Raw genomic sequence first — 71,801 nt, forward strand, 5'->3', positions numbered from 1 at the left:
TAAGAGTAACTCTTGTTACAGAGCTGCTTGTAAACTAAAAAGCCTCAAAACTCAAAATAAATGACTGGCTTTCCAGTGTTTTTTGTTTATTTGTTTTTTATTTGTTTGTTTATTTTTTATTCATTTATTGTTTATTTGTTTATTTTTTTTTAGTTTTGATCTCCTCTTGTGTTTAAATGACTGTAGCTACAATCTTCACAATCGGAGCCTTAAGCTCAATGGCTTACAGCGCCTAGTGTTCCCTGGCAGTCTCCATTCCAAGTATTAACTAAGCGCACAAGCTCGGGATTCCTAAGAGTGCTATGGCCATAAGCAATGACTGTTGGCTGTAGAAGACAATTTGTAATGACTGTTCTAAGAGCAACTCTTGCTGCTTGTGAACTAAAAAGCCTCACAACTCAAAATAAATGACTGGCTTTCCAGTGTTTTTTGTTTGTTTGTTTTTTTTATTTGTTTGTTTATTTTTATTCATTTATTGTTTATTTGTTTATTTTTTAAAAGTTTTGATCTCCTCTTGTGTTTAAATGACTGTAGCTACAATCTTCACAATCGGAGCCTTAAGCTAAAAAGCTTACAGCGCCTAGTGTTCCCTGGCAGTCTCAATTCCAAGTATTAACTAAGCGCACAAGCTCGGGATTCCTAAGAGTGCTACGGCCATAAGCAATGACTGTTGGCTGTAGAAGACTATTTGTAATGCCTGTTCTAAGAGTAACTCTTGTTACAGAGCTGCTTGTAAACTAAAAAGCCTCAAAACTCAAAATAAATGACTGGCTTTCCAGTGTTTTTTGTTTATTTGTTTTTTATTTCTTTGTTTATTTTTTATTCATTTATTGTTTATTTGTTTATTTTTTAAAAGTTTTGATCTCCTCTTGTGTTTAAATGACTGTAGCTACAATCTTCACAATCGGAGCCTTAAGCTCAATGGCTTACAGCGCCTAGTGTTCCCTGGCAGTCTCCATTCCAAGTATTAACTAAGCGCACAAGCTCGGGATTCCTAAGAGTGCTACGGCCATAAGCAATGACTGTTGGCTGTAGAAGACAATTTGTAATGACTGTTCTAAGAGCAACTCTTGCTGCTTGTGAACTAAAAAGCCTCACAACTCAAAATAAATGACTGGCTTTCCAGTGTTTTTTGTTTGTTTGTTTTTTTATTTGTTTGTTTATTTTTTATTCATTTATTGTTTATTTGTTTATTTTTTAAAAGTTTTGATCTCCTCTTGTGTTTAAATGACTGTAGCTACAATCTTCACAATCGGAGCCTTAAGCTAAAAAGCTTACAGCGCCTAGTGTTCCCTGGCAGTCTCAATTCCAAGTATTAACTAAGCGCACAAGCTCGGGATTCCTAAGAGTGCTACGGCCATAAGCAATGACTGTTGGCTGTAGAAGACTATTTGTAATGCCTGTTCTAAGAGTAACTCTTGTTACAGAGCTGCTTGTAAACTAAAAAGCCTCAAAACTCAAAATAAATGACTGGCTTTCCAGTGTTTTTTGTTTATTTGTTTTTTATTTCTTTGTTTATTTTTTATTCATTTATTGTTCATTTGTTTATTTTTTAAAAGTTTTGATCTCCTCTTGTGTTTAAATGACTGTAGCTACAATCTTCACAATCGGAGCCTTAAGCTCAATGGCTTACAGCGCCTAGTGTTCCCTGGCAGTCTCCATTCCAAGTATTAACTAAGCGCACAAGCTCGGGATTCCTAAGAGTGCTATGGCCATAAGCAATGACTGTTGGCTGTAGAAGACAATTTGTAATGACTGTTCTAAGAGCAACTCTTGCTGCTTGTGAACTAAAAAGCCTCACAACTCAAAATAAATGACTGGCTTTCCAGTGTTTTTTGTTTGTTTGTTTTTTTATTTGTTTGTTTATTTTTTATTCATTTATTGTTCATTTGTTTATTTTTTAAAAGTTTTGATCTCCTCTTGTGTTTAAATGACTGTAGCTACAATCTTCACAATCGGAGCCTTAAGCTCAATGGCTTACAGCGCCTAGTGTTCCCTGGCAGTCTCCATTCCAAGTATTAACTAAGCGCACAAGCTCGGGATTCCTAAGAGTGCTATGGCCATAAGCAATGACTGTTGGCTGTAGAAGACAATTTGTAATGACTGTTCTAAGAGCAACTCTTGCTGCTTGTGAACTAAAAAGCCTCACAACTCAAAATAAATGACTGGCTTTCCAGTGTTTTTTGTTTGTTTGTTTTTTTATTTGTTTGTTTATTTTTTATTCATTTATTGTTTATTTGTTTATTTTTTTAAAAGTTTTGATCTCCTCTTGTGTTTAAATGACTGTAGCTACAATCTTCACAATCGGAGCCTTAAGCTCAATGGCTTACAGCGCCTAGTGTTCCCTGGCAGTCTCCATTCCAAGTATTAACTAAGCGCACAAGCTCGGGATTCCTAAGAGTGCTATGGCCATAAGCAATGACTGTTGGCTGTAGAAGACAATTTGTAATGACTGTTCTAAGAGCAACTCTTGCTGCTTGTGAACTAAAAAGCCTCACAACTCAAAATAAATGACTGGCTTTCCAGTGTTTTTTGTTTGTTTGATTTTTTATTTGTTTGTTTATTTTTTTTTTCATTTATTGTTTATTTGTTTATTTTTTAAAAGTTTTGATCCCCTCTTGTGTTTAAATGACTGTAGCTACAATCTTCACAATCGGAGCCTTAAGCTAAAAAGCTTACAGCGCCTAGTGTTCCCTGGCAGTCTCAATTCCAAGTATTAACTAAGCGCACAAGCTCGGGATTCCTAAGAGTGCTACGGCCATAAGCAATGACTGTTGGCTGTAGAAGACTATTTGTAATGCCTGTTCTAAGAGTAACTCTTGTTACAGAGCTGCTTGTAAACTAAAAAGCCTCAAAACTCAAAATAAATGACTGGCTTTCCAGTGTTTTTTGTTTATTTGTTTTTTATTTCTTTGTTTATTTTTTATTCATTTATTGTTTATTTGTTTATTTTTTAAAAGTTTTGATCTCCTCTTGTGTTTAAATGACTGTAGCTACAATCTTCACAATCGGAGCCTTAAGCTCAATGGCTTACAGCGCCTAGTGTTCCCTGGCAGTCTCCATTCCAAGTATTAACTAAGCGCACAAGCTCGGGATTCCTAAGAGTGCTATGGCCATAAGCAATGACTGTTGGCTGTAGAAGACTATTTGTAATGCCTGTTCTAAGAGTAACTCTTGTTACAGAGCTGCTTGTAAACTAAAAAGCCTCAAAACTCAAAATAAATGACTGGCTTTCCAGTGTTTTTTGTTTATTTGTTTTTTATTTGTTTGTTTATTTTTTATTCATTTATTGTTTATTTGTTTATTTTTTTTTAGTTTTGATCTCCTCTTGTGTTTAAATGACTGTAGCTACAATCTTCACAATCGGAGCCTTAAGCTCAATGGCTTACAGCGCCTAGTGTTCCCTGGCAGTCTCCATTCCAAGTATTAACTAAGCGCACAAGCTCGGGATTCCTAAGAGTGCTATGGCCATAAGCAATGACTGTTGGCTGTAGAAGACAATTTGTAATGACTGTTCTAAGAGCAACTCTTGCTGCTTGTGAACTAAAAAGCCTCACAACTCAAAATAAATGACTGGCTTTCCAGTGTTTTTTGTTTGTTTGTTTTTTTTATTTGTTTGTTTATTTTTATTCATTTATTGTTTATTTGTTTATTTTTTAAAAGTTTTGATCTCCTCTTGTGTTTAAATGACTGTAGCTACAATCTTCACAATCGGAGCCTTAAGCTAAAAAGCTTACAGCGCCTAGTGTTCCCTGGCAGTCTCAATTCCAAGTATTAACTAAGCGCACAAGCTCGGGATTCCTAAGAGTGCTACGGCCATAAGCAATGACTGTTGGCTGTAGAAGACTATTTGTAATGCCTGTTCTAAGAGTAACTCTTGTTACAGAGCTGCTTGTAAACTAAAAAGCCTCAAAACTCAAAATAAATGACTGGCTTTCCAGTGTTTTTTGTTTATTTGTTTTTTATTTCTTTGTTTATTTTTTATTCATTTATTGTTTATTTGTTTATTTTTTAAAAGTTTTGATCTCCTCTTGTGTTTAAATGACTGTAGCTACAATCTTCACAATCGGAGCCTTAAGCTCAATGGCTTACAGCGCCTAGTGTTCCCTGGCAGTCTCCATTCCAAGTATTAACTAAGCGCACAAGCTCGGGATTCCTAAGAGTGCTATGGCCATAAGCAATGACTGTTGGCTGTAGAAGACAATTTGTAATGACTGTTCTAAGAGCAACTCTTGCTGCTTGTGAACTAAAAAGCCTCACAACTCAAAATAAATGACTGGCTTTCCAGTGTTTTTTGTTTGTTTGATTTTTTATTTGTTTGTTTATTTTTTTTTTCATTTATTGTTTATTTGTTTATTTTTTAAAAGTTTTGATCCCCTCTTGTGTTTAAATGACTGTAGCTACAATCTTCACAATCGGAGCCTTAAGCTAAAAAGCTTACAGCGCCTAGTGTTCCCTGGCAGTCTCAATTCCAAGTATTAACTAAGCGCACAAGCTCGGGATTCCTAAGAGTGCTACGGCCATAAGCAATGACTGTTGGCTGTAGAAGACTATTTGTAATGCCTGTTCTAAGAGTAACTCTTGTTACAGAGCTGCTTGTAAACTAAAAAGCCTCAAAACTCAAAATAAATGACTGGCTTTCCAGTGTTTTTTGTTTATTTGTTTTTTATTTCTTTGTTTATTTTTTATTCATTTATTGTTTATTTGTTTATTTTTTAAAAGTTTTGATCTCCTCTTGTGTTTAAATGACTGTAGCTACAATCTTCACAATCGGAGCCTTAAGCTCAATGGCTTACAGCGCCTAGTGTTCCCTGGCAGTCTCCATTCCAAGTATTAACTAAGCGCACAAGCTCGGGATTCCTAAGAGTGCTATGGCCATAAGCAATGACTGTTGGCTGTAGAAGACTATTTGTAATGCCTGTTCTAAGAGTAACTCTTGTTACAGAGCTGCTTGTAAACTAAAAAGCCTCAAAACTCAAAATAAATGACTGGCTTTCCAGTGTTTTTTGTTTATTTGTTTTTTATTTGTTTGTTTATTTTTTATTCATTTATTGTTTATTTGTTTATTTTTTTTTAGTTTTGATCTCCTCTTGTGTTTAAATGACTGTAGCTACAATCTTCACAATCGGAGCCTTAAGCTCAATGGCTTACAGCGCCTAGTGTTCCCTGGCAGTCTCCATTCCAAGTATTAACTAAGCGCACAAGCTCGGGATTCCTAAGAGTGCTATGGCCATAAGCAATGACTGTTGGCTGTAGAAGACAATTTGTAATGACTGTTCTAAGAGCAACTCTTGCTGCTTGTGAACTAAAAAGCCTCACAACTCAAAATAAATGACTGGCTTTCCAGTGTTTTTTGTTTGTTTGTTTTTTTTATTTGTTTGTTTATTTTTATTCATTTATTGTTTATTTGTTTATTTTTTAAAAGTTTTGATCTCCTCTTGTGTTTAAATGACTGTAGCTACAATCTTCACAATCGGAGCCTTAAGCTAAAAAGCTTACAGCGCCTAGTGTTCCCTGGCAGTCTCAATTCCAAGTATTAACTAAGCGCACAAGCTCGGGATTCCTAAGAGTGCTACGGCCATAAGCAATGACTGTTGGCTGTAGAAGACTATTTGTAATGCCTGTTCTAAGAGTAACTCTTGTTACAGAGCTGCTTGTAAACTAAAAAGCCTCAAAACTCAAAATAAATGACTGGCTTTCCAGTGTTTTTTGTTTATTTGTTTTTTATTTCTTTGTTTATTTTTTATTCATTTATTGTTTATTTGTTTATTTTTTAAAAGTTTTGATCTCCTCTTGTGTTTAAATGACTGTAGCTACAATCTTCACAATCGGAGCCTTAAGCTCAATGGCTTACAGCGCCTAGTGTTCCCTGGCAGTCTCCATTCCAAGTATTAACTAAGCGCACAAGCTCGGGATTCCTAAGAGTGCTATGGCCATAAGCAATGACTGTTGGCTGTAGAAGACAATTTGTAATGACTGTTCTAAGAGCAACTCTTGCTGCTTGTGAACTAAAAAGCCTCACAACTCAAAATAAATGACTGGCTTTCCAGTGTTTTTTGTTTGTTTGTTTTTTTATTTGTTTGTTTATTTTTTATTCATTTATTGTTTATTTGTTTATTTTTTAAAAGTTTTGATCTCCTCTTGTGTTTAAATGACTGTAGCTACAATCTTCACAATCGGAGCCCTAAGCTAAAAAGCTTACAGCGCCTAGTGTTCCCTGGCAGTCTCAATTCCAAGTATTAACTAAGCGCACAAGCTCGGGATTCCTAAGAGTGCTACGGCCATAAGCAATGACTGTTGGCTGTAGAAGACAATTTGTAATGACTGTTCTAAGAGCAACTCTTGCTGCTTGTGAACTAAAAAGCCTCACAACTCAAAATAAATGACTGGCTTTCCAGTGTTTTTTGTTTGTTTGTTTTTTTATTTGTTTGTTTATTTTTTATTCATTTATTGTTTATTTGTTTATTTTTTAAAAGTTTTGATCTCCTCTTGTGTTTAAATGACTGTAGCTACAATCTTCACAATCGGAGCCTTAAGCTCAATGGCTTACAGCGCCTAGTGTTCCCTGGCAGTCTCCATTCCAAGTATTAACTAAGCGCACAAGCTCGGGATTCCTAAGAGTGCTATGGCCATAAGCAATGACTGTTGGCTGTAGAAGACAATTTGTAATGACTGTTCTAAGAGCAACTCTTGCTGCTTGTGAACTAAAAAGCCTCACAACTCAAAATAAATGACTGGCTTTCCAGTGTTTTTTGTTTGTTTGTTTTTTTATTTGTTTGTTTATTTTTTATTCATTTATTGTTTATTTGTTTATTTTTTAAAAGTTTTGATCTCCTCTTGTGTTTAAATGACTGTAGCTACAATCTTCACAATCGGAGCCTTAAGCTCAATGGCTTACAGCGCCTAGTGTTCCCTGGCAGTCTCCATTCCAAGTATTAACTAAGCGCACAAGCTCGGGATTCCTAAGAGTGCTACGGCCATAAGCAATGACTGTTGGCTGTAGAAGACAATTTGTAATGACTGTTCTAAGAGCAACTCTTGCTGCTTGTGAACTAAAAAGCCTCACAACTCAAAATAAATGACTGGCTTTCCAGTGTTTTTTGTTTATTTGTTTTTTATTTGTTTGTTTATTTTTTATTCATTTATTGTTTATTTGTTTATTTTTTAAAAGTTTTGATCTCCTCTTGTGTTTAAATGACTGTAGCTACAATCTTCACAATCGGAGCCTTAAGCTCAATGGCTTACAGCGCCTAGTGTTCCCTGGCAGTCTCCATTCCAAGTATTAACTAAGCGCACAAGCTCGGGATTCCTAAGAGTGCTACGGCCATAAGCAATGACTGTTGGCTGTAGAAGACAATTTGTAATGACTGTTCTAAGAGCAACTCTTGCTGCTTGTGAACTAAAAAGCCTCACAACTCAAAATAAATGACTGGCTTTCCAGTGTTTTTTGTTTGTTTGTTTTTTTTATTTGTTTGTTTATTTTTTATTCATTTATTGTTTATTTGTTTATTTTTTTAAAAGTTTTGATCTCCTCTTGTGTTTAAATGACTGTAGCTACAATCTTCACAATCGGAGCCTTAAGCTAAAAAGCTTACAGCGCCTAGTGTTCCCTGGCAGTCTCAATTCCAAGTATTAACTAAGCGCACAAGCTCGGGATTCCTAAGAGTGCTACGGCCATAAGCAATGACTGTTGGCTGTAGAAGACTATTTGTAATGCCTGTTCTAAGAGTAACTCTTGTTACAGAGCTGCTTGTAAACTAAAAAGCCTCACAACTCAAAATAAATGACTGGCTTTCCAGTGTTTTTTGTTTATTTGTTTTTTTATTTCTTTGTTTATTTTTTATTCATTTATTGTTTATTTGTTTATTTTTTAAAAGTTTTATCTCCTCTTGTGTTTAAATGACTGTAGCTACAATCTTCACAATCGGAGCCCTAAGCTAAAAAGCTTACAGCGCCTAGTGTTCCCTGGCAGTCTCAATTCCAAGTATTAACTAAGCGCACAAGCTCGGGATTCCTAAAAGTGCTACGGCCATAAGCAATGACTGTTGGCTGTAGAAGACAATTTGTAATGACTGTTCTAAGAGCAACTCTTGCTGCTTGTGAACTAAAAAGCCTCACAACTCAAAATAAATGACTGGCTTTCCAGTGTTTTTTGTTTATTTGTTTTTTTATTTGTTTGTTTATTTTTTATTCATTTATTGTTTATTTGTTTATTTTTTAAAAGTTTTGATCTCCTCTTGTGTTTAAATGACTGTAGCTACAATCTTCACAATCGGAGCCTTAAGCTCAATGGCTTACAGCGCCTAGTGTTCCCTGGCAGTCTCCATTCCAAGTATTAACTAAGCGCACAAGCTCGGGATTCCTAAGAGTGCTATGGCCATAAGCAATGACTGTTGGCTGTAGAAGACAATTTGTAATGACTGTTCTAAGAGCAACTCTTGCTGCTTGTGAACTAAAAAGCCTCACAACTCAAAATAAATGACTGGCTTTCCAGTGTTTTTTGTTTGTTTGTTTTTTTATTTGTTTGTTTATTTTTTATTCATTTATTGTTTATTTGTTTATTTTTTAAAAGTTTTGATCTCCTCTTGTGTTTAAATGACTGTAGCTACAATCTTCACAATCGGAGCCTTAAGCTAAAAAGCTTACAGCGCCTAGTGTTCCCTGGCAGTCTCAATTCCAAGTATTAACTAAGCGCACAAGCTCGGGATTCCTAAGAGTGCTACGGCCATAAGCAATGACTGTTGGCTGTAGAAGACTATTTGTAATGCCTGTTCTAAGAGTAACTCTTGTTACAGAGCTGCTTGTAAACTAAAAAGCCTCAAAACTCAAAATAAATGACTGGCTTTCCAGTGTTTTTTGTTTATTTGTTTTTTATTTCTTTGTTTATTTTTTATTCATTTATTGTTTATTTGTTTATTTTTTAAAAGTTTTGATCTCCTCTTGTGTTTAAATGACTGTAGCTACAATCTTCACAATCGGAGCCTTAAGCTCAATGGCTTACAGCGCCTAGTGTTCCCTGGCAGTCTCCATTCCAAGTATTAACTAAGCGCACAAGCTCGGGATTCCTAAGAGTGCTATGGCCATAAGCAATGACTGTTGGCTGTAGAAGACAGTTTGTAATGACTGTTCTAAGAGCAACTCTTGCTGCTTGTGAACTAAAAAGCCTCACAACTCAAAATAAATGACTGGCTTTCCAGTGTTTTTTGTTTGTTTGTTTCTTTATTTGTTTGTTTATTTTTTATTCATTTATTGTTTATTTGTTTATTTTTTAAAAGTTTTGATCTCCTCTTGTGTTTAAATGACTGTAGCTACAATCTTCACAATCGGAGCCTTAAGCTCAATGGCTTACAGCGCCTAGTGTTCCCTGGCAGTCTCCATTCCAAGTATTAACTAAGCGCACAAGCTCGGGATTCCTAAGAGTGCTATGGCCATAAGCAATGACTGTTGGCTGTAGAAGACTATTTGTAATGCCTGTTCTAAGAGTAACTCTTGTTACAGAGCTGCTTGTAAACTAAAAAGCCTCAAAACTCAAAATAAATGACTGGCTTTCCAGTGTTTTTTGTTTATTTGTTTTTTATTTGTTTGTTTATTTTTTATTCATTTATTGTTTATTTGTTTATTTTTTTTTAGTTTTGATCTCCTCTTGTGTTTAAATGACTGTAGCTACAATCTTCACAATCGGAGCCTTAAGCTCAATGGCTTACAGCGCCTAGTGTTCCCTGGCAGTCTCCATTCCAAGTATTAACTAAGCGCACAAGCTCGGGATTCCTAAGAGTGCTATGGCCATAAGCAATGACTGTTGGCTGTAGAAGACAATTTGTAATGACTGTTCTAAGAGCAACTCTTGCTGCTTGTGAACTAAAAAGCCTCACAACTCAAAATAAATGACTGGCTTTCCAGTGTTTTTTGTTTGTTTGTTTTTTTTATTTGTTTGTTTATTTTTATTCATTTATTGTTTATTTGTTTATTTTTTAAAAGTTTTGATCTCCTCTTGTGTTTAAATGACTGTAGCTACAATCTTCACAATCGGAGCCTTAAGCTAAAAAGCTTACAGCGCCTAGTGTTCCCTGGCAGTCTCAATTCCAAGTATTAACTAAGCGCACAAGCTCGGGATTCCTAAGAGTGCTACGGCCATAAGCAATGACTGTTGGCTGTAGAAGACTATTTGTAATGCCTGTTCTAAGAGTAACTCTTGTTACAGAGCTGCTTGTAAACTAAAAAGCCTCAAAACTCAAAATAAATGACTGGCTTTCCAGTGTTTTTTGTTTATTTGTTTTTTATTTCTTTGTTTATTTTTTATTCATTTATTGTTTATTTGTTTATTTTTTAAAAGTTTTGATCTCCTCTTGTGTTTAAATGACTGTAGCTACAATCTTCACAATCGGAGCCTTAAGCTCAATGGCTTACAGCGCCTAGTGTTCCCTGGCAGTCTCCATTCCAAGTATTAACTAAGCGCACAAGCTCGGGATTCCTAAGAGTGCTATGGCCATAAGCAATGACTGTTGGCTGTAGAAGACAATTTGTAATGACTGTTCTAAGAGCAACTCTTGCTGCTTGTGAACTAAAAAGCCTCACAACTCAAAATAAATGACTGGCTTTCCAGTGTTTTTTGTTTGTTTGTTTTTTTATTTGTTTGTTTATTTTTTATTCATTTATTGTTTATTTGTTTATTTTTTAAAAGTTTTGATCTCCTCTTGTGTTTAAATGACTGTAGCTACAATCTTCACAATCGGAGCCCTAAGCTAAAAAGCTTACAGCGCCTAGTGTTCCCTGGCAGTCTCAATTCCAAGTATTAACTAAGCGCACAAGCTCGGGATTCCTAAGAGTGCTACGGCCATAAGCAATGACTGTTGGCTGTAGAAGACAATTTGTAATGACTGTTCTAAGAGCAACTCTTGCTGCTTGTGAACTAAAAAGCCTCACAACTCAAAATAAATGACTGGCTTTCCAGTGTTTTTTGTTTGTTTGTTTTTTTATTTGTTTGTTTATTTTTTATTCATTTATTGTTTATTTGTTTATTTTTTAAAAGTTTTGATCTCCTCTTGTGTTTAAATGACTGTAGCTACAATCTTCACAATCGGAGCCTTAAGCTCAATGGCTTACAGCGCCTAGTGTTCCCTGGCAGTCTCCATTCCAAGTATTAACTAAGCGCACAAGCTCGGGATTCCTAAGAGTGCTACGGCCATAAGCAATGACTGTTGGCTGTAGAAGACAATTTGTAATGACTGTTCTAAGAGCAACTCTTGCTGCTTGTGAACTAAAAAGCCTCACAACTCAAAATAAATGACTGGCTTTCCAGTGTTTTTTGTTTATTTGTTTTTTATTTGTTTGTTTATTTTTTATTCATTTATTGTTTATTTGTTTATTTTTTAAAAGTTTTGATCTCCTCTTGTGTTTAAATGACTGTAGCTACAATCTTCACAATCGGAGCCTTAAGCTCAATGGCTTACAGCGCCTAGTGTTCCCTGGCAGTCTCCATTCCAAGTATTAACTAAGCGCACAAGCTCGGGATTCCTAAGAGTGCTACGGCCATAAGCAATGACTGTTGGCTGTAGAAGACAATTTGTAATGACTGTTCTAAGAGCAACTCTTGCTGCTTGTGAACTAAAAAGCCTCACAACTCAAAATAAATGACTGGCTTTCCAGTGTTTTTTGTTTGTTTGTTTTTTTTATTTGTTTGTTTATTTTTTATTCATTTATTGTTTATTTGTTTATTTTTTTAAAAGTTTTGATCTCCTCTTGTGTTTAAATGACTGTAGCTACAATCTTCACAATCGGAGCCTTAAGCTAAAAAGCTTACAGCGCCTAGTGTTCCCTGGCAGTCTCAATTCCAAGTATTAACTAAGCGCACAAGCTCGGGATTCCTAAGAGTGCTACGGCCATAAGCAATGACTGTTGGCTGTAGAAGACTATTTGTAATGCCTGTTCTAAGAGTAACTCTTGTTACAGAGCTGCTTGTAAACTAAAAAGCCTCACAACTCAAAATAAATGACTGGCTTTCCAGTGTTTTTTGTTTATTTGTTTTTTTATTTCTTTGTTTATTTTTTATTCATTTATTGTTTATTTGTTTATTTTTTAAAAGTTTTATCTCCTCTTGTGTTTAAATGACTGTAGCTACAATCTTCACAATCGGAGCCCTAAGCTAAAAAGCTTACAGCGCCTAGTGTTCCCTGGCAGTCTCAATTCCAAGTATTAACTAAGCGCACAAGCTCGGGATTCCTAAAAGTGCTACGGCCATAAGCAATGACTGTTGGCTGTAGAAGACAATTTGTAATGACTGTTCTAAGAGCAACTCTTGCTGCTTGTGAACTAAAAAGCCTCACAACTCAAAATAAATGACTGGCTTTCCAGTGTTTTTTGTTTATTTGTTTTTTTATTTGTTTGTTTATTTTTTATTCATTTATTGTTTATTTGTTTATTTTTTAAAAGTTTTGATCTCCTCTTGTGTTTAAATGACTGTAGCTACAATCTTCACAATCGGAGCCTTAAGCTCAATGGCTTACAGCGCCTAGTGTTCCCTGGCAGTCTCCATTCCAAGTATTAACTAAGCGCACAAGCTCGGGATTCCTAAGAGTGCTATGGCCATAAGCAATGACTGTTGGCTGTAGAAGACAATTTGTAATGACTGTTCTAAGAGCAACTCTTGCTGCTTGTGAACTAAAAAGCCTCACAACTCAAAATAAATGACTGGCTTTCCAGTGTTTTTTGTTTGTTTGTTTTTTTATTTGTTTGTTTATTTTTTATTCATTTATTGTTTATTTGTTTATTTTTTAAAAGTTTTGATCTCCTCTTGTGTTTAAATGACTGTAGCTACAATCTTCACAATCGGAGCCTTAAGCTAAAAAGCTTACAGCGCCTAGTGTTCCCTGGCAGTCTCAATTCCAAGTATTAACTAAGCGCACAAGCTCGGGATTCCTAAGAGTGCTACGGCCATAAGCAATGACTGTTGGCTGTAGAAGACTATTTGTAATGCCTGTTCTAAGAGTAACTCTTGTTACAGAGCTGCTTGTAAACTAAAAAGCCTCAAAACTCAAAATAAATGACTGGCTTTCCAGTGTTTTTTGTTTATTTGTTTTTTATTTCTTTGTTTATTTTTTATTCATTTATTGTTTATTTGTTTATTTTTTTAAAGTTTTGATCTCCTCTTGTGTTTAAATGACTGTAGCTACAATCTTCACAATCGGAGCCTTAAGCTCAATGGCTTACAGCGCCTAGTGTTCCCTGGCAGTCTCCATTCCAAGTATTAACTAAGCGCACAAGCTCGGGATTCCTAAGAGTGCTACGGCCATAAGCAATGACTGTTGGCTGTAGAAGACAATTTGTAATGACTGTTCTAAGAGCAACTCTTGCTGCTTGTGAACTAAAAAGCCTCACAACTCAAAATAAATGACTGGCTTTCCAGTGTTTTTTGTTTATTTGTTTTTTATTTGTTTGTTTATTTTTTATTCATTTATTGTTTATTTGTTTATTTTTTAAAAGTTTTGATCTCCTCTTGTGTTTAAATGACTGTAGCTACAATCTTCACAATCGGAGCCTTAAGCTCAATGGCTTACAGCGCCTAGTGTTCCCTGGCAGTCTCCATTCCAAGTATTAACTAAGCGCACAAGCTCGGGATTCCTAAGAGTGCTACGGCCATAAGCAATGACTGTTGGCTGTAGAAGACAATTTGTAATGACTGTTCTAAGAGCAACTCTTGCTGCTTGTGAACTAAAAAGCCTCACAACTCAAAATAAATGACTGGCTTTCCAGTGTTTTTTGTTTGTTTGTTTTTTTTATTTGTTTGTTTATTTTTTATTCATTTATTGTTTATTTGTTTATTTTTTTAAAAGTTTTGATCTCCTCTTGTGTTTAAATGACTGTAGCTACAATCTTCACAATCGGAGCCTTAAGCTAAAAAGCTTACAGCGCCTAGTGTTCCCTGGCAGTCTCAATTCCAAGTATTAACTAAGCGCACAAGCTCGGGATTCCTAAGAGTGCTACGGCCATAAGCAATGACTGTTGGCTGTAGAAGACTATTTGTAATGCCTGTTCTAAGAGTAACTCTTGTTACAGAGCTGCTTGTAAACTAAAAAGCCTCACAACTCAAAATAAATGACTGGCTTTCCAGTGTTTTTTGTTTATTTGTTTTTTTATTTCTTTGTTTATTTTTTATTCATTTATTGTTTATTTGTTTATTTTTTAAAAGTTTTATCTCCTCTTGTGTTTAAATGACTGTAGCTACAATCTTCACAATCGGAGCCCTAAGCTAAAAAGCTTACAGCGCCTAGTGTTCCCTGGCAGTCTCAATTCCAAGTATTAACTAAGCGCACAAGCTCGGGATTCCTAAAAGTGCTACGGCCATAAGCAATGACTGTTGGCTGTAGAAGACAATTTGTAATGACTGTTCTAAGAGCAACTCTTGCTGCTTGTGAACTAAAAAGCCTCACAACTCAAAATAAATGACTGGCTTTCCAGTGTTTTTTGTTTATTTGTTTTTTTATTTGTTTGTTTATTTTTTATTCATTTATTGTTTATTTGTTTATTTTTTAAAAGTTTTGATCTCCTCTTGTGTTTAAATGACTGTAGCTACAATCTTCACAATCGGAGCCTTAAGCTCAATGGCTTACAGCGCCTAGTGTTCCCTGGCAGTCTCCATTCCAAGTATTAACTAAGCGCACAAGCTCGGGATTCCTAAGAGTGCTATGGCCATAAGCAATGACTGTTGGCTGTAGAAGACAATTTGTAATGACTGTTCTAAGAGCAACTCTTGCTGCTTGTGAACTAAAAAGCCTCACAACTCAAAATAAATGACTGGCTTTCCAGTGTTTTTTGTTTGTTTGTTTTTTTATTTGTTTGTTTATTTTTTATTCATTTATTGTTTATTTGTTTATTTTTTAAAAGTTTTGATCTCCTCTTGTGTTTAAATGACTGTAGCTACAATCTTCACAATCGGAGCCTTAAGCTAAAAAGCTTACAGCGCCTAGTGTTCCCTGGCAGTCTCAATTCCAAGTATTAACTAAGCGCACAAGCTCGGGATTCCTAAGAGTGCTACGGCCATAAGCAATGACTGTTGGCTGTAGAAGACTATTTGTAATGCCTGTTCTAAGAGTAACTCTTGTTACAGAGCTGCTTGTAAACTAAAAAGCCTCAAAACTCAAAATAAATGACTGGCTTTCCAGTGTTTTTTGTTTATTTGTTTTTTATTTCTTTGTTTATTTTTTATTCATTTATTGTTTATTTGTTTATTTTTTAAAAGTTTTGATCTCCTCTTGTGTTTAAATGACTGTAGCTACAATCTTCACAATCGGAGCCTTAAGCTCAATGGCTTACAGCGCCTAGTGTTCCCTGGCAGTCTCCATTCCAAGTATTAACTAAGCGCACAAGCTCGGGATTCCTAAGAGTGCTATGGCCATAAGCAATGACTGTTGGCTGTAGAAGACAGTTTGTAATGACTGTTCTAAGAGCAACTCTTGCTGCTTGTGAACTAAAAAGCCTCACAACTCAAAATAAATGACTGGCTTTCCAGTGTTTTTTGTTTGTTTGTTTTTTTATTTGTTTGTTTATTTTTTATTCATTTATTGTTTATTTGTTTATTTTTTAAAAGTTTTGATCTCCTCTTGTGTTTAAATGACTGTAGCTACAATCTTCACAATCGGAGCCTTAAGCTAAAAAGCTTACAGCGCCTAGTGTTCCCTGGCAGTCTCAATTCCAAGTATTAACTAAGCGCACAAGCTCGGGATTCCTAAGAGTGTTACGGCCATAAGCAATGACTGTTGGCTGTAGAAGACTATTTGTAATGCCTGTTCTAAGAGTAACTCTTGTTACAGAGCTGCTTGTAAACTAAAAAGCCTCAAAACTCAAAATAAATGACTGGCTTTCCAGTGTTTTTTGTTTATTTGTTTTTTTATTTCTTTGTTTATTTTTTATTCATTTATTGTTTATTTGTTTATTTTTTTAAAGTTTTGATCTCCTCTTGTGTTTAAATGACTGTAGCTACAATCTTCACAATCGGAGCCTTAAGCTCAATGGCTTACAGCGCCTAGTGTTCCCTGGCAGTCTCCATTCCAAGTATTAACTAAGCGCACAAGCTCGGGATTCCTAAGAGTGCTATGGCCATAAGCAATGACTGTTGGCTGTAGAAGACAATTTGTAATGACTGTTCTAAGAGCAACTCTTGCTGCTTGTGAACTAAAAAGCCTCACAACTCAAAATAAATGACTGGCTTTCCAGTGTTTTTTGTTTGTTTGTTTTTTTATTTCTTTGTTTATTTTTTATTCATTTATTGTTTATTTGTTTATTTTTTAAAAGTTTTGATCTCCTCTTGTGTTTAAATGACTGTAGCTACAATCTTCACAATCGGAGCCCTAAGCTAAAAAGCTTACAGCGCCTAGTGTTCCCTGGCAGTCTCAATTCCAAGTATTAACTAAGCGCACAAGCTCGGGATTCCTAAGAGTGCTACGGCCATAAGCAATGACTGTTGGCTGTAGAAGACAATTTGTAATGACTGTTCGAAGAGCAACTCTTGCTGCTTGTGAACTAAAAAGCCTCACAACTCAAAATAAATGACTGGCTTTCCAGTGTTTTTTGTTTATTTGTTTTTTTATTTGTTTGTTTATTTTTTATTCATTTATTGTTTATTTGTTTATTTTTTAAAAGTTTTGATCTCCTCTTGTGTTTAAATGACTGTAGCTACAATCTTCACAATCGGAGCCTTAAGCTCAATGGCTTACAGCGCCTAGTGTTCCCTGGCAGTCTCCATTCCAAGTATTAACTAAGCGCACAAGCTCGGGATTCCTAAGAGTGCTACGGCCATAAGCAATGACTGTTGGCTGTAGAAGACAATTTGTAATGACTGTTCTAAGAGCAACTCTTGCTGCTTGTGAACTAAAAAGCCTCACAACTCAAAATAAATGACTGGCTTTCCAGTGTTTTTTGTTTATTTGTTTTTTATTTGTTTGTTTATTTTTTATTCATTTATTGTTTATTTGTTTATTTTTTAAAAGTTTTGATCTCCTCTTGTGTTTAAATGACTGTAGCTACAATCTTCACAATCGGAGCCTTAAGCTCAATGGCTTACAGCGCCTAGTGTTCCCTGGCAGTCTCCATTCCAAGTATTAACTAAGCGCACAAGCTCGGGATTCCTAAGAGTGCTATGGCCATAAGCAATGACTGTTGGCTGTAGAAGACAATTTGTAATGACTGTTCTAAGAGCAACTCTTGCTGCTTGTGAACTAAAAAGCCTCACAACTCAAAATAAATGACTGGCTTTCCAGTGTTTTTTGTTTGTTTGTTTTTTTATTTGTTTGTTTATTTTTTATTCATTTATTGTTTATTTGTTTATTTTTTAAAAGTTTTGATCTCCTCTTGTGTTTAAATGACTGTAGCTACAATCTTCACAATCGGAGCCTTAAGCTCAATGGCTTACAGCGCCTAGTGTTCCCTGGCAGTCTCCATTCCAAGTATTAACTAAGCGCACAAGCTCGGGATTCCTAAGAGTGCTACGGCCATAAGCAATGACTGTTGGCTGTAGAAGACAATTTGTAATGACTGTTCTAAGAGCAACTCTTGCTGCTTGTGAACTAAAAAGCCTCACAACTCAAAATAAATGACTGGCTTTCCAGTGTTTTTTGTTTGTTTGTTTTTTTTATTTGTTTGTTTATTTTTTATTCATTTATTGTTTATTTGTTTATTTTTTTAAAAGTTTTGATCTCCTCTTGTGTTTAAATGACTGTAGCTACAATCTTCACAATCGGAGCCTTAAGCTAAAAAGCTTACAGCGCCTAGTGTTCCCTGGCAGTCTCAATTCCAAGTATTAACTAAGCGCACAAGCTCGGGATTCCTAAGAGTGCTACGGCCATAAGCAATGACTGTTGGCTGTAGAAGACTATTTGTAATGCCTGTTCTAAGAGTAACTCTTGTTACAGAGCTGCTTGTAAACTAAAAAGCCTCAAAACTCAAAATAAATGACTGGCTTTCCAGTGTTTTTTGTTTATTTGTTTTTTTATTTCTTTGTTTATTTTTTATTCATTTATTGTTTATTTGTTTATTTTTTTAAAGTTTTGATCTCCTCTTGTGTTTAAATGACTGTAGCTACAATCTTCACAATCGGAGCCTTAAGCTCAATGGCTTACAGCGCCTAGTGTTCCCTGGCAGTCTCCATTCCAAGTATTAACTAAGCGCACAAGCTCGGGATTCCTAAGAGTGTTACGGCCATAAGCAATGACTGTTGGCTGTAGAAGACTATTTGTAATGCCTGTTCTAAGAGTAACTCTTGTTACAGAGCTGCTTGTAAACTAAAAAGCCTCAAAACTCAAAATAAATGACTGGCTTTCCAGTGTTTTTTGTTTATTTGTTTTTTTATTTCTTTGTTTATTTTTTATTCATTTATTGTTTATTTGTTTATTTTTTTAAAGTTTTGATCTCCTCTTGTGTATAAATGACTGTAGCTACAATCTTCACAATCGGAGCCTTAAGCTCAATGGCTTACAGCGCCTAGTGTTCCCTGGCAGTCTCCATTCCAAGTATTAACTAAGCGCACAAGCTCGGGATTCCTAAGAGTGCTATGGCCATAAGCAATGACTGTTGGCTGTAGAAGACAATTTGTAATGACTGTTCTAAGAGCAACTCTTGCTGCTTGTGAACTAAAAAGCCTCACAACTCAAAATAAATGACTGGCTTTCCAGTGTTTTTTGTTTGTTTGTTTTTTTTATTTGTTTGTTTATTTTTTATTCATTTATTGTTTATTTGTTTATTTTTTTTAAAAGTTTTGATCTCCTCTTGTGTTTAAATGACTGTAGCTACAATCTTCACAATCGGAGCCTTAAGCTAAAAAGCTTACAGCGCCTAGTGTTCCCTGGCAGTCTCAATTCCAAGTATTAACTAAGCGCACAAGCTCGGGATTCCTAAGAGTGCTACGGCCATAAGCAATGACTGTTGGCTGTAGAAGACTATTTGTAATGCCTGTTCTAAGAGTAACTCTTGTTACAGAGCTGCTTGTAAACTAAAAAGCCTCACAACTCAAAATAAATGACTGGCTTTCCAGTGTTTTTTGTTTATTTGTTTTTTTATTTCTTTGTTTATTTTTTATTCATTTATTGTTTATTTGTTTATTTTTTTAAAAGTTTTGATCTCCTCTTGTGTTTAAATGACTGTAGCTACAATCTTCACAATCGGAGCCTTAAGCTAAAAAGCTTACAGCGCCTAGTGTTCCCTGGCAGTCTCAATTCCAAGTATTAACTAAGCGCACAAGCTCGGGATTCCTAAGAGTGCTACGGCCATAAGCAATGACTGTTGGCTGTAGAAGACTATTTGTAATGCCTGTTCTAAGAGTAACTCTTGTTACAGAGCTGCTTGTAAACTAAAAAGCCTCAAAACTCAAAATAAATGACTGGCTTTCCAGTGTTTTTTGTTTATTTGTTTTTTTATTTCTTTGTTTATTTTTTATTCATTTATTGTTTATTTGTTTATTTTTTTAAAGTTTTGATCTCCTCTTGTGTTTAAATGACTGTAGCTACAATCTTCACAATCGGAGCCTTAAGCTCAATGGCTTACAGCGCCTAGTGTTCCCTGGCAGTCTCCATTCCAAGTATTAACTAAGCGCACAAGCTCGGGATTCCTAAGAGTGCTATGGCCATAAGCAATGACTGTTGGCTGTAGAAGACAATTTGTAATGACTGTTCTAAGAGCAACTCTTGCTGCTTGTGAACTAAAAAGCCTCACAACTCAAAATAAATGACTGGCTTTCCAGTGTTTTTTGTTTGTTTGTTTTTTTATTTGTTTGTTTATTTTTTATTCATTTATTGTTTATTTGTTTATTTTTTAAAAGTTTTGATCTCCTCTTGTGTTTAAATGACTGTAGCTACAATCTTCACAATCGGAGCCCTAAGCTAAAAAGCTTACAGCGCCTAGTGTTCCCTGGCAGTCTCAATTCCAAGTATTAACTAAGCGCACAAGCTCGGGATTCCTAAGAGTGCTACGGCCATAAGCAATGACTGTTGGCTGTAGAAGACAATTTGTAATGCCTGTTCTAAGAGCAACTCTTGCTGCTTGTGAACTAAAAAGCCTCACAACTCAAAATAAATGACTGGCTTTCCAGTGTTTTTTGTTTATTTGTTTTTTTATTTGTTTGTTTATTTTTTATTCATTTATTGTTTATTTGTTTATTTTTTAAAAGTTTTGATCTCCTCTTGTGTTTAAATGACTGTAGCTACAATCTTCACAATCGGAGCCTTAAGCTCAATGGCTTACAGCGCCTAGTGTTCCCTGGCAGTCTCCATTCCAAGTATTAACTAAGCGCACAAGCTCGGGATTCCTAAGAGTGCTACGGCCATAAGCAATGACTGTTGGCTGTAGAAGACAATTTGTAATGACTGTTCTAAGAGCAACTCTTGCTGCTTGTGAACTAAAAAGCCTCACAACTCAAAATAAATGACTGGCTTTCCAGTGTTTTTTGTTTATTTGTTTTTTATTTGTTTGTTTATTTTTTATTCATTTATTGTTTATTTGTTTATTTTTTAAAAGTTTTGATCTCCTCTTGTGTTTAAATGACTGTAGCTACAATCTTCACAATCGGAGCCTTAAGCTCAATGGCTTACAGCGCCTAGTGTTCCCTGGCAGTCTCCATTCCAAGTATTAACTAAGCGCACAAGCTCGGGATTCCTAAGAGTGCTATGGCCATAAGCAATGACTGTTGGCTGTAGAAGACAATTTGTAATGACTGTTCTAAGAGCAACTCTTGCTGCTTGTGAACTAAAAAGCCTCACAACTCAAAATAAATGACTGGCTTTCCAGTGTTTTTTGTTTGTTTGTTTTTTTATTTGTTTGTTTATTTTTTATTCATTTATTGTTTATTTGTTTATTTTTTAAAAGTTTTGATCTCCTCTTGTGTTTAAATGACTGTAGCTACAATCTTCACAATCGGAGCCTTAAGCTCAATGGCTTACAGCGCCTAGTGTTCCCTGGCAGTCTCCATTCCAAGTATTAACTAAGCGCACAAGCTCGGGATTCCTAAGAGTGCTACGGCCATAAGCAATGACTGTTGGCTGTAGAAGACAATTTGTAATGACTGTTCTAAGAGCAACTCTTGCTGCTTGTGAACTAAAAAGCCTCACAACTCAAAATAAATGACTGGCTTTCCAGTGTTTTTTGTTTGTTTGTTTTTTTTATTTGTTTGTTTATTTTTTATTCATTTATTGTTTATTTGTTTATTTTTTTAAAAGTTTTGATCTCCTCTTGTGTTTAAATGACTGTAGCTACAATCTTCACAATCGGAGCCTTAAGCTAAAAAGCTTACAGCGCCTAGTGTTCCCTGGCAGTCTCAATTCCAAGTATTAACTAAGCGCACAAGCTCGGGATTCCTAAGAGTGCTACGGCCATAAGCAATGACTGTTGGCTGTAGAAGACTATTTGTAATGCCTGTTCTAAGAGTAACTCTTGTTACAGAGCTGCTTGTAAACTAAAAAGCCTCAAAACTCAAAATAAATGACTGGCTTTCCAGTGTTTTTTGTTTATTTGTTTTTTTATTTCTTTGTTTATTTTTTATTCATTTATTGTTTATTTGTTTATTTTTTTAAAGTTTTGATCTCCTCTTGTGTTTAAATGACTGTAGCTACAATCTTCACAATCGGAGCCTTAAGCTCAATGGCTTACAGCGCCTAGTGTTCCCTGGCAGTCTCCATTCCAAGTATTAACTAAGCGCACAAGCTCGGGATTCCTAAGAGTGTTACGGCCATAAGCAATGACTGTTGGCTGTAGAAGACTATTTGTAATGCCTGTTCTAAGAGTAACTCTTGTTACAGAGCTGCTTGTAAACTAAAAAGCCTCAAAACTCAAAATAAATGACTGGCTTTCCAGTGTTTTTTGTTTATTTGTTTTTTTATTTCTTTGTTTATTTTTTATTCATTTATTGTTTATTTGTTTATTTTTTTAAAGTTTTGATCTCCTCTTGTGTATAAATGACTGTAGCTACAATCTTCACAATCGGAGCCTTAAGCTCAATGGCTTACAGCGCCTAGTGTTCCCTGGCAGTCTCCATTCCAAGTATTAACTAAGCGCACAAGCTCGGGATTCCTAAGAGTGTTACGGCCATAAGCAATGACTGTTGGCTGTAGAAGACTATTTGTAATGCCTGTTCTAAGAGTAACTCTTGTTACAGAGCTGCTTGTAAACTAAAAAGCCTCAAAACTCAAAATAAATGACTGGCTTTCCAGTGTTTTTTGTTTATTTGTTTTTTTATTTCTTTGTTTATTTTTTATTCATTTATTGTTTATTTGTTTATTTTTTAAAAGTTTTGATCTCCTCTTGTGTATAAATGACTGTAGCTACAATCTTCACAATCGGAGCCTTAAGCTCAATGGCTTACAGCGCCTAGTGTTCCCTGGCAGTCTCCATTCCAAGTATTAACTAAGCGCACAAGCTCGGGATTCCTAAGAGTGCTATGGCCATAAGCAATGACTGTTGGCTGTAGAAGACAATTTGTAATGACTGTTCTAAGAGCAACTCTTGCTGCTTGTGAACTAAAAAGCCTCACAACTCAAAATAAATGACTGGCTTTCCAGTGTTTTTTGTTTGTTTGTTTTTTTTATTTGTTTGTTTATTTTTTATTCATTTATTGTTTATTTGTTTATTTTTTTTAAAAGTTTTGATCTCCTCTTGTGTTTAAATGACTGTAGCTACAATCTTCACAATCGGAGCCTTAAGCTAAAAAGCTTACAGCGCCTAGTGTTCCCTGGCAGTCTCAATTCCAAGTATTAACTAAGCGCACAAGCTCGGGATTCCTAAGAGTGCTACGGCCATAAGCAATGACTGTTGGCTGTAGAAGACTATTTGTAATGCCTGTTCTAAGAGTAACTCTTGTTACAGAGCTGCTTGTAAACTAAAAAGCCTCACAACTCAAAATAAATGACTGGCTTTCCAGTGTTTTTTGTTTATTTGTTTTTTTATTTCTTTGTTTATTTTTTATTCATTTATTGTTTATTTGTTTATTTTTTTAAAAGTTTTGATCTCCTCTTGTGTTTAAATGACTGTAGCTACAATCTTCACAATCGGAGCCTTAAGCTAAAAAGCTTACAGCGCCTAGTGTTCCCTGGCAGTCTCAATTCCAAGTATTAACTAAGCGCACAAGCTCGGGATTCCTAAGAGTGCTACGGCCATAAGCAATGACTGTTGGCTGTAGAAGACTATTTGTAATGCCTGTTCTAAGAGTAACTCTTGTTACAGAGCTGCTTGTAAACTAAAAAGCCTCAAAACTCAAAATAAATGACTGGCTTTCCAGTGTTTTTTGTTTATTTGTTTTTTTATTTCTTTGTTTATTTTTTATTCATTTATTGTTTATTTGTTTATTTTTTTAAAGTTTTGATCTCCTCTTGTGTTTAAATGACTGTAGCTACAATCTTCACAATCGGAGCCTTAAGCTCAATGGCTTACAGCGCCTAGTGTTCCCTGGCAGTCTCCATTCCAAGTATTAACTAAGCGCACAAGCTCGGGATTCCTAAGAGTGCTATGGCCATAAGCAATGACTGTTGGCTGTAGAAGACAATTTGTAATGACTGTTCTAAGAGCAACTCTTGCTGCTTGTGAACTAAAAAGCCTCACAACTCAAAATAAATGACTGGCTTTCCAGTGTTTTTTGTTTGTTTGTTTTTTTATTTGTTTGTTTATTTTTTATTCATTTATTGTTTATTTGTTTATTTTTTAAAAGTTTTGATCTCCTCTTGTGTTTAAATGACTGTAGCTACAATCTTCACAATCGGAGCCTTAAGCTAAAAAGCTTACAGCGCCTAGTGTTCCCTGGCAGTCTCAATTCCAAGTATTAACTAAGCGCACAAGCTCGGGATTCCTAAGAGTGCTACGGCCATAAGCAATGACTGTTGGCTGTAGAAGACAATTTGTAATGACTGTTCTAAGAGCAACTCTTGCTGCTTGTGAACTAAAAAGCCTCACAACTCAAAATAAATGACTGGCTTTCCAGTGTTTTTTGTTTGTTTGTTTTTTTATTTGTTTGTTTATTTTTTATTCATTTATTGTTTATTTGTTTATTTTTTAAAAGTTTTGATCTCCTCTTGTGTTTAAATGACTGTAGCTACAATCTTCACAATCGGAGCCTTAAGCTCAATGGCTTACAGCGCCTAGTGTTCCCTGGCAGTCTCCATTCCAAGTATTAACTAAGCGCACAAGCTCGGGATTCCTAAGAGTGCTATGGCCATAAGCAATGACTGTTGGCTGTAGAAGACAATTTGTAATGACTGTTCTAAGAGCAACTCTTGCTGCTTGTGAACTAAAAAGCCTCACAACTCAAAATAAATGACTGGCTTTCCAGTGTTTTTTGTTTGTTTGTTTTTTTATTTGTTTGTTTATTTTTTATTCATTTATTGTTTATTTGTTTATTTTTTAAAAGTTTTGATCTCCTCTTGTGTTTAAATGACTGTAGCTACAATCTTCACAATCGGAGCCTTAAGCTCAATGGCTTACAGCGCCTAGTGTTCCCTGGCAGTCTCCATTCCAAGTATTAACTAAGCGCACAAGCTCGGGATTCCTAAGAGTGCTACGGCCATAAGCAATGACTGTTGGCTGTAGAAGACAATTTGTAATGACTGTTCTAAGAGCAACTCTTGCTGCTTGTGAACTAAAAAGCCTCACAACTCAAAATAAATGACTGGCTTTCCAGTGTTTTTTGTTTGTTTTTTTTTTTTATTTGTTTGTTTATTTTTTATTCATTTATTGTTTATTTGTTTATTTTTTTAAAAGTTTTGATCTCCTCTTGTGTTTAAATGACTGTAGCTACAATCTTCACAATCGGAGCCTTAAGCTAAAAAGCTTACAGCGCCTAGTGTTCCCTGGCAGTCTCAATTCCAAGTATTAACTAAGCGCACAAGCTCGGGATTCCTAAGAGTGCTACGGCCATAAGCAATGACTGTTGGCTGTAGAAGACTATTTGTAATGCCTGTTCTAAGAGTAACTCTTGTTACAGAGCTGCTTGTAAACTAAAAAGCCTCAAAACTCAAAATAAATGACTGGCTTTCCAGTGTTTTTTGTTTATTTGTTTTTTTATTTCTTTGTTTATTTTTTATTCATTTATTGTTTATTTGTTTATTTTTTTAAAGCTTTGATCTCCTCTTGTGTTTAAATGACTGTAGCTACAATCTTCACAATCGGAGCCTTAAGCTCAATGGCTTACAGCGCCTAGTGTTCCCTGGCAGTCTCCATTCCAAGTATTAACTAAGCGCACAAGCTCGGGATTCCTAAGAGTGTTACGGCCATAAGCAATGACTGTTGGCTGTAGAAGACTATTTGTAATGCCTGTTCTAAGAGTAACTCTTGTTACAGAGCTGCTTGTAAACTAAAAAGCCTCACAACTCAAAATAAATGACTGGCTTTCCAGTGTTTTTTGTTTATTTGTTTTTTTATTTCTTTGTTTATTTTTTATTCATTTATTGTTTATTTGTTTATTTTTTTAAAAGTTTTGATCTCCTCTTGTGTTTAAATGACTGTAGCTACAATCTTCACAATCGGAGCCTTAAGCTAAAAAGCTTACAGCGCCTAGTGTTCCCTGGCAGTCTCAATTCCAAGTATTAACTAAGCGCACAAGCTCGGGATTCCTAAGAGTGCTACGGCCATAAGCAATGACTGTTGGCTGTAGAAGACTATTTGTAATGCCTGTTCTAAGAGTAACTCTTGTTACAGAGCTGCTTGTAAACTAAAAAGCCTCAAAACTCAAAATAAATGACTGGCTTTCCAGTGTTTTTTGTTTATTTGTTTTTTTATTTCTTTGTTTATTTTTTATTCATTTATTGTTTATTTGTTTATTTTTTTAAAGTTTTGATCTCCTCTTGTGTTTAAATGACTGTAGCTACAATCTTCACAATCGGAGCCTTAAGCTCAATGGCTTACAGCGCCTAGTGTTCCCTGGCAGTCTCCATTCCAAGTATTAACTAAGCGCACAAGCTCGGGATTCCTAAGAGTGCTATGGCCATAAGCAATGACTGTTGGCTGTAGAAGACAATTTGTAATGACTGTTCTAAGAGCAACTCTTGCTGCTTGTGAACTAAAAAGCCTCACAACTCAAAATAAATGACTGGCTTTCCAGTGTTTTTTGTTTGTTTGTTTTTTTATTTGTTTGTTTATTTTTTATTCATTTATTGTTTATTTGTTTATTTTTTAAAAGTTTTGATCTCCTCTTGTGTTTAAATGACTGTAGCTACAATCTTCACAATCGGAGCCCTAAGCTAAAAAGCTTACAGCGCCTAGTGTTCCCTGGCAGTCTCAATTCCAAGTATTAACTAAGCGCACAAGCTCGGGATTCCTAAGAGTGCTACGGCCATAAGCAATGACTGTTGGCTGTAGAAGACAATTTGTAATGACTGTTCTAAGAGCAACTCTTGCTGCTTGTGAACTAAAAAGCCTCACAACTCAAAATAAATGACTGGCTTTCCAGTGTTTTTTGTTTGTTTGTTTTTTTATTTGTTTGTTTATTTTTTATTCATTTATTGTTTATTTGTTTATTTTTTAAAAGTTTTGATCTCCTCTTGTGTTTAAATGACTGTAGCTACAATCTTCACAATCGGAGCCTTAAGCTCAATGGCTTACAGCGCCTAGTGTTCCCTGGCAGTCTCCATTCCAAGTATTAACTAAGCGCACAAGCTCGGGATTCCTAAGAGTGCTATGGCCATAAGCAATGACTGTTGGCTGTAGAAGACAATTTGTAATGACTGTTCTAAGAGCAACTCTTGCTGCTTGTGAACTAAAAAGCCTCACAACTCAAAATAAATGACTGGCTTTCCAGTGTTTTTTGTTTGTTTGTTTTTTTTATTTGTTTGTTTATTTTTTATTCATTTATTGTTTATTTGTTTATTTTTTTTAAAAGTTTTGATCTCCTCTTGTGTTTAAATGACTGTAGCTACAATCTTCACAATCGGAGCCTTAAGCTAAAAAGCTTACAGCGCCTAGTGTTCCCTGGCAGTCTCAATTCCAAGTATTAACTAAGCGCACAAGCTCGGGATTCCTAAGAGTGCTATGGCCATAAGCAATGACTGTTGGCTGTAGAAGACAATTTGTAATGACTGTTCTAAGAGCAACTCTTGCTGCTTGTGAACTAAAAAGCCTCACAACTCAAAATAAATGACTGGCTTTCCAGTGTTTTTTGTTTGTTTGTTTTTTTATTTGTTTGTTTATTTTTTATTCATTTATTGTTTATTTGTTTATTTTTTAAAAGTTTTGATCCCCTCTTGTGTTTAAATGACTGTAGCTACAATCTTCACAATCGGAGCCTTAAGCTAAAAAGCTTACAGCGCCTAGTGTTCCCTGGCAGTCTCAATTCCAAGTATTAACTAAGCGCACAAGCTCGGGATTCCTAAGAGTGCTACGGCCATAAGCAATTACTGTTGGCTGTAGAAGACTATTTGTAATGCCTGTTCTAAGAGTAACTCTTGTTACAGAGCTGCTTGTAAACTAAAAAGCCTCAAAACTCAAAATAAATGACTGGCTTTCCAGTGTTTTTTGTTTATTTGTTTTTTATTTCTTTGTTTATTTTTTATTCATTTATTGTTCATTTGTTTATTTTTTTAAAGTTTTGATCTCCTCTTGTGTTTAAATGACTGTAGCTACAATCTTCACAATCGGAGCCTTAAGCTCAATGGCTTACAGCGCCTAGTGTTCCCTGGCAGTCTCCATTCCAAGTATTAACTAAGCGCACAAGCTCGGGATTCCTAAGAGTGCTATGGCCATAAGCAATGACTGTTGGCTGTAGAAGACAATTTGTAATGACTGTTCTAAGAGCAACTCTTGCTGCTTGTGAACTAAAAAGCCTCACAACTCAAAATAAATGACTGGCTTTCCAGTGTTTTTTGTTTGTTTGTTTTTTTATTTGTTTGTTTATTTTTTATTCATTTATTGTTTATTTGTTTATTTTTTAAAAGTTTTGATCTCCTCTTGTGTTTAAATGACTGTAGCTACAATCTTCACAATCGGAGCCCTAAGCTAAAAAGCTTACAGCGCCTAGTGTTCCCTGGCAGTCTCAATTCCAAGTATTAACTAAGCGCACAAGCTCGGGATTCCTAAGAGTGCTACGGCCATAAGCAATGACTGTTGGCTGTAGAAGACTATTTGTAATGCCTGTTCTAAGAGTAACTCTTGTTACAGAGCTGCTTGTAAACTAAAAAGCCTCAAAACTCAAAATAAATGACTGGCTTTCCAGTGTTTTTTGTTTATTTGTTTTTTATTTCTTTGTTTATTTTTTATTCATTTATTGTTCATTTGTTTATTTTTTAAAAGTTTTGATCTCCTCTTGTGTTTAAATGACTGTAGCTACAATCTTCACAATCGGAGCCTTAAGCTCAATGGCTTACAGCGCCTAGTGTTCCCTGGCAGTCTCCATTCCAAGTATTAACTAAGCGCACAAGCTCGGGATTCCTAAGAGTGCTATGGCCATAAGCAATGACTGTTGGCTGTAGAAGACAATTTGTAATGACTGTTCTAAGAGCAACTCTTGCTGCTTGTGAACTAAAAAGCCTCACAACTCAAAATAAATGACTGGCTTTCCAGTGTTTTTTGTTTGTTTGTTTTTTTATTTGTTTGTTTATTTTTTATTCATTTATTGTTTATTTGTTTATTTTTTTAAAAGTTTTGATCTCCTCTTGTGTTTAAATGACTGTAGCTACAATCTTCACAATCGGAGCCTTAAGCTAAAAAGCTTACAGCGCCTAGTGTTCCCTGGCAGTCTCAATTCCAAGTATTAACTAAGCGCACAAGCTCGGGATTCCTAAGAGTGCTACGGCCATAAGCAATGACTGTTGGCTGTAGAAGACTATTTGTAATGCCTGTTCTAAGAGTAACTCTTGTTACAGAGCTGCTTGTAAACTAAAAAGCCTCAAAACTCAAAATAAATGACTGGCTTTCCAGTGTTTTTTGTTTATTTGTTTTTTTATTTCTTTGTTTATTTTTTATTCATTTATTGTTTATTTGTTTATTTTTTTAAAGTTTTGATCTCCTCTTGTGTTTAAATGACTGTAGCTACAATCTTCACAATCGGAGCCTTAAGCTCAATGGCTTACAGCGCCTAGTGTTCCCTGGCAGTCTCCATTCCAAGTATTAACTAAGCGCACAAGCTCGGGATTCCTAAGAGTGCTATGGCCATAAGCAATGACCGTTGGCTGTAGAAGACAATTTGTAATGACTGTTCTAAGAGCAACTCTTGCTGCTTGTGAACTAAAAAGCCTCACAACTCAAAATAAATGACTGGCTTTCCAGTGTTTTTTGTTTGTTTGTTTTTTTATTTGTTTGTTTATTTTTTATTCATTTATTGTTTATTTGTTTATTTTTTAAAAGTTTTGATCTCCTCTTGTGTTTAAATGACTGTAGCTACAATCTTCACAATCGGAGCCCTAAGCTAAAAAGCTTACAGCGCCTAGTGTTCCCTGGCAGTCTCAATTCCAAGTATTAACTAAGCGCACAAGCTCGGGATTCCTAAGAGTGCTACGGCCATAAGCAATGACTGTTGGCTGTAGAAGACAATTTGTAATGACTGTTCTAAGAGCAACTCTTGCTGCTTGTGAACTAAAAAGCCTCACAACTCAAAATAAATGACTGGCTTTCCAGTGTTTTTTGTTTGTTTGTATTTTTATTTGTTTGTTTATTTTTTATTCATTTATTGTTTATTTGTTTATTTTTTAAAAGTTTTGATCTCCTCTTGTGTTTAAATGACTTTAGCTACAATCTTCACAATCGGAGCCTTAAGCTCAATGGCTTACAGCGCCTAGTGTTCCCTGGCAGTCTCCATTCCAAGTATTAACTAAGCGCACAAGCTCGGGATTCCTAAGAGTGCTATGGCCATAAGCAATGACTGTTGGCTGTAGAAGACAATTTGTAATGACTGTTCTAAGAGCAACTCTTGCTGCTTGTGAACTAAAAAGCCTCACAACTCAAAATAAATGACTGGCTTTCCAGTGTTTTTTGTTTGTTTGTTTTTTTTATTTGTTTGTTTATTTTTTATTCATTTATTGTTTATTTGTTTATTTTTTTTAAAAGTTTTGATCTCCTCTTGTGTTTAAATGACTGTAGCTACAATCTTCACAATCGGAGCCTTAAGCTAAAAAGCTTACAGCGCCTAGTGTTCCCTGGCAGTCTCAATTCCAAGTATTAACTAAGCGCACAAGCTCGGGATTCCTAAGAGTGCTATGGCCATAAGCAATGACTGTTGGCTGTAGAAGACAATTTGTAATGACTGTTCTAAGAGCAACTCTTGCTGCTTGTGAACTAAAAAGCCTCACAACTCAAAATAAATGACTGGCTTTCCAGTGTTTTTTGTTTGTTTGTTTTTTTATTTGTTTGTTTATTTTTTATTCATTTATTGTTTATTTGTTTATTTTTTTTAAAAGTTTTGATCCCCTCTTGTGTTTAAATGACTGTAGCTACAATCTTCACAATCGGAGCCTTAAGCTAAAAAGCTTACAGCGCCTAGTGTTCCCTGACAGTCTCAATTCCAAGTATTAACTAAGCGCACAAGCTCGGGATTCCTAAGAGTGCTACGGCCATAAGCAATGACTGTTGGCTGTAGAAGACTATTTGTAATGCCTGTTCTAAGAGTAACTCTTGTTACAGAGCTGCTTGTAAACTAAAAAGCCTCAAAACTCAAAATAAATGACTGGCTTTCCAGTGTTTTTTGTTTATTTGTTTTTTATTTCTTTGTTTATTTTTTATTCATTTATTGTTCATTTGTTTATTTTTTAAAAGTTTTGATCTCCTCTTGTGTTTAAATGACTGTAGCTACAATCTTCACAATCGGAGCCTTAAGCTCAATGGCTTACAGCGCCTAGTGTTCCCTGGCAGTCTCCATTCCAAGTATTAACTAAGCGCACAAGCTCGGGATTCCTAAGAGTGCTATGGCCATAAGCAATGACTGTTGGCTGTAGAAGACAATTTGTAATGACTGTTCTAAGAGCAACTCTTGCTGCTTGTGAACTAAAAAGCCTCACAACTCAAAATAAATGACTGGCTTTCCAGTGTTTTTTGTTTGTTTGTTTTTTTTATTTGTTTGTTTATTTTTTATTCATTTATTGTTTATTTGTTTATTTTTTAAAAGTTTTGATCTCCTCTTGTGTTTAAATGACTGTAGCTACAATCTTCACAATCGGAGCCTTAAGCTAAAAAGCTTACAGCGCCTAGTGTTCCCTGGCAGTCTCAATTCCAAGTATTAACTAAGCGCACAAGCTCGGGATTCCTAAGAGTGTTACGGCCATAAGCAATGACTGTTGGCTGTAGAAGACTATTTGTAATGCCTGTTCTAAGAGTAACTCTTGTTACAGAGCTGCTTGTAAACTAAAAAGCCTCAAAACTCAAAATAAATGACTGGCTTTCCAGTGTTTTTTGTTTATTTGTTTTTTTATTTGTTTGTTTATTTTTTATTCATTTATTGTTTATTTGTTTATTTTTTAAAAGTTTTGATCTCCTCTTGTGTTTAAATGACTGTAGCTACAATCTTCACAATCGGAGCCTTAAGCTCAATGGCTTACAGCGCCTAGTGTTCCCTGGCAGTCTCCATTCCAAGTATTAACTAAGCGCACAAGCTCGGGATTCCTAAGAGTGCTATGGCCATAAGCAATGACTGTTGGCTGTAGAAGACAATTTGTAATGACTGTTCTAAGAGCAACTCTTGCTGCTTGTGAACTAAAAAGCCTCACAACTCAAAATAAATGACTGGCTTTCCAGTGTTTTTTGTTTGTTTGTTTTTTTTATTTGTTTGTTTATTTTTTATTCATTTATTGTTTATTTGTTTATTTTTTTAAAAGTTTTGATCTCCTCTTGTGTTTAAATGACTGTAGCTACAATCTTCACAATCGGAGCCTTAAGCTAAAAAGCTTACAGCGCCTAGTGTTCCCTGGCAGTCTCAATTCCAAGTATTAACTAAGCGCACAAGCTCGGGATTCCTAAGAGTGCTACGGCCATAAGCAATGACTGTTGGCTGTAGAAGACTATTTGTAATGCCTGTTCTAAGAGTAACTCTTGTTACAGAGCTGCTTGTAAACTAAAAAGCCTCACAACTCAAAATAAATGACTGGCTTTCCAGTGTTTTTTGTTTATTTGTTTTTTTATTTGTTTGTTTATTTTTTATTCATTTATTGTTTATTTGTTTATTTTTTAAAAGTTTTGATCTCCTCTTGTGTTTAAATGACTGTAGCTACAATCTTCACAATCGGAGCCTTAAGCTCAATGGCTTACAGCGCCTAGTGTTCCCTGGCAGTCTCCATTCCAAGTATTAACTAAGCGCACAAGCTCGGGATTCCTAAGAGTGCTATGGCCATAAGCAATGACTGTTGGCTGTAGAAGACAATTTGTAATGACTGTTCTAAGAGCAACTCTTGCTGCTTGTGAACTAAAAAGCCTCACAACTCAAAATAAATGACTGGCTTTCCAGTGTTTTTTGTTTGTTTGTTTTTTTTATTTGTTTGTTTATTTTTTATTCATTTATTGTTTATTTGTTTATTTTTTTAAAAGTTTTGATCTCCTCTTGTGTTTAAATGACTGTAGCTACAATCTTCACAATCGGAGCCTTAAGCTAAAAAGCTTACAGCGCCTAGTGTTCCCTGGCAGTCTCAATTCCAAGTATTAACTAAGCGCACAAGCTCGGGATTCCTAAGAGTGCTACGGCCATAAGCAATGACTGTTGGCTGTAGAAGACAATTTGTAATGACTGTTCTAAGAGCAACTCTTGCTGCTTGTGAACTAAAAAGCCTCACAACTCAAAATAAATGACTGGCTTTCCAGTGTTTTTTGTTTGTTTGTTTTTTTATTTGTTTGTTTATTTTTTATTCATTTATTGTTTATTTGTTTATTTTTTAAAAGTTTTGATCTCCTCTTGTGTTTAAATGACTGTAGCTACAATCTTCACAATCGGAGCCTTAAGCTCAATGGCTTACAGCGCCTAGTGTTCCCTGGCAGTCTCCATTCCAAGTATTAACTAAGCGCACAAGCTCGGGATTCCTAAGAGTGCTATGGCCATAAGCAATGACTGTTGGCTGTAGAAGACAATTTGTAATGACTGTTCTAAGAGCAACTCTTGCTGCTTGTGAACTAAAAAGCCTCACAACTCAAAATAAATGACTGGCTTTCCAGTGTTTTTTGTTTGTTTGTTTTTTTTATTTGTTTGTTTATTTTTTATTCATTTATTGTTTATTTGTTTATTTTTTTTTAAGTTTTGATCTCCTCTTGTGTTTAAATGACTGTAGCTACAATCTTCACAATCGGAGCCTTAAGCTAAAAAGCTTACAGCGCCTAGTGTTCCCTGGCAGTCTCAATTCCAAGTATTAACTAAGCGCACAAGCTCGGGATTCCTAAGAGTGCTACGGCCATAAGCAATGACTGTTGGCTGTAGAAGACTATTTGTAATGCCTGTTCTAAGAGTAACTCTTGTTACAGAGCTGCTTGTAAACTAAAAAGCCTCACAACTCAAAATAAATGACTGGCTTTCCAGTGTTTTTTGTTTATTTGTTTTTTTATTTGTTTGTTTATTTTTTATTCATTTATTGTTTATTTGTTTATTTTTTAAAAGTTTTGATCTCCTCTTGTGTTTAAATGACTGTAGCTACAATCTTCACAATCGGAGCCTTAAGCTCAATGGCTTACAGCGCCTAGTGTTCCCTGGCAGTCTCCATTCCAAGTATTAACTAAGCGCACAAGCTCGGGATTCCTAAGAGTGCTATGGCCATAAGCAATGACTGTTGGCTGTAGAAGACAGTTTGTAATGACTGTTCTAAGAGCAACTCTTGCTGCTTGTGAACTAAAAAGCCTCACAACTCAAAATAAATGACTGGCTTTCCAGTGTTTTTTGTTTGTTTGTTTTTTTATTTGTTTGTTTATTTTTTATTCATTTATTGTTTATTTGTTTATTTTTTAAAAGTTTTGATCTCCTCTTGTGTTTAAATGACTGTAGCTACAATCTTCACAATCGGAGCCTTAAGCTAAAAAGCTTACAGCGCCTAGTGTTCCCTGGCAGTCTCAATTCCAAGTATTAACTAAGCGCACAAGCTCGGGATTCCTAAGAGTGCTACGGCCATAAGCAATGACTGTTGGCTGTAGAAGACTATTTGTAATGCCTGTTCTAAGAGTAACTCTTGTTACAGAGCTGCTTGTAAACTAAAAAGCCTCACAACTCAAAATAAATGACTGGCTTTCCAGTGTTTTTTGTTTATTTGTTTTTTTATTTCTTTGTTTATTTTTTATTCATTTATTGTTTATTTGTTTATTTTTTTAAAGTTTTGATCTCCTCTTGTGTTTAAATGACTGTAGCTACAATCTTCACAATCGGAGCCTTAAGCTCAATGGCTTACAGCGCCTAGTGTTCCCTGGCAGTCTCCATTCCAAGTATTAACTAAGCGCACAAGCTCGGGATTCCTAAGAGTGCTATGGCCATAAGCAATGACTGTTGGCTGTAGAAGACAATTTGTAATGACTGTTCTAAGAGCAACTCTTGCTGCTTGTGAACTAAAAAGCCTCACAACTCAAAATAAATGACTGGCTTTCCAGTGTTTTTTGTTTGTTTGTTTTTTTATTTCTTTGTTTATTTTTTATTCATTTATTGTTTATTTGTTTATTTTTTAAAAGTTTTGATCTCCTCTTGTGTTTAAATGACTGTAGCTACAATCTTCACAATCGGAGCCCTAAGCTAAAAAGCTTACAGCGCCTAGTGTTCCCTGGCAGTCTCAATTCCAAGTATTAACTAAGCGCACAAGCTCGGGATTCCTAAGAGTGCTACGGCCATAAGCAATGACTGTTGGCTGTAGAAGACAATTTGTAATGACTGTTCTAAGAGCAACTCTTGCTGCTTGTGAACTAAAAAGCCTCACAACTCAAAATAAATGACTGGCTTTCCAGTGTTTTTTGTTTATTTGTTTTTTTATTTGTTTGTTTATTTTTTATTCATTTATTGTTTATTTGTTTATTTTTTAAAAGTTTTGATCTCCTCTTGTGTTTAAATGACTGTAGCTACAATCTTCACAATCGGAGCCTTAAGCTCAATGGCTTACAGCGCCTAGTGTTCCCTGGCAGTCTCCATTCCAAGTATTAACTAAGCGCACAAGCTCGGGATTCCTAAGAGTGCTACGGCCATAAGCAATGACTGTTGGCTGTAGAAGACTATTTGTAATGCCTGTTCTAAGAGTAACTCTTGTTACAGAGCTGCTTGTAAACTAAAAAGCCTCAAAACTCAAAATAAATGACTGGCTTTCCAGTGTTTTTTGTTTATTTGTTTTTTATTTCTTTGTTTATTTTTTATTCATTTATTGTTCATTTGTTTATTTTTTAAAAGTTTTGATCTCCTCTTGTGTTTAAATGACTGTAGCTACAATCTTCACAATCGGAGCCTTAAGCTCAATGGCTTACAGCGCCTAGTGTTCCCTGGCAGTCTCCATTCCAAGTATTAACTAAGCGCACAAGCTCGGGATTCCTAAGAGTGCTATGGCCATAAGCAATGACTGTTGGCTGTAGAAGACAATTTGTAATGACTGTTCTAAGAGCAACTCTTGCTGCTTGTGAACTAAAAAGCCTCACAACTCAAAATAAATGACTGGCTTTCCAGTGTTTTTTGTTTGTTTGTTTTTTTATTTGTTTGTTTATTTTTTATTCATTTATTGTTTATTTGTTTATTTTTTTAAAAGTTTTGATCTCCTCTTGTGTTTAAATGACTGTAGCTACAATCTTCACAATCGGAGCCTTAAGCTAAAAAGCTTACAGCGCCTAGTGTTCCCTGGCAGTCTCAATTCCAAGTATTAACTAAGCGCACAAGCTCGGGATTCCTAAGAGTGCTACGGCCATAAGCAATGACTGTTGGCTGTAGAAGACTATTTGTAATGCCTGTTCTAAGAGTAACTCTTGTTACAGAGCTGCTTGTAAACTAAAAAGCCTCAAAACTCAAAATAAATGACTGGCTTTCCAGTGTTTTTTGTTTATTTGTTTTTTTATTTCTTTGTTTATTTTTTATTCATTTATTGTTTATTTGTTTATTTTTTTAAAGTTTTGATCTCCTCTTGTGTTTAAATGACTGTAGCTACAATCTTCACAATCGGAGCCTTAAGCTCAATGGCTTACAGCGCCTAGTGTTCCCTGGCAGTCTCCATTCCAAGTATTAACTAAGCGCACAAGCTCGGGATTCCTAAGAGTGCTATGGCCATAAGCAATGACCGTTGGCTGTAGAAGACAATTTGTAATGACTGTTCTAAGAGCAACTCTTGCTGCTTGTGAACTAAAAAGCCTCACAACTCAAAATAAATGACTGGCTTTCCAGTGTTTTTTGTTTGTTTGTTTTTTTATTTGTTTGTTTATTTTTTATTCATTTATTGTTTATTTGTTTATTTTTTAAAAGTTTTGATCTCCTCTTGTGTTTAAATGACTGTAGCTACAATCTTCACAATCGGAGCCCTAAGCTAAAAAGCTTACAGCGCCTAGTGTTCCCTGGCAGTCTCAATTCCAAGTATTAACTAAGCGCACAAGCTCGGGATTCCTAAGAGTGCTACGGCCATAAGCAATGACTGTTGGCTGTAGAAGACAATTTGTAATGACTGTTCTAAGAGCAACTCTTGCTGCTTGTGAACTAAAAAGCCTCACAACTCAAAATAAATGACTGGCTTTCCAGTGTTTTTTGTTTGTTTGTTTTTTTATTTGTTTGTTTATTTTTTATTCATTTATTGTTTATTTGTTTATTTTTTAAAAGTTTTGATCTCCTCTTGTGTTTAAATGACTGTAGCTACAATCTTCACAATCGGAGCCTTAAGCTCAATGGCTTACAGCGCCTAGTGTTCCCTGGCAGTCTCCATTCCAAGTATTAACTAAGCGCACAAGCTCGGGATTCCTAAGAGTGCTATGGCCATAAGCAATGACTGTTGGCTGTAGAAGACAATTTGTAATGACTGTTCTAAGAGCAACTCTTGCTGCTTGTGAACTAAAAAGCCTCACAACTCAAAATAAATGACTGGCTTTCCAGTGTTTTTTGTTTGTTTGTTTTTTTTATTTGTTTGTTTATTTTTTATTCATTTATTGTTTATTTGTTTATTTTTTTTAAAAGTTTTGATCTCCTCTTGTGTTTAAATGACTGTAGCTACAATCTTCACAATCGGAGCCTTAAGCTAAAAAGCTTACAGCGCCTAGTGTTCCCTGGCAGTCTCAATTCCAAGTATTAACTAAGCGCACAAGCTCGGGATTCCTAAGAGTGCTATGGCCATAAGCAATGACTGTTGGCTGTAGAAGACAATTTGTAATGACTGTTCTAAGAGCAACTCTTGCTGCTTGTGAACTAAAAAGCCTCACAACTCAAAATAAATGACTGGCTTTCCAGTGTTTTTTGTTTGTTTGTTTTTTTATTTGTTTGTTTATTTTTTATTCATTTATTGTTTATTTGTTTATTTTTTTTAAAAGTTTTGATCCCCTCTTGTGTTTAAATGACTGTAGCTACAATCTTCACAATCGGAGCCTTAAGCTAAAAAGCTTACAGCGCCTAGTGTTCCCTGACAGTCTCAATTCCAAGTATTAACTAAGCGCACAAGCTCGGGATTCCTAAGAGTGCTACGGCCATAAGCAATGACTGTTGGCTGTAGAAGACTATTTGTAATGCTTGTTCTAAGAGTAACTCTTGTTACAGAGCTGCTTGTAAACTAAAAAGCCTCAAAACTCAAAATAAATGACTGGCTTTCCAGTGTTTTTTGTTTATTTGTTTTTTATTTCTTTGTTTATTTTTTATTCATTTATTGTTCATTTGTTTATTTTTTAAAAGTTTTGATCTCCTCTTGTGTTTAAATGACTGTAGCTACAATCTTCACAATCGGAGCCTTAAGCTCAATGGCTTACAGCGCCTAGTGTTCCCTGGCAGTCTCCATTCCAAGTATTAACTAAGCGCACAAGCTCGGGATTCCTAAGAGTGCTATGGCCATAAGCAATGACTGTTGGCTGTAGAAGACAATTTGTAATGACTGTTCTAAGAGCAACTCTTGCTGCTTGTGAACTAAAAAGCCTCACAACTCAAAATAAATGACTGGCTTTCCAGTGTTTTTTGTTTGTTTGTTTTTTTATTTGTTTGTTTATTTTTTATTCATTTATTGTTTATTTGTTTATTTTTTAAAAGTTTTGATCTCCTCTTGTGTTTAAATGACTGTAGCTACAATCTTCACAATCGGAGCCTTAAGCTAAAAAGCTTACAGCGCCTAGTGTTCCCTGGCAGTCTCAATTCCAAGTATTAACTAAGCGCACAAGCTCGGGATTCCTAAGAGTGTTACGGCCATAAGCAATGACTGTTGGCTGTAGAAGACTATTTGTAATGCCTGTTCTAAGAGTAACTCTTGTTACAGAGCTGCTTGTAAACTAAAAAGCCTCAAAACTCAAAATAAATGACTGGCTTTCCAGTGTTTTTTGTTTATTTGTTTTTTTATTTGTTTGTTTATTTTTTATTCATTTATTGTTTATTTGTTTATTTTTTAAAAGTTTTGATCTCCTCTTGTGTTTAAATGACTGTAGCTACAATCTTCACAATCGGAGCCTTAAGCTCAATGGCTTACAGCGCCTAGTGTTCCCTGGCAGTCTCCATTCCAAGTATTAACTAAGCGCACAAGCTCGGGATTCCTAAGAGTGCTATGGCCATAAGCAATGACTGTTGGCTGTAGAAGACAATTTGTAATGACTGTTCTAAGAGCAACTCTTGCTGCTTGTGAACTAAAAAGCCTCACAACTCAAAATAAATGACTGGCTTTCCAGTGTTTTTTGTTTGTTTGTTTTTTTTATTTGTTTGTTTATTTTTTATTCATTTATTGTTTATTTGTTTATTTTTTTAAAAGTTTTGATCTCCTCTTGTGTTTAAATGACTGTAGCTACAATCTTCACAATCGGAGCCTTAAGCTAAAAAGCTTACAGCGCCTAGTGTTCCCTGGCAGTCTCAATTCCAAGTATTAACTAAGCGCACAAGCTCGGGATTCCTAAGAGTGCTACGGCCATAAGCAATGACTGTTGGCTGTAGAAGACTATTTGTAATGCCTGTTCTAAGAGTAACTCTTGTTACAGAGCTGCTTGTAAACTAAAAAGCCTCACAACTCAAAATAAATGACTGGCTTTCCAGTGTTTTTTGTTTATTTGTTTTTTTATTTGTTTGTTTATTTTTTATTCATTTATTGTTTATTTGTTTATTTTTTAAAAGTTTTGATCTCCTCTTGTGTTTAAATGACTGTAGCTACAATCTTCACAATCGGAGCCTTAAGCTCAATGGCTTACAGCGCCTAGTGTTCCCTGGCAGTCTCCATTCCAAGTATTAACTAAGCGCACAAGCTCGGGATTCCTAAGAGTGCTATGGCCATAAGCAATGACTGTTGGCTGTAGAAGACAATTTGTAATGACTGTTCTAAGAGCAACTCTTGCTGCTTGTGAACTAAAAAGCCTCACAACTCAAAATAAATGACTGGCTTTCCAGTGTTTTTTGTTTGTTTGTTTTTTTTATTTGTTTGTTTATTTTTTATTCATTTATTGTTTATTTGTTTATTTTTTTAAAAGTTTTGATCTCCTCTTGTGTTTAAATGACTGTAGCTACAATCTTCACAATCGGAGCCTTAAGCTAAAAAGCTTACAGCGCCTAGTGTTCCCTGGCAGTCTCAATTCCAAGTATTAACTAAGCGCACAAGCTCGGGATTCCTAAGAGTGCTACGGCCATAAGCAATGACTGTTGGCTGTAGAAGACAATTTGTAATGACTGTTCTAAGAGCAACTCTTGCTGCTTGTGAACTAAAAAGCCTCACAACTCAAAATAAATGACTGGCTTTCCAGTGTTTTTTGTTTGTTTGTTTTTTTATTTGTTTGTTTATTTTTTATTCATTTATTGTTTATTTGTTTATTTTTTAAAAGTTTTGATCTCCTCTTGTGTTTAAATGACTGTAGCTACAATCTTCACAATCGGAGCCTTAAGCTCAATGGCTTACAGCGCCTAGTGTTCCCTGGCAGTCTCCATTCCAAGTATTAACTAAGCGCACAAGCTCGGGATTCCTAAGAGTGCTATGGCCATAAGCAATGACTGTTGGCTGTAGAAGACAATTTGTAATGACTGTTCTAAGAGCAACTCTTGCTGCTTGTGAACTAAAAAGCCTCACAACTCAAAATAAATGACTGGCTTTCCAGTGTTTTTTGTTTGTTTGTTTTTTTTATTTGTTTGTTTATTTTTTATTCATTTATTGTTTATTTGTTTATTTTTTTTTAAGTTTTGATCTCCTCTTGTGTTTAAATGACTGTAGCTACAATCTTCACAATCGGAGCCTTAAGCTAAAAAGCTTACAGCGCCTAGTGTTCCCTGGCAGTCTCAATTCCAAGTATTAACTAAGCGCACAAGCTCGGGATTCCTAAGAGTGCTACGGCCATAAGCAATGACTGTTGGCTGTAGAAGACTATTTGTAATGCCTGTTCTAAGAGTAACTCTTGTTACAGAGCTGCTTGTAAACTAAAAAGCCTCACAACTCAAAATAAATGACTGGCTTTCCAGTGTTTTTTGTTTATTTGTTTTTTTATTTGTTTGTTTATTTCTTATTCATTTATTGTTTATTTGTTTATTTTTTAAAAGTTTTGATCTCCTCTTGTGTTTAAATGACTGTAGCTACAATCTTCACAATCGGAGCCTTAAGCTCAATGGCTTACAGCGCCTAGTGTTCCCTGGCAGTCTCCATTCCAAGTATTAACTAAGCGCACAAGCTCGGGATTCCTAAGAGTGCTATGGCCATAAGCAATGACTGTTGGCTGTAGAAGACAGTTTGTAATGACTGTTCTAAGAGCAACTCTTGCTGCTTGTGAACTAAAAAGCCTCACAACTCAAAATAAATGACTGGCTTTCCAGTGTTTTTTGTTTGTTTGTTTTTTTATTTGTTTGTTTATTTTTTATTCATTTATTGTTTATTTGTTTATTTTTTAAAAGTTTTGATCTCCTCTTGTGTTTAAATGACTGTAGCTACAATCTTCACAATCGGAGCCTTAAGCTAAAAAGCTTACAGCGCCTAGTGTTCCCTGGCAGTCTCAATTCCAAGTATTAACTAAGCGCACAAGCTCGGGATTCCTAAGAGTGCTACGGCCATAAGCAATGACTGTTGGCTGTAGAAGACTATTTGTAATGCCTGTTCTAAGAGTAACTCTTGTTACAGAGCTGCTTGTAAACTAAAAAGCCTCACAACTCAAAATAAATGACTGGCTTTCCAGTGTTTTTTGTTTATTTGTTTTTTTATTTCTTTGTTTATTTTTTATTCATTTATTGTTTATTTGTTTATTTTTTTAAAGTTTTGATCTCCTCTTGTGTTTAAATGACTGTAGCTACAATCTTCACAATCGGAGCCTTAAGCTCAATGGCTTACAGCGCCTAGTGTTCCCTGGCAGTCTCCATTCCAAGTATTAACTAAGCGCACAAGCTCGGGATTCCTAAGAGTGCTATGGCCATAAGCAATGACTGTTGGCTGTAGAAGACAATTTGTAATGACTGTTCTAAGAGCAACTCTTGCTGCTTGTGAACTAAAAAGCCTCACAACTCAAAATAAATGACTGGCTTTCCAGTGTTTTTTGTTTGTTTGTTTTTTTATTTCTTTGTTTATTTTTTATTCATTTATTGTTTATTTGTTTATTTTTTAAAAGTTTTGATCTCCTCTTGTGTTTAAATGACTGTAGCTACAATCTTCACAATCGGAGCCCTAAGCTAAAAAGCTTACAGCGCCTAGTGTTCCCTGGCAGTCTCAATTCCAAGTATTAACTAAGCGCACAAGCTCGGGATTCCTAAGAGTGCTACGGCCATAAGCAATGACTGTTGGCTGTAGAAGACAATTTGTAATGACTGTTCTAAGAGCAACTCTTGCTGCTTGTGAACTAAAAAGCCTCACAACTCAAAATAAATGACTGGCTTTCCAGTGTTTTTTGTTTATTTGTTTTTTTATTTGTTTGTTTATTTTTTATTCATTTATTGTTTATTTGTTTATTTTTTAAAAGTTTTGATCTCCTCTTGTGTTTAAATGACTGTAGCTACAATCTTCACAATCGGAGCCTTAAGCTCAATGGCTTACAGCGCCTAGTGTTCCCTGGCAGTCTCCATTCCAAGTATTAACTAAGCGCACAAGCTCGGGATTCCTAAGAGTGCTATGGCCATAAGCAATGACTGTTGGCTGTAGAAGACAATTTGTAATGACTGTTCTAAGAGCAACTCTTGCTGCTTGTGAACTAAAAAGCCTCACAACTCAAAATAAATGACTGGCTTTCCAGTGTTTTTTGTTTGTTTGTTTTTTATTTGTTTGTTTATTTTTTATTCATTTATTGTTTATTTGTTTATTTTTTAAAAGTTTTGATCTCCTCTTGTGTTTAAATGACTGTAGCTACAATCTTCACAATCGGAGCCTTAAGCTCAATGGCTTACAGCGCCTAGTGTTCCCTGGCAGTCTCCATTCCAAGTATTAACTAAGCGCACAAGCTCGGGATTCCTAAGAGTGCTATGGCCATAAGCAATGACTGTTGGCTGTAGAAGACAATTTGTAATGACTGTTCTAAGAGCAACTCTTGCTGCTTGTGAACTAAAAAGCCTCACAACTCAAAATAAATGACTGGCTTTCCAGTGTTTTTTGTTTGTTTGTTTTTTTATTTGTTTGTTTATTTTTTATTCATTTATTGTTTATTTGTTTATTTTTTTAAAGTTTTGATCTCCTCTTGTGTTTAAATGACTGTAGCTACAATCTTCACAATCGGAGCCTTAAGCTCAATGGCTTACAGCGCCTAGTGTTCCCTGGCAGTCTCCATTCCAAGTATTAACTAAGCGCACAAGCTCGGGATTCCTAAGAGTGTTACGGCCATAAGCAATGACTGTTGGCTGTAGAAGACTATTTGTAATGCCTGTTCTAAGAGTAACTCTTGTTACAGAGCTGCTTGTAAACTAAAAAGCCTCAAAACTCAAAATAAATGACTGGCTTTCCAGTGTTTTTTGTTTATTTGTTTTTTTATTTCTTTGTTTATTTTTTATTCATTTATTGTTTATTTGTTTATTTTTTAAAAGTTTTGATCTCCTCTTGTGTATAAATGACTGTAGCTACAATCTTCACAATCGGAGCCTTAAGCTCAATGGCTTACAGCGCCTAGTGTTCCCTGGCAGTCTCCATTCCAAGTATTAACTAAGCGCACAAGCTCGGGATTCCTAAGAGTGCTATGGCCATAAGCAATGACTGTTGGCTGTAGAAGACAATTTGTAATGACTGTTCTAAGAGCAACTCTTGCTGCTTGTGAACTAAAAAGCCTCACAACTCAAAATAAATGACTGGCTTTCCAGTGTTTTTTGTTTGTTTGTTTTTTTATTTGTTTGTTTATTTTTTATTCATTTATTGTTTATTTGTTTATTTTTTAAAAGTTTTGATCTCCTCTTGTGTTTAAATGACTGTAGCTACAATCTTCACAATCGGAGCCTTAAGCTCAATGGCTTACAGCGCCTAGTGTTCCCTGGCAGTCTCCATTCCAAGTATTAACTAAGCGCACAAGCTCGGGATTCCTAAGAGTGCTATGGCCATAAGCAATGACTGTTGGCTGTAGAAGACAATTTGTAATGACTGTTCTAAGAGCAACTCTTGCTGCTTGTGAACTAAAAAGCCTCACAACTCAAAATAAATGACTGGCTTTCCAGTGTTTTTTGTTTGTTTGTTTTTTTATTTGTTTGTTTATTTTTTATTCATTTATTGTTTATTTGTTTATTTTTTAAAAGTTTTGATCTCCTCTTGTGTTTAAATGACTGTAGCTACAATCTTCACAATCGGAGCCCTAAGCTAAAAAGCTTACAGCGCCTAGTGTTCCCTGGCAGTCTCAATTCCAAGTATTAACTAAGCGCACAAGCTCGGGATTCCTAAGAGTGCTACGGCCATAAGCAATGACTGTTGGCTGTAGAAGACAATTTGTAATGACTGTTCTAAGAGCAACTCTTGCTGCTTGTGAACTAAAAAGCCTCACAACTCAAAATAAATGACTGGCTTTCCAGTGTTTTTTGTTTGTTTGTTTTTTTATTTGTTTGTTTATTTTTTATTCATTTATTGTTTATTTGTTTATTTTTTAAAAGTTTTGATCTCCTCTTGTGTTTAAATGACTGTAGCTACAATCTTCACAATCGGAGCCTTAAGCTCAATGGCTTACAGCGCCTAGTGTTCCCTGGCAGTCTCCATTCCAAGTATTAACTAAGCGCACAAGCTCGGGATTCCTAAGAGTGCTATGGCCATAAGCAATGACTGTTGGCTGTAGAAGACAATTTGTAATGACTGTTCTAAGAGCAACTCTTGCTGCTTGTGAACTAAAAAGCCTCACAACTCAAAATAAATGACTGGCTTTCCAGTGTTTTTTGTTTGTTTGTTTTTTTTATTTGTTTGTTTATTTTTTATTCATTTATTGTTTATTTGTTTATTTTTTTTAAAGTTTTGATCTCCTCTTGTGTTTAAATGACTGTAGCTACAATCTTCACAATCGGAGCCTTAAGCTAAAAAGCTTACAGCGCCTAGTGTTCCCTGGCAGTCTCAATTCCAAGTATTAACTAAGCGCACAAGCTCGGGATTCCTAAGAGTGCTACGGCCATAAGCAATGACTGTTGGCTGTAGAAGACTATTTGTAATGCCTGTTCTAAGAGTAACTCTTGTTACAGAGCTGCTTGTAAACTAAAAAGCCTCACACCTCAAAATAAATGACTGGCTTTCCAGTGTTTTTTGTTTATTTGTTTTTTTATTTGTTTGTTTATTTTTTATTCATTTATTGTTTATTTGTTTATTTTTTAAAAGTTTTGATCTCCTCTTGTGTTTAAATGACTGTAGCTACAATCTTCACAATCGGAGCCTTAAGCTCAATGGCTTACAGCGCCTAGTGTTCCCTGGCAGTCTCCATTCCAAGTATTAACTAAGCGCACAAGCTCGGGATTCCTAAGAGTGCTATGGCCATAAGCAATGACTGTTGGCTGTAGAAGACAATTTGTAATGACTGTTCTAAGAGCAACTCTTGCTGCTTGTGAACTAAAAAGCCTCACAACTCAAAATAAATGACTGGCTTTCCAGTGTTTTTGTTTGTTTGTTTTTTTTATTTGTTTGTTTATTTTTTATTCATTTATTGTTTATTTGTTTATTTTTTTAAAAGTTTTGATCTCCTCTTGTGTTTAAATGACTGTAGCTACAATCTTCACAATCGGAGCCTTAAGCTAAAAAGCTTACAGCGCCTAGTGTTCCCTGGCAGTCTCAATTCCAAGTATTAACTAAGCGCACAAGCTCGGGATTCCTAAGAGTGCTACGGCCATAAGCAATGACTGTTGGCTGTAGAAGACTATTTGTAATGCCTGTTCTAAGAGTAACTCTTGTTACAGAGCTGCTTGTAAACTAAAAAGCCTCACAACTCAAAATAAATGACTGGCTTTCCAGTGTTTTTTGTTTATTTGTTTTTTTATTTCTTTGTTTATTTTTTATTCATTTATTGTTTATTTGTTTATTTTTTAAAAGTTTTGATCTCCTCTTGTGTTTAAATGACTGTAGCTACAATCTTCACAATCGGAGCCTTAAGCTCAATGGCTTACAGCGCCTAGTGTTCCCTGGCAGTCTCCATTCCAAGTATTAACTAAGCGCACAAGCTCGGGATTCCTAAGAGTGCTATGGCCATAAGCAATGACTGTTGGCTGTAGAAGACAATTTGTAATGACTGTTCTAAGAGCAACTCTTGCTGCTTGTGAACTAAAAAGCCTCACAACTCAAAATAAATGACTGGCTTTCCAGTGTTTTTTGTTTGTTTGTTTTTTTTATTTGTTTGTTTATTTTTTATTCATTTATTGTTTATTTGTTTATTTTTTTAAAAGTTTTGATCTCCTCTTGTGTTTAAATGACTGTAGCTACAATCTTCACAATCGGAGCCTTAAGCTAAAAAGCTTACAGCGCCTAGTGTTCCCTGGCAGTCTCAATTCCAAGTATTAACTAAGCGCACAAGCTCGGGATTCCTAAGAGTGCTACGGCCATAAGCAATGACTGTTGGCTGTAGAAGACAATTTGTAATGACTGTTCTAAGAGCAACTCTTGCTGCTTGTGAACTAAAAAGCCTCACAACTCAAAATAAATGACTGGCTTTCCAGTGTTTTTTGTTTGTTTGTTTTTTTATTTGTTTGTTTATTTTTTATTCATTTATTGTTTATTTGTTTATTTTTTAAAAGTTTTGATCTCCTCTTGTGTTTAAATGACTGTAGCTACAATCTTCACAATCGGAGCCTTAAGCTCAATGGCTTACAGCGCCTAGTGTTCCCTGGCAGTCTCCATTCCAAGTATTAACTAAGCGCACAAGCTCGGGATTCCTAAGAGTGCTATGGCCATAAGCAATGACTGTTGGCTGTAGAAGACAATTTGTAATGACTGTTCTAAGAGCAACTCTTGCTGCTTGTGAACTAAAAAGCCTCACAACTCAAAATAAATGACTGGCTTTCCAGTGTTTTTTGTTTGTTTGTTTTTTTTATTTGTTTGTTTATTTTTTATTCATTTATTGTTTATTTGTTTATTTTTTTTTAAGTTTTGATCTCCTCTTGTGTTTAAATGACTGTAGCTACAATCTTCACAATCGGAGCCTTAAGCTAAAAAGCTTACAGCGCCTAGTGTTCCCTGGCAGTCTCAATTCCAAGTATTAACTAAGCGCACAAGCTCGGGATTCCTAAGAGTGCTACGGCCATAAGCAATGACTGTTGGCTGTAGAAGACTATTTGTAATGCCTGTTCTAAGAGTAACTCTTGTTACAGAGCTGCTTGTAAACTAAAAAGCCTCACAACTCAAAATAAATGACTGGCTTTCCAGTGTTTTTTGTTTATTTGTTTTTTTATTTGTTTGTTTTTTTTTTATTCATTTATTGTTTATTTGTTTATTTTTTAAAAGTTTTGATCTCCTCTTGTGTTTAAATGACTGTAGCTACAATCTTCACAATCGGAGCCTTAAGCTCAATGGCTTACAGCGCCTAGTGTTCCCTGGCAGTCTCCATTCCAAGTATTAACTAAGCGCACAAGCTCGGGATTCCTAAGAGTGCTATGGCCATAAGCAATGACTGTTGGCTGTAGAAGACAGTTTGTAATGACTGTTCTAAGAGCAACTCTTGCTGCTTGTGAACTAAAAAGCCTCACAACTCAAAATAAATGACTGGCTTTCCAGTGTTTTTTGTTTGTTTGTTTTTTTATTTGTTTGTTTATTTTTTATTCATTTATTGTTTATTTGTTTATTTTTTAAAAGTTTTGATCTCCTCTTGTGTTTAAATGACTGTAGCTACAATCTTCACAATCGGAGCCTTAAGCTAAAAAGCTTACAGCGCCTAGTGTTCCCTGGCAGTCTCAATTCCAAGTATTAACTAAGCGCACAAGCTCGGGATTCCTAAGAGTGCTACGGCCATAAGCAATGACTGTTGGCTGTAGAAGACTATTTGTAATGCCTGTTCTAAGAGTAACTCTTGTTACAGAGCTGCTTGTAAACTAAAAAGCCTCACAACTCAAAATAAATGACTGGCTTTCCAGTGTTTTTTGTTTATTTGTTTTTTTATTTCTTTGTTTATTTTTTATTCATTTATTGTTTATTTGTTTATTTTTTTAAAGTTTTGATCTCCTCTTGTGTTTAAATGACTGTAGCTACAATCTTCACAATCGGAGCCTTAAGCTCAATGGCTTACAGCGCCTAGTGTTCCCTGGCAGTCTCCATTCCAAGTATTAACTAAGCGCACAAGCTCGGGATTCCTAAGAGTGCTATGGCCATAAGCAATGACTGTTGGCTGTAGAAGACAATTTGTAATGACTGTTCTAAGAGCAACTCTTGCTGCTTGTGAACTAAAAAGCCTCACAACTCAAAATAAATGACTGGCTTTCCAGTGTTTTTTGTTTGTTTGTTTTTTTATTTCTTTGTTTATTTTTTATTCATTTATTGTTTATTTGTTTATTTTTTAAAAGTTTTGATCTCCTCTTGTGTTTAAATGACTGTAGCTACAATCTTCACAATCGGAGCCCTAAGCTAAAAAGCTTACAGCGCCTAGTGTTCCCTGGCAGTCTCAATTCCAAGTATTAACTAAGCGCACAAGCTCGGGATTCCTAAGAGTGCTACGGCCATAAGCAATGACTGTTGGCTGTAGAAGACAATTTGTAATGACTGTTCTAAGAGCAACTCTTGCTGCTTGTGAACTAAAAAGCCTCACAACTCAAAATAAATGACTGGCTTTCCAGTGTTTTTTGTTTATTTGTTTTTTTATTTGTTTGTTTATTTTTTATTCATTTATTGTTTATTTGTTTATTTTTTAAAAGTTTTGATCTCCTCTTGTGTTTAAATGACTGTAGCTACAATCTTCACAATCGGAGCCTTAAGCTCAATGGCTTACAGCGCCTAGTGTTCCCTGGCAGTCTCCATTCCAAGTATTAACTAAGCGCACAAGCTCGGGATTCCTAAGAGTGCTATGGCCATAAGCAATGACTGTTGGCTGTAGAAGACAATTTGTAATGACTGTTCTAAGAGCAACTCTTGCTGCTTGTGAACTAAAAAGCCTCACAACTCAAAATAAATGACTGGCTTTCCAGTGTTTTTTGTTTGTTTGTTTTTTATTTGTTTGTTTATTTTTTATTCATTTATTGTTTATTTGTTTATTTTTTAAAAGTTTTGATCTCCTCTTGTGTTTAAATGACTGTAGCTACAATCTTCACAATCGGAGCCTTAAGCTCAATGGCTTACAGCGCCTAGTGTTCCCTGGCAGTCTCCATTCCAAGTATTAACTAAGCGCACAAGCTCGGGATTCCTAAGAGTGCTATGGCCATAAGCAATGACTGTTGGCTGTAGAAGACAATTTGTAATGACTGTTCTAAGAGCAACTCTTGCTGCTTGTGAACTAAAAAGCCTCACAACTCAAAATAAATGACTGGCTTTCCAGTGTTTTTTGTTTGTTTGTTTTTTTATTTGTTTGTTTATTTTTTATTCATTTATTGTTTATTTGTTTATTTTTTTAAAGTTTTGATCTCCTCTTGTGTTTAAATGACTGTAGCTACAATCTTCACAATCGGAGCCTTAAGCTCAATGGCTTACAGCGCCTAGTGTTCCCTGGCAGTCTCCATTCCAAGTATTAACTAAGCGCACAAGCTCGGGATTCCTAAGAGTGTTACGGCCATAAGCAATGACTGTTGGCTGTAGAAGACTATTTGTAATGCCTGTTCTAAGAGTAACTCTTGTTACAGAGCTGCTTGTAAACTAAAAAGCCTCAAAACTCAAAATAAATGACTGGCTTTCCAGTGTTTTTTGTTTATTTGTTTTTTTATTTCTTTGTTTATTTTTTATTCATTTATTGTTTATTTGTTTATTTTTTAAAAGTTTTGATCTCCTCTTGTGTATAAATGACTGTAGCTACAATCTTCACAATCGGAGCCTTAAGCTCAATGGCTTACAGCGCCTAGTGTTCCCTGGCAGTCTCCATTCCAAGTATTAACTAAGCGCACAAGCTCGGGATTCCTAAGAGTGCTATGGCCATAAGCAATGACTGTTGGCTGTAGAAGACAATTTGTAATGACTGTTCTAAGAGCAACTCTTGCTGCTTGTGAACTAAAAAGCCTCACAACTCAAAATAAATGACTGGCTTTCCAGTGTTTTTTGTTTGTTTGTTTTTTTATTTGTTTGTTTATTTTTTATTCATTTATTGTTTATTTGTTTATTTTTTAAAAGTTTTGATCTCCTCTTGTGTTTAAATGACTGTAGCTACAATCTTCACAATCGGAGCCTTAAGCTCAATGGCTTACAGCGCCTAGTGTTCCCTGGCAGTCTCCATTCCAAGTATTAACTAAGCGCACAAGCTCGGGATTCCTAAGAGTGCTATGGCCATAAGCAATGACTGTTGGCTGTAGAAGACAATTTGTAATGACTGTTCTAAGAGCAACTCTTGCTGCTTGTGAACTAAAAAGCCTCACAACTCAAAATAAATGACTGGCTTTCCAGTGTTTTTTGTTTGTTTGTTTTTTTATTTGTTTGTTTATTTTTTATTCATTTATTGTTTATTTGTTTATTTTTTTAAAAGTTTTGATCTCCTCTTGTGTTTAAATGACTGTAGCTACAATCTTCACAATCGGAGCCTTAAGCTAAAAAGCTTACAGCGCCTAGTGTTCCCTGGCAGTCTCAATTCCAAGTATTAACTAAGCGCACAAGCTCGGGATTCCTAAGAGTGCTATGGCCATAAGCAATGACTGTTGGCTGTAGAAGACAATTTGTAATGACTGTTCTAAGAGCAACTCTTGCTGCTTGTGAACTAAAAAGCCTCACAACTCAAAATAAATGACTGGCTTTCCAGTGTTTTTTGTTTGTTTGTTTTTTTTATTTGTTTGTTTATTTTTTATTCATTTATTGTTTATTTGTTTATTTTTTTTTAAGTTTTGATCTCCTCTTGTGTTTAAATGACTGTAGCTACAATCTTCACAATCGGAGCCTTAAGCTAAAAAGCTTACAGCGCCTAGTGTTCCCTGGCAGTCTCAATTCCAAGTATTAACTAAGCGCACAAGCTCGGGATTCCTAAGAGTGCTACGGCCATAAGCAATGACTGTTGGCTGTAGAAGACTATTTGTAATGCCTGTTCTAAGAGTAACTCTTGTTACAGAGCTGCTTGTAAACTAAAAAGCCTCACAACTCAAAATAAATGACTGGCTTTCCAGTGTTTTTTGTTTATTTGTTTTTTTATTTGTTTGTTTATTTCTTATTCATTTATTGTTTATTTGTTTATTTTTTAAAAGTTTTGATCTCCTCTTGTGTTTAAATGACTGTAGCTACAATCTTCACAATCGGAGCCTTAAGCTCAATGGCTTACAGCGCCTAGTGTTCCCTGGCAGTCTCCATTCCAAGTATTAACTAAGCGCACAAGCTCGGGATTCCTAAGAGTGCTATGGCCATAAGCAATGACTGTTGGCTGTAGAAGACAGTTTGTAATGACTGTTCTAAGAGCAACTCTTGCTGCTTGTGAACTAAAAAGCCTCACAACTCAAAATAAATGACTGGCTTTCCAGTGTTTTTTGTTTGTTTGTTTTTTTATTTGTTTGTTTATTTTTTATTCATTTATTGTTTATTTGTTTATTTTTTAAAAGTTTTGATCTCCTCTTGTGTTTAAATGACTGTAGCTACAATCTTCACAATCGGAGCCTTAAGCTAAAAAGCTTACAGCGCCTAGTGTTCCCTGGCAGTCTCAATTCCAAGTATTAACTAAGCGCACAAGCTCGGGATTCCTAAGAGTGCTACGGCCATAAGCAATGACTGTTGGCTGTAGAAGACTATTTGTAATGCCTGTTCTAAGAGTAACTCTTGTTACAGAGCTGCTTGTAAACTAAAAAGCCTCACAACTCAAAATAAATGACTGGCTTTCCAGTGTTTTTTGTTTATTTGTTTTTTTATTTCTTTGTTTATTTTTTATTCATTTATTGTTTATTTGTTTATTTTTTTAAAGTTTTGATCTCCTCTTGTGTTTAAATGACTGTAGCTACAATCTTCACAATCGGAGCCTTAAGCTCAATGGCTTACAGCGCCTAGTGTTCCCTGGCAGTCTCCATTCCAAGTATTAACTAAGCGCACAAGCTCGGGATTCCTAAGAGTGCTATGGCCATAAGCAATGACTGTTGGCTGTAGAAGACAATTTGTAATGACTGTTCTAAGAGCAACTCTTGCTGCTTGTGAACTAAAAAGCCTCACAACTCAAAATAAATGACTGGCTTTCCAGTGTTTTTTGTTTGTTTGTTTTTTTATTTCTTTGTTTATTTTTTATTCATTTATTGTTTATTTGTTTATTTTTTAAAAGTTTTGATCTCCTCTTGTGTTTAAATGACTGTAGCTACAATCTTCACAATCGGAGCCCTAAGCTAAAAAGCTTACAGCGCCTAGTGTTCCCTGGCAGTCTCAATTCCAAGTATTAACTAAGCGCACAAGCTCGGGATTCCTAAGAGTGCTACGGCCATAAGCAATGACTGTTGGCTGTAGAAGACAATTTGTAATGACTGTTCTAAGAGCAACTCTTGCTGCTTGTGAACTAAAAAGCCTCACAACTCAAAATAAATGACTGGCTTTCCAGTGTTTTTTGTTTATTTGTTTTTTTATTTGTTTGTTTATTTTTTATTCATTTATTGTTTATTTGTTTATTTTTTAAAAGTTTTGATCTCCTCTTGTGTTTAAATGACTGTAGCTACAATCTTCACAATCGGAGCCTTAAGCTCAATGGCTTACAGCGCCTAGTGTTCCCTGGCAGTCTCCATTCCAAGTATTAACTAAGCGCACAAGCTCGGGATTCCTAAGAGTGCTATGGCCATAAGCAATGACTGTTGGCTGTAGAAGACAATTTGTAATGACTGTTCTAAGAGCAACTCTTGCTGCTTGTGAACTAAAAAGCCTCACAACTCAAAATAAATGACTGGCTTTCCAGTGTTTTTTGTTTGTTTGTTTTTTATTTGTTTGTTTATTTTTTATTCATTTATTGTTTATTTGTTTATTTTTTAAAAGTTTTGATCTCCTCTTGTGTTTAAATGACTGTAGCTACAATCTTCACAATCGGAGCCTTAAGCTCAATGGCTTACAGCGCCTAGTGTTCCCTGGCAGTCTCCATTCCAAGTATTAACTAAGCGCACAAGCTCGGGATTCCTAAGAGTGCTATGGCCATAAGCAATGACTGTTGGCTGTAGAAGACAATTTGTAATGACTGTTCTAAGAGCAACTCTTGCTGCTTGTGAACTAAAAAGCCTCACAACTCAAAATAAATGACTGGCTTTCCAGTGTTTTTTGTTTGTTTGTTTTTTTATTTGTTTGTTTATTTTTTATTCATTTATTGTTTATTTGTTTATTTTTTTAAAGTTTTGATCTCCTCTTGTGTTTAAATGACTGTAGCTACAATCTTCACAATCGGAGCCTTAAGCTCAATGGCTTACAGCGCCTAGTGTTCCCTGGCAGTCTCCATTCCAAGTATTAACTAAGCGCACAAGCTCGGGATTCCTAAGAGTGTTACGGCCATAAGCAATGACTGTTGGCTGTAGAAGACTATTTGTAATGCCTGTTCTAAGAGTAACTCTTGTTACAGAGCTGCTTGTAAACTAAAAAGCCTCAAAACTCAAAATAAATGACTGGCTTTCCAGTGTTTTTTGTTTATTTGTTTTTTTATTTCTTTGTTTATTTTTTATTCATTTATTGTTTATTTGTTTATTTTTTAAAAGTTTTGATCTCCTCTTGTGTATAAATGACTGTAGCTACAATCTTCACAATCGGAGCCTTAAGCTCAATGGCTTACAGCGCCTAGTGTTCCCTGGCAGTCTCCATTCCAAGTATTAACTAAGCGCACAAGCTCGGGATTCCTAAGAGTGCTATGGCCATAAGCAATGACTGTTGGCTGTAGAAGACAATTTGTAATGACTGTTCTAAGAGCAACTCTTGCTGCTTGTGAACTAAAAAGCCTCACAACTCAAAATAAATGACTGGCTTTCCAGTGTTTTTTGTTTGTTTGTTTTTTTATTTGTTTGTTTATTTTTTATTCATTTATTGTTTATTTGTTTATTTTTTAAAAGTTTTGATCTCCTCTTGTGTTTAAATGACTGTAGCTACAATCTTCACAATCGGAGCCTTAAGCTCAATGGCTTACAGCGCCTAGTGTTCCCTGGCAGTCTCCATTCCAAGTATTAACTAAGCGCACAAGCTCGGGATTCCTAAGAGTGCTATGGCCATAAGCAATGACTGTTGGCTGTAGAAGACAATTTGTAATGACTGTTCTAAGAGCAACTCTTGCTGCTTGTGAACTAAAAAGCCTCACAACTCAAAATAAATGACTGGCTTTCCAGTGTTTTTTGTTTGTTTGTTTTTTTATTTGTTTGTTTATTTTTTATTCATTTATTGTTTATTTGTTTATTTTTTTAAAAGTTTTGATCTCCTCTTGTGTTTAAATGACTGTAGCTACAATCTTCACAATCGGAGCCTTAAGCTAAAAAGCTTACAGCGCCTAGTGTTCCCTGGCAGTCTCAATTCCAAGTATTAACTAAGCGCACAAGCTCGGGATTCCTAAGAGTGCTACGGCCATAAGCAATGACTGTTGGCTGTAGAAGACTATTTGTAATGCCTGTTCTAAGAGTAACTCTTGTTACAGAGCTGCTTGTAAACTAAAAAGCCTCAAAACTCAAAATAAATGACTGGCTTTCCAGTGTTTTTTGTTTATTTGTTTTTTTATTTCTTTGTTTATTTTTTATTCATTTATTGTTTATTTGTTTATTTTTTTAAAGTTTTGATCTCCTCTTGTGTTTAAATGACTGTAGCTACAATCTTCACAATCGGAGCCTTAAGCTCAATGGCTTACAGCGCCTAGTGTTCCCTGGCAGTCTCCATTCCAAGTATTAACTAAGCGCACAAGCTCGGGATTCCTAAGAGTGCTATGGCCATAAGCAATGACTGTTGGCTGTAGAAGACAATTTGTAATGACTGTTCTAAGAGCAACTCTTGCTGCTTGTGAACTAAAAAGCCTCACAACTCAAAATAAATGACTGGCTTTCCAGTGTTTTTTGTTTGTTTGTTTTTTTATTTGTTTGTTTATTTTTTATTCATTTATTGTTTATTTGTTTATTTTTTAAAAGTTTTGATCTCCTCTTGTGTTTAAATGACTGTAGCTACAATCTTCACAATCGGAGCCCTAAGCTAAAAAGCTTACAGCGCCTAGTGTTCCCTGGCAGTCTCAATTCCAAGTATTAACTAAGCGCACAAGCTCGGGATTCCTAAGAGTGCTACGGCCATAAGCAATGACTGTTGGCTGTAGAAGACAATTTGTAATGACTGTTCTAAGAGCAACTCTTGCTGCTTGTGAACTAAAAAGCCTCACAACTCAAAATAAATGACTGGCTTTCCAGTGTTTTTTGTTTGTTTGTTTTTTTATTTGTTTGTTTATTTTTTATTCATTTATTGTTTATTTGTTTATTTTTTAAAAGTTTTGATCTCCTCTTGTGTTTAAATGACTGTAGCTACAATCTTCACAATCGGAGCCTTAAGCTCAATGGCTTACAGCGCCTAGTGTTCCCTGGCAGTCTCCATTCCAAGTATTAACTAAGCGCACAAGCTCGGGATTCCTAAGAGTGCTATGGCCATAAGCAATGACTGTTGGCTGTAGAAGACAATTTGTAATGACTGTTCTAAGAGCAACTCTTGCTGCTTGTGAACTAAAAAGCCTCACAACTCAAAATAAATGACTGGCTTTCCAGTGTTTTTTGTTTGTTTGTTTTTTTTATTTGTTTGTTTATTTTTTATTCATTTATTGTTTATTTGTTTATTTTTTTTAAAGTTTTGATCTCCTCTTGTGTTTAAATGACTGTAGCTACAATCTTCACAATCGGAGCCTTAAGCTAAAAAGCTTACAGCGCCTAGTGTTCCCTGGCAGTCTCAATTCCAAGTATTAACTAAGCGCACAAGCTCGGGATTCCTAAGAGTGCTACGGCCATAAGCAATGACTGTTGGCTGTAGAAGACTATTTGTAATGCCTGTTCTAAGAGTAACTCTTGTTACAGAGCTGCTTGTAAACTAAAAAGCCTCAAAACTCAAAATAAATGACTGGCTTTCCAGTGTTTTTTGTTTATTTGTTTTTTTATTTCTTTGTTTATTTTTTATTCATTTATTGTTTATTTGTTTATTTTTTTAAAGTTTTGATCTCCTCTTGTGTTTAAATGACTGTAGCTACAATCTTCACAATCGGAGCCTTAAGCTCAATGGCTTACAGCGCCTAGTGTTCCCTGGCAGTCTCCATTCCAAGTATTAACTAAGCGCACAAGCTCGGGATTCCTAAGAGTGCTATGGCCATAAGCAATGACTGTTGGCTGTAGAAGACAATTTGTAATGACTGTTCTAAGAGCAACTCTTGCTGCTTGTGAACTAAAAAGCCTCACAACTCAAAATAAATGACTGGCTTTCCAGTGTTTTTTGTTTGTTTGTTTTTTTATTTGTTTGTTTATTTTTTATTCATTTATTGTTTATTTGTTTATTTTTTAAAAGTTTTGATCTCCTCTTGTGTTTAAATGACTGTAGCTACAATCTTCACAATCGGAGCCCTAAGCTAAAAAGCTTACAGCGCCTAGTGTTCCCTGGCAGTCTCAATTCCAAGTATTAACTAAGCGCACAAGCTCGGGATTCCTAAGAGTGCTACGGCCATAAGCAATGACTGTTGGCTGTAGAAGACAATTTGTAATGACTGTTCTAAGAGCAACTCTTGCTGCTTGTGAACTAAAAAGCCTCACAACTCAAAATAAATGACTGGCTTTCCAGTGTTTTTTGTTTGTTTGTTTTTTTATTTGTTTGTTTATTTTTTATTCATTTATTGTTTATTTGTTTATTTTTTAAAAGTTTTGATCTCCTCTTGTGTTTAAATGACTGTAGCTACAATCTTCACAATCGGAGCCTTAAGCTCAATGGCTTACAGCGCCTAGTGTTCCCTGGCAGTCTCCATTCCAAGTATTAACTAAGCGCACAAGCTCGGGATTCCTAAGAGTGCTATGGCCATAAGCAATGACTGTTGGCTGTAGAAGACAATTTGTAATGACTGTTCTAAGAGCAACTCTTGCTGCTTGTGAACTAAAAAGCCTCACAACTCAAAATAAATGACTGGCTTTCCAGTGTTTTTTGTTTGTTTGTTTTTTTTATTTGTTTGTTTATTTTTTATTCATTTATTGTTTATTTGTTTATTTTTTTTAAAGTTTTGATCTCCTCTTGTGTTTAAATGACTGTAGCTACAATCTTCACAATCGGAGCCTTAAGCTAAAAAGCTTACAGCGCCTAGTGTTCCCTGGCAGTCTCAATTCCAAGTATTAACTAAGCGCACAAGCTCGGGATTCCTAAGAGTGCTACGGCCATAAGCAATGACTGTTGGCTGTAGAAGACTATTTGTAATGCCTGTTCTAAGAGTAACTCTTGTTACAGAGCTGCTTGTAAACTAAAAAGCCTCACACCTCAAAATAAATGACTGGCTTTCCAGTGTTTTTTGTTTATTTGTTTTTTTATTTGTTTGTTTATTTTTTATTCATTTATTGTTTATTTGTTTATTTTTTAAAAGTTTTGATCTCCTCTTGTGTTTAAATGACTGTAGCTACAATCTTCACAATCGGAGCCTTAAGCTCAATGGCTTACAGCGCCTAGTGTTCCCTGGCAGTCTCCATTCCAAGTATTAACTAAGCGCACAAGCTCGGGATTCCTAAGAGTGCTATGGCCATAAGCAATGACTGTTGGCTGTAGAAGACAATTTGTAATGACTGTTCTAAGAGCAACTCTTGCTGCTTGTGAACTAAAAAGCCTCACAACTCAAAATAAATGACTGGCTTTCCAGTGTTTTTGTTTGTTTGTTTTTTTTATTTGTTTGTTTATTTTTTATTCATTTATTGTTTATTTGTTTATTTTTTTAAAAGTTTTGATCTCCTCTTGTGTTTAAATGACTGTAGCTACAATCTTCACAATCGGAGCCTTAAGCTAAAAAGCTTACAGCGCCTAGTGTTCCCTGGCAGTCTCAATTCCAAGTATTAACTAAGCGCACAAGCTCGGGATTCCTAAGAGTGCTACGGCCATAAGCAATGACTGTTGGCTGTAGAAGACTATTTGTAATGCCTGTTCTAAGAGTAACTCTTGTTACAGAGCTGCTTGTAAACTAAAAAGCCTCACAACTCAAAATAAATGACTGGCTTTCCAGTGTTTTTTGTTTATTTGTTTTTTTATTTCTTTGTTTATTTTTTATTCATTTATTGTTTATTTGTTTATTTTTTAAAAGTTTTGATCTCCTCTTGTGTTTAAATGACTGTAGCTACAATCTTCACAATCGGAGCCTTAAGCTCAATGGCTTACAGCGCCTAGTGTTCCCTGGCAGTCTCCATTCCAAGTATTAACTAAGCGCACAAGCTCGGGATTCCTAAGAGTGCTATGGCCATAAGCAATGACTGTTGGCTGTAGAAGACAATTTGTAATGACTGTTCTAAGAGCAACTCTTGCTGCTTGTGAACTAAAAAGCCTCACAACTCAAAATAAATGACTGGCTTTCCAGTGTTTTTTGTTTGTTTGTTTTTTTTATTTGTTTGTTTATTTTTTATTCATTTATTGTTTATTTGTTTATTTTTTTAAAAGTTTTGATCTCCTCTTGTGTTTAAATGACTGTAGCTACAATCTTCACAATCGGAGCCTTAAGCTAAAAAGCTTACAGCGCCTAGTGTTCCCTGGCAGTCTCAATTCCAAGTATTAACTAAGCGCACAAGCTCGGGATTCCTAAGAGTGCTACGGCCATAAGCAATGACTGTTGGCTGTAGAAGACAATTTGTAATGACTGTTCTAAGAGCAACTCTTGCTGCTTGTGAACTAAAAAGCCTCACAACTCAAAATAAATGACTGGCTTTCCAGTGTTTTTTGTTTGTTTGTTTTTTTATTTGTTTGTTTATTTTTTATTCATTTATTGTTTATTTGTTTATTTTTTAAAAGTTTTGATCTCCTCTTGTGTTTAAATGACTGTAGCTACAATCTTCACAATCGGAGCCTTAAGCTCAATGGCTTACAGCGCCTAGTGTTCCCTGGCAGTCTCCATTCCAAGTATTAACTAAGCGCACAAGCTCGGGATTCCTAAGAGTGCTATGGCCATAAGCAATGACTGTTGGCTGTAGAAGACAATTTGTAATGACTGTTCTAAGAGCAACTCTTGCTGCTTGTGAACTAAAAAGCCTCACAACTCAAAATAAATGACTGGCTTTCCAGTGTTTTTTGTTTGTTTGTTTTTTTTATTTGTTTGTTTATTTTTTATTCATTTATTGTTTATTTGTTTATTTTTTTTTAAGTTTTGATCTCCTCTTGTGTTTAAATGACTGTAGCTACAATCTTCACAATCGGAGCCTTAAGCTAAAAAGCTTACAGCGCCTAGTGTTCCCTGGCAGTCTCAATTCCAAGTATTAACTAAGCGCACAAGCTCGGGATTCCTAAGAGTGCTACGGCCATAAGCAATGACTGTTGGCTGTAGAAGACTATTTGTAATGCCTGTTCTAAGAGTAACTCTTGTTACAGAGCTGCTTGTAAACTAAAAAGCCTCACAACTCAAAATAAATGACTGGCTTTCCAGTGTTTTTTGTTTATTTGTTTTTTTATTTGTTTGTTTTTTTTTTATTCATTTATTGTTTATTTGTTTATTTTTTAAAAGTTTTGATCTCCTCTTGTGTTTAAATGACTGTAGCTACAATCTTCACAATCGGAGCCTTAAGCTCAATGGCTTACAGCGCCTAGTGTTCCCTGGCAGTCTCCATTCCAAGTATTAACTAAGCGCACAAGCTCGGGATTCCTAAGAGTGCTATGGCCATAAGCAATTACTGTTGGCTGTAGAAGACAGTTTGTAATGACTGTTCTAAGAGCAACTCTTGCTGCTTGTGAACTAAAAAGCCTCACAACTCAAAATAAATGACTGGCTTTCCAGTGTTTTTTGTTTGTTTGTTTTTTTATTTGTTTGTTTATTTTTTATTCATTTATTGTTTATTTGTTTATTTTTTAAAAGTTTTGATCTCCTCTTGTGTTTAAATGACTGTAGCTACAATCTTCACAATCGGAGCCTTAAGCTAAAAAGCTTACAGCGCCTAGTGTTCCCTGGCAGTCTCAATTCCAAGTATTAACTAAGCGCACAAGCTCGGGATTCCTAAGAGTGCTACGGCCATAAGCAATGACTGTTGGCTGTAGAAGACTATTTGTAATGCCTGTTCTAAGAGTAACTCTTGTTACAGAGCTGCTTGTAAACTAAAAAGCCTCACAACTCAAAATAAATGACTGGCTTTCCAGTGTTTTTTGTTTATTTGTTTTTTTATTTCTTTGTTTATTTTTTATTCATTTATTGTTTATTTGTTTATTTTTTTAAAGTTTTGATCTCCTCTTGTGTTTAAATGACTGTAGCTACAATCTTCACAATCGGAGCCTTAAGCTCAATGGCTTACAGCGCCTAGTGTTCCCTGGCAGTCTCCATTCCAAGTATTAACTAAGCGCACAAGCTCGGGATTCCTAAGAGTGCTATGGCCATAAGCAATGACTGTTGGCTGTAGAAGACAATTTGTAATGACTGTTCTAAGAGCAACTCTTGCTGCTTGTGAACTAAAAAGCCTCACAACTCAAAATAAATGACTGGCTTTCCAGTGTTTTTTGTTTGTTTGTTTTTTTATTTCTTTGTTTATTTTTTATTCATTTATTGTTTATTTGTTTATTTTTTAAAAGTTTTGATCTCCTCTTGTGTTTAAATGACTGTAGCTACAATCTTCACAATCGGAGCCCTAAGCTAAAAAGCTTACAGCGCCTAGTGTTCCCTGGCAGTCTCAATTCCAAGTATTAACTAAGCGCACAAGCTCGGGATTCCTAAGAGTGCTACGGCCATAAGCAATGACTGTTGGCTGTAGAAGACAATTTGTAATGACTGTTCTAAGAGCAACTCTTGCTGCTTGTGAACTAAAAAGCCTCACAACTCAAAATAAATGACTGGCTTTCCAGTGTTTTTTGTTTATTTGTTTTTTTATTTGTTTGTTTATTTTTTATTCATTTATTGTTTATTTGTTTATTTTTTAAAAGTTTTGATCTCCTCTTGTGTTTAAATGACTGTAGCTACAATCTTCACAATCGGAGCCTTAAGCTCAATGGCTTACAGCGCCTAGTGTTCCCTGGCAGTCTCCATTCCAAGTATTAACTAAGCGCACAAGCTCGGGATTCCTAAGAGTGCTATGGCCATAAGCAATGACTGTTGGCTGTAGAAGACAATTTGTAATGACTGTTCTAAGAGCAACTCTTGCTGCTTGTGAACTAAAAAGCCTCACAACTCAAAATAAATGACTGGCTTTCCAGTGTTTTTTGTTTGTTTGTTTTTTATTTGTTTGTTTATTTTTTATTCATTTATTGTTTATTTGTTTATTTTTTAAAAGTTTTGATCTCCTCTTGTGTTTAAATGACTGTAGCTACAATCTTCACAATCGGAGCCTTAAGCTCAATGGCTTACAGCGCCTAGTGTTCCCTGGCAGTCTCCATTCCAAGTATTAACTAAGCGCACAAGCTCGGGATTCCTAAGAGTGCTATGGCCATAAGCAATGACTGTTGGCTGTAGAAGACAATTTGTAATGACTGTTCTAAGAGCAACTCTTGCTGCTTGTGAACTAAAAAGCCTCACAACTCAAAATAAATGACTGGCTTTCCAGTGTTTTTTGTTTGTTTGTTTTTTTATTTGTTTGTTTATTTTTTATTCATTTATTGTTTATTTGTTTATTTTTTTAAAGTTTTGATCTCCTCTTGTGTTTAAATGACTGTAGCTACAATCTTCACAATCGGAGCCTTAAGCTCAATGGCTTACAGCGCCTAGTGTTCCCTGGCAGTCTCCATTCCAAGTATTAACTAAGCGCACAAGCTCGGGATTCCTAAGAGTGTTACGGCCATAAGCAATGACTGTTGGCTGTAGAAGACTATTTGTAATGCCTGTTCTAAGAGTAACTCTTGTTACAGAGCTGCTTGTAAACTAAAAAGCCTCAAAACTCAAAATAAATGACTGGCTTTCCAGTGTTTTTTGTTTATTTGTTTTTTTATTTCTTTGTTTATTTTTTATTCATTTATTGTTTATTTGTTTATTTTTTAAAAGTTTTGATCTCCTCTTGTGTATAAATGACTGTAGCTACAATCTTCACAATCGGAGCCTTAAGCTCAATGGCTTACAGCGCCTAGTGTTCCCTGGCAGTCTCCATTCCAAGTATTAACTAAGCGCACAAGCTCGGGATTCCTAAGAGTGCTATGGCCATAAGCAATGACTGTTGGCTGTAGAAGACAATTTGTAATGACTGTTCTAAGAGCAACTCTTGCTGCTTGTGAACTAAAAAGCCTCACAACTCAAAATAAATGACTGGCTTTCCAGTGTTTTTTGTTTGTTTGTTTTTTTATTTGTTTGTTTATTTTTTATTCATTTATTGTTTATTTGTTTATTTTTTAAAAGTTTTGATCTCCTCTTGTGTTTAAATGACTGTAGCTACAATCTTCACAATCGGAGCCTTAAGCTCAATGGCTTACAGCGCCTAGTGTTCCCTGGCAGTCTCCATTCCAAGTATTAACTAAGCGCACAAGCTCGGGATTCCTAAGAGTGCTATGGCCATAAGCAATGACTGTTGGCTGTAGAAGACAATTTGTAATGACTGTTCTAAGAGCAACTCTTGCTGCTTGTGAACTAAAAAGCCTCACAACTCAAAATAAATGACTGGCTTTCCAGTGTTTTTTGTTTGTTTGTTTTTTTATTTGTTTGTTTATTTTTTATTCATTTATTGTTTATTTGTTTATTTTTTTAAAAGTTTTGATCTCCTCTTGTGTTTAAATGACTGTAGCTACAATCTTCACAATCGGAGCCTTAAGCTAAAAAGCTTACAGCGCCTAGTGTTCCCTGGCAGTCTCAATTCCAAGTATTAACTAAGCGCACAAGCTCGGGATTCCTAAGAGTGCTACGGCCATAAGCAATGACTGTTGGCTGTAGAAGACTATTTGTAATGCCTGTTCTAAGAGTAACTCTTGTTACAGAGCTGCTTGTAAACTAAAAAGCCTCAAAACTCAAAATAAATGACTGGCTTTCCAGTGTTTTTTGTTTATTTGTTTTTTTATTTCTTTGTTTATTTTTTATTCATTTATTGTTTATTTGTTTATTTTTTTAAAGTTTTGATCTCCTCTTGTGTTTAAATGACTGTAGCTACAATCTTCACAATCGGAGCCTTAAGCTCAATGGCTTACAGCGCCTAGTGTTCCCTGGCAGTCTCCATTCCAAGTATTAACTAAGCGCACAAGCTCGGGATTCCTAAGAGTGCTATGGCCATAAGCAATGACTGTTGGCTGTAGAAGACAATTTGTAATGACTGTTCTAAGAGCAACTCTTGCTGCTTGTGAACTAAAAAGCCTCACAACTCAAAATAAATGACTGGCTTTCCAGTGTTTTTTGTTTGTTTGTTTTTTTTATTTGTTTGTTTATTTTTTATTCATTTATTGTTTATTTGTTTATTTTTTTAAAAGTTTTGATCTCCTCTTGTGTTTAAATGACTGTAGCTACAATCTTCACAATCGGAGCCTTAAGCTAAAAAGCTTACAGCGCCTAGTGTTCCCTGGCAGTCTCAATTCCAAGTATTAACTAAGCGCACAAGCTCGGGATTCCTAAGAGTGCTACGGCCATAAGCAATGACTGTTGGCTGTAGAAGACAATTTGTAATGACTGTTCTAAGAGCAACTCTTGCTGCTTGTGAACTAAAAAGCCTCACAACTCAAAATAAATGACTGGCTTTCCAGTGTTTTTTGTTTGTTTGTTTTTTTATTTGTTTGTTTATTTTTTATTCATTTATTGTTTATTTGTTTATTTTTTAAAAGTTTTGATCTCCTCTTGTGTTTAAATGACTGTAGCTACAATCTTCACAATCGGAGCCTTAAGCTCAATGGCTTACAGCGCCTAGTGTTCCCTGGCAGTCTCCATTCCAAGTATTAACTAAGCGCACAAGCTCGGGATTCCTAAGAGTGCTATGGCCATAAGCAATGACTGTTGGCTGTAGAAGACAATTTGTAATGACTGTTCTAAGAGCAACTCTTGCTGCTTGTGAACTAAAAAGCCTCACAACTCAAAATAAATGACTGGCTTTCCAGTGTTTTTTGTTTGTTTGTTTTTTTTATTTGTTTGTTTATTTTTTATTCATTTATTGTTTATTTGTTTATTTTTTTTTAAGTTTTGATCTCCTCTTGTGTTTAAATGACTGTAGCTACAATCTTCACAATCGGAGCCTTAAGCTAAAAAGCTTACAGCGCCTAGTGTTCCCTGGCAGTCTCAATTCCAAGTATTAACTAAGCGCACAAGCTCGGGATTCCTAAGAGTGCTACGGCCATAAGCAATGACTGTTGGCTGTAGAAGACTATTTGTAATGCCTGTTCTAAGAGTAACTCTTGTTACAGAGCTGCTTGTAAACTAAAAAGCCTCACAACTCAAAATAAATGACTGGCTTTCCAGTGTTTTTTGTTTATTTGTTTTTTTATTTGTTTGTTTTTTTTTTATTCATTTATTGTTTATTTGTTTATTTTTTAAAAGTTTTGATCTCCTCTTGTGTTTAAATGACTGTAGCTACAATCTTCACAATCGGAGCCTTAAGCTCAATGGCTTACAGCGCCTAGTGTTCCCTGGCAGTCTCCATTCCAAGTATTAACTAAGCGCACAAGCTCGGGATTCCTAAGAGTGCTATGGCCATAAGCAATGACTGTTGGCTGTAGAAGACAGTTTGTAATGACTGTTCTAAGAGCAACTCTTGCTGCTTGTGAACTAAAAAGCCTCACAACTCAAAATAAATGACTGGCTTTCCAGTGTTTTTTGTTTGTTTGTTTTTTTATTTGTTTGTTTATTTTTTATTCATTTATTGTTTATTTGTTTATTTTTTAAAAGTTTTGATCTCCTCTTGTGTTTAAATGACTGTAGCTACAATCTTCACAATCGGAGCCTTAAGCTAAAAAGCTTACAGCGCCTAGTGTTCCCTGGCAGTCTCAATTCCAAGTATTAACTAAGCGCACAAGCTCGGGATTCCTAAGAGTGCTACGGCCATAAGCAATGACTGTTGGCTGTAGAAGACTATTTGTAATGCCTGTTCTAAGAGTAACTCTTGTTACAGAGCTGCTTGTAAACTAAAAAGCCTCACAACTCAAAATAAATGACTGGCTTTCCAGTGTTTTTTGTTTATTTGTTTTTTTATTTCTTTGTTTATTTTTTATTCATTTATTGTTTATTTGTTTATTTTTTTAAAGTTTTGATCTCCTCTTGTGTTTAAATGACTGTAGCTACAATCTTCACAATCGGAGCCTTAAGCTCAATGGCTTACAGCGCCTAGTGTTCCCTGGCAGTCTCCATTCCAAGTATTAACTAAGCGCACAAGCTCGGGATTCCTAAGAGTGCTATGGCCATAAGCAATGACTGTTGGCTGTAGAAGACAATTTGTAATGACTGTTCTAAGAGCAACTCTTGCTGCTTGTGAACTAAAAAGCCTCACAACTCAAAATAAATGACTGGCTTTCCAGTGTTTTTTGTTTGTTTGTTTTTTTATTTCTTTGTTTATTTTTTATTCATTTATTGTTTATTTGTTTATTTTTTAAAAGTTTTGATCTCCTCTTGTGTTTAAATGACTGTAGCTACAATCTTCACAATCGGAGCCCTAAGCTAAAAAGCTTACAGCGCCTAGTGTTCCCTGGCAGTCTCAATTCCAAGTATTAACTAAGCGCACAAGCTCGGGATTCCTAAGAGTGCTACGGCCATAAGCAATGACTGTTGGCTGTAGAAGACAATTTGTAATGACTGTTCTAAGAGCAACTCTTGCTGCTTGTGAACTAAAAAGCCTCACAACTCAAAATAAATGACTGGCTTTCCAGTGTTTTTTGTTTATTTGTTTTTTTATTTGTTTGTTTATTTTTTATTCATTTATTGTTTATTTGTTTATTTTTTAAAAGTTTTGATCTCCTCTTGTGTTTAAATGACTGTAGCTACAATCTTCACAATCGGAGCCTTAAGCTCAATGGCTTACAGCGCCTAGTGTTCCCTGGCAGTCTCCATTCCAAGTATTAACTAAGCGCACAAGCTCGGGATTCCTAAGAGTGCTATGGCCATAAGCAATGACTGTTGGCTGTAGAAGACAATTTGTAATGACTGTTCTAAGAGCAACTCTTGCTGCTTGTGAACTAAAAAGCCTCACAACTCAAAATAAATGACTGGCTTTCCAGTGTTTTTTGTTTGTTTGTTTTTTATTTGTTTGTTTATTTTTTATTCATTTATTGTTTATTTGTTTATTTTTTAAAAGTTTTGATCTCCTCTTGTGTTTAAATGACTGTAGCTACAATCTTCACAATCGGAGCCTTAAGCTCAATGGCTTACAGCGCCTAGTGTTCCCTGGCAGTCTCCATTCCAAGTATTAACTAAGCGCACAAGCTCGGGATTCCTAAGAGTGCTATGGCCATAAGCAATGACTGTTGGCTGTAGAAGACAATTTGTAATGACTGTTCTAAGAGCAACTCTTGCTGCTTGTGAACTAAAAAGCCTCACAACTCAAAATAAATGACTGGCTTTCCAGTGTTTTTTGTTTGTTTGTTTTTTTATTTGTTTGTTTATTTTTTATTCATTTATTGTTTATTTGTTTATTTTTTTAAAGTTTTGATCTCCTCTTGTGTTTAAATGACTGTAGCTACAATCTTCACAATCGGAGCCTTAAGCTCAATGGCTTACAGCGCCTAGTGTTCCCTGGCAGTCTCCATTCCAAGTATTAACTAAGCGCACAAGCTCGGGATTCCTAAGAGTGTTACGGCCATAAGCAATGACTGTTGGCTGTAGAAGACTATTTGTAATGCCTGTTCTAAGAGTAACTCTTGTTACAGAGCTGCTTGTAAACTAAAAAGCCTCAAAACTCAAAATAAATGACTGGCTTTCCAGTGTTTTTTGTTTATTTGTTTTTTTATTTCTTTGTTTATTTTTTATTCATTTATTGTTTATTTGTTTATTTTTTAAAAGTTTTGATCTCCTCTTGTGTATAAATGACTGTAGCTACAATCTTCACAATCGGAGCCTTAAGCTCAATGGCTTACAGCGCCTAGTGTTCCCTGGCAGTCTCCATTCCAAGTATTAACTAAGCGCACAAGCTCGGGATTCCTAAGAGTGCTATGGCCATAAGCAATGACTGTTGGCTGTAGAAGACAATTTGTAATGACTGTTCTAAGAGCAACTCTTGCTGCTTGTGAACTAAAAAGCCTCACAACTCAAAATAAATGACTGGCTTTCCAGTGTTTTTTGTTTGTTTGTTTTTTTATTTGTTTGTTTATTTTTTATTCATTTATTGTTTATTTGTTTATTTTTTAAAAGTTTTGATCTCCTCTTGTGTTTAAATGACTGTAGCTACAATCTTCACAATCGGAGCCTTAAGCTCAATGGCTTACAGCGCCTAGTGTTCCCTGGCAGTCTCCATTCCAAGTATTAACTAAGCGCACAAGCTCGGGATTCCTAAGAGTGCTATGGCCATAAGCAATGACTGTTGGCTGTAGAAGACAATTTGTAATGACTGTTCTAAGAGCAACTCTTGCTGCTTGTGAACTAAAAAGCCTCACAACTCAAAATAAATGACTGGCTTTCCAGTGTTTTTTGTTTGTTTGTTTTTTTATTTGTTTGTTTATTTTTTATTCATTTATTGTTTATTTGTTTATTTTTTTAAAAGTTTTGATCTCCTCTTGTGTTTAAATGACTGTAGCTACAATCTTCACAATCGGAGCCTTAAGCTAAAAAGCTTACAGCGCCTAGTGTTCCCTGGCAGTCTCAATTCCAAGTATTAACTAAGCGCACAAGCTCGGGATTCCTAAGAGTGCTACGGCCATAAGCAATGACTGTTGGCTGTAGAAGACTATTTGTAATGCCTGTTCTAAGAGTAACTCTTGTTACAGAGCTGCTTGTAAACTAAAAAGCCTCAAAACTCAAAATAAATGACTGGCTTTCCAGTGTTTTTTGTTTATTTGTTTTTTTATTTCTTTGTTTATTTTTTATTCATTTATTGTTTATTTGTTTATTTTTTTAAAGTTTTGATCTCCTCTTGTGTTTAAATGACTGTAGCTACAATCTTCACAATCGGAGCCTTAAGCTCAATGGCTTACAGCGCCTAGTGTTCCCTGGCAGTCTCCATTCCAAGTATTAACTAAGCGCACAAGCTCGGGATTCCTAAGAGTGCTATGGCCATAAGCAATGACTGTTGGCTGTAGAAGACAATTTGTAATGACTGTTCTAAGAGCAACTCTTGCTGCTTGTGAACTAAAAAGCCTCACAACTCAAAATAAATGACTGGCTTTCCAGTGTTTTTTGTTTGTTTGTTTTTTTATTTGTTTGTTTATTTTTTATTCATTTATTGTTTATTTGTTTATTTTTTAAAAGTTTTGATCTCCTCTTGTGTTTAAATGACTGTAGCTACAATCTTCACAATCGGAGCCCTAAGCTAAAAAGCTTACAGCGCCTAGTGTTCCCTGGCAGTCTCAATTCCAAGTATTAACTAAGCGCACAAGCTCGGGATTCCTAAGAGTGCTACGGCCATAAGCAATGACTGTTGGCTGTAGAAGACAATTTGTAATGACTGTTCTAAGAGCAACTCTTGCTGCTTGTGAACTAAAAAGCCTCACAACTCAAAATAAATGACTGGCTTTCCAGTGTTTTTTGTTTGTTTGTTTTTTTATTTGTTTGTTTATTTTTTATTCATTTATTGTTTATTTGTTTATTTTTTAAAAGTTTTGATCTCCTCTTGTGTTTAAATGACTGTAGCTACAATCTTCACAATCGGAGCCTTAAGCTCAATGGCTTACAGCGCCTAGTGTTCCCTGGCAGTCTCCATTCCAAGTATTAACTAAGCGCACAAGCTCGGGATTCCTAAGAGTGCTATGGCCATAAGCAATGACTGTTGGCTGTAGAAGACAATTTGTAATGACTGTTCTAAGAGCAACTCTTGCTGCTTGTGAACTAAAAAGCCTCACAACTCAAAATAAATGACTGGCTTTCCAGTGTTTTTTGTTTGTTTGTTTTTTTATTTGTTTGTTTATTTTTTATTCATTTATTGTTTATTTGTTTATTTTTTTTAAAGTTTTGATCTCCTCTTGTGTTTAAATGACTGTAGCTACAATCTTCACAATCGGAGCCTTAAGCTAAAAAGCTTACAGCGCCTAGTGTTCCCTGGCAGTCTCAATTCCAAGTATTAACTAAGCGCACAAGCTCGGGATTCCTAAGAGTGCTACGGCCATAAGCAATGACTGTTGGCTGTAGAAGACTATTTGTAATGCCTGTTCTAAGAGTAACTCTTGTTACAGAGCTGCTTGTAAACTAAAAAGCCTCACACCTCAAAATAAATGACTGGCTTTCCAGTGTTTTTTGTTTATTTGTTTTTTTATTTGTTTGTTTATTTTTTATTCATTTATTGTTTATTTGTTTATTTTTTAAAAGTTTTGATCTCCTCTTGTGTTTAAATGACTGTAGCTACAATCTTCACAATCGGAGCCTTAAGCTCAATGGCTTACAGCGCCTAGTGTTCCCTGGCAGTCTCCATTCCAAGTATTAACTAAGCGCACAAGCTCGGGATTCCTAAGAGTGCTATGGCCATAAGCAATGACTGTTGGCTGTAGAAGACAATTTGTAATGACTGTTCTAAGAGCAACTCTTGCTGCTTGTGAACTAAAAAGCCTCACAACTCAAAATAAATGACTGGCTTTCCAGTGTTTTTTGTTTGTTTGTTTTTTTTATTTGTTTGTTTATTTTTTATTCATTTATTGTTTATTTGTTTATTTTTTTAAAAGTTTTGATCTCCTCTTGTGTTTAAATGACTGTAGCTACAATCTTCACAATCGGAGCCTTAAGCTAAAAAGCTTACAGCGCCTAGTGTTCCCTGGCAGTCTCAATTCCAAGTATTAACTAAGCGCACAAGCTCGGGATTCCTAAGAGTGCTACGGCCATAAGCAATGACTGTTGGCTGTAGAAGACTATTTGTAATGCCTGTTCTAAGAGTAACTCTTGTTACAGAGCTGCTTGTAAACTAAAAAGCCTCACAACTCAAAATAAATGACTGGCTTTCCAGTGTTTTTTGTTTATTTGTTTTTTTATTTCTTTGTTTATTTTTTATTCATTTATTGTTTATTTGTTTATTTTTTAAAAGTTTTGATCTCCTCTTGTGTTTAAATGACTGTAGCTACAATCTTCACAATCGGAGCCTTAAGCTCAATGGCTTACAGCGCCTAGTGTTCCCTGGCAGTCTCCATTCCAAGTATTAACTAAGCGCACAAGCTCGGGATTCCTAAGAGTGCTATGGCCATAAGCAATGACTGTTGGCTGTAGAAGACAATTTGTAATGACTGTTCTAAGAGCAACTCTTGCTGCTTGTGAACTAAAAAGCCTCACAACTCAAAATAAATGACTGGCTTTCCAGTGTTTTTTGTTTGTTTGTTTTTTTTATTTGTTTGTTTATTTTTTATTCATTTATTGTTTATTTGTTTATTTTTTTAAAAGTTTTGATCTCCTCTTGTGTTTAAATGACTGTAGCTACAATCTTCACAATCGGAGCCTTAAGCTAAAAAGCTTACAGCGCCTAGTGTTCCCTGGCAGTCTCAATTCCAAGTATTAACTAAGCGCACAAGCTCGGGATTCCTAAGAGTGCTACGGCCATAAGCAATGACTGTTGGCTGTAGAAGACAATTTGTAATGACTGTTCTAAGAGCAACTCTTGCTGCTTGTGAACTAAAAAGCCTCACAACTCAAAATAAATGACTGGCTTTCCAGTGTTTTTTGTTTGTTTGTTTTTTTATTTGTTTGTTTATTTTTTATTCATTTATTGTTTATTTGTTTATTTTTTAAAAGTTTTGATCTCCTCTTGTGTTTAAATGACTGTAGCTACAATCTTCACAATCGGAGCCTTAAGCTCAATGGCTTACAGCGCCTAGTGTTCCCTGGCAGTCTCCATTCCAAGTATTAACTAAGCGCACAAGCTCGGGATTCCTAAGAGTGCTATGGCCATAAGCAATGACTGTTGGCTGTAGAAGACAATTTGTAATGACTGTTCTAAGAGCAACTCTTGCTGCTTGTGAACTAAAAAGCCTCACAACTCAAAATAAATGACTGGCTTTCCAGTGTTTTTTGTTTGTTTGTTTTTTTTATTTGTTTGTTTATTTTTTATTCATTTATTGTTTATTTGTTTATTTTTTTTTAAGTTTTGATCTCCTCTTGTGTTTAAATGACTGTAGCTACAATCTTCACAATCGGAGCCTTAAGCTAAAAAGCTTACAGCGCCTAGTGTTCCCTGGCAGTCTCAATTCCAAGTATTAACTAAGCGCACAAGCTCGGGATTCCTAAGAGTGCTACGGCCATAAGCAATGACTGTTGGCTGTAGAAGACTATTTGTAATGCCTGTTCTAAGAGTAACTCTTGTTACAGAGCTGCTTGTAAACTAAAAAGCCTCACAACTCAAAATAAATGACTGGCTTTCCAGTGTTTTTTGTTTATTTGTTTTTTTATTTGTTTGTTTATTTTTTATTCATTTATTGTTTATTTGTTTATTTTTTAAAAGTTTTGATCTCCTCTTGTGTTTAAATGACTGTAGCTACAATCTTCACAATCGGAGCCTTAAGCTCAATGGCTTACAGCGCCTAGTGTTCCCTGGCAGTCTCCATTCCAAGTATTAACTAAGCGCACAAGCTCGGGATTCCTAAGAGTGCTATGGCCATAAGCAATGACTGTTGGCTGTAGAAGACAGTTTGTAATGACTGTTCTAAGAGCAACTCTTGCTGCTTGTGAACTAAAAAGCCTCACAACTCAAAATAAATGACTGGCTTTCCAGTGTTTTTTGTTTGTTTGTTTTTTTATTTGTTTGTTTATTTTTTATTCATTTATTGTTTATTTGTTTATTTTTTAAAAGTTTTGATCTCCTCTTGTGTTTAAATGACTGTAGCTACAATCTTCACAATCGGAGCCTTAAGCTAAAAAGCTTACAGCGCCTAGTGTTCCCTGGCAGTCTCAATTCCAAGTATTAACTAAGCGCACAAGCTCGGGATTCCTAAGAGTGCTACGGCCATAAGCAATGACTGTTGGCTGTAGAAGACTATTTGTAATGCCTGTTCTAAGAGTAACTCTTGTTACAGAGCTGCTTGTAAACTAAAAAGCCTCACAACTCAAAATAAATGACTGGCTTTCCAGTGTTTTTTGTTTATTTGTTTTTTTATTTCTTTGTTTATTTTTTATTCATTTATTGTTTATTTGTTTATTTTTTTAAAGTTTTGATCTCCTCTTGTGTTTAAATGACTGTAGCTACAATCTTCACAATC

The sequence above is a fragment of the Hoplias malabaricus genome, chromosome 12 (assembly GCF_029633855.1).
Source record: "Hoplias malabaricus isolate fHopMal1 chromosome 12, fHopMal1.hap1, whole genome shotgun sequence".
Taxonomy (NCBI): Eukaryota; Metazoa; Chordata; class Actinopteri; order Characiformes; family Erythrinidae; genus Hoplias; species Hoplias malabaricus.